The sequence below is a fragment of the Oncorhynchus tshawytscha genome, unplaced genomic scaffold, assembly GCF_018296145.1.
Source record: "Oncorhynchus tshawytscha isolate Ot180627B unplaced genomic scaffold, Otsh_v2.0 Un_scaffold_7382_pilon_pilon, whole genome shotgun sequence".
NCBI lineage: Eukaryota > Metazoa > Chordata > Actinopteri > Salmoniformes > Salmonidae > Oncorhynchus > Oncorhynchus tshawytscha.
This window is the reverse complement of record NW_024609501.1, coordinates 101,682-173,770: the sequence shown is the minus strand read 5'-3', so window position 1 is coordinate 173,770 and position 72,089 is coordinate 101,682. Positions and strand designations below refer to the sequence as shown.

At 41.1% G+C, this 72,089-nt stretch overlaps 3 protein-coding genes and 2 pseudogenes across 5 annotated transcripts in view; 4 read left to right on the top strand and 1 right to left on the bottom strand.

Annotated features, from left to right (window-relative positions):
* Nucleotides 1–15,067: 15,067 nt before the first annotated feature.
* LOC112221905 (erythroblast NAD(P)(+)--arginine ADP-ribosyltransferase) lies at nt 15,068–16,446 on the top strand. Its single transcript, XM_024384330.2, has 2 exons — nt 15,068–15,203; nt 15,324–16,446. The coding sequence occupies exons 1-2, from the start codon at nt 15,126–15,128 to the stop codon at nt 16,104–16,106; spliced, it is 861 nt and encodes a 286-aa protein (XP_024240098.2). The 5' UTR covers nt 15,068–15,125; the 3' UTR covers nt 16,107–16,446.
* Nucleotides 16,447–23,843: 7,397 nt separating this feature from the next.
* LOC112263194 lies at nt 23,844–31,593 on the top strand (annotated as a pseudogene).
* Nucleotides 31,594–43,484: 11,891 nt separating this feature from the next.
* On the top strand, nt 43,485–45,302 carry LOC112241407 (ecto-ADP-ribosyltransferase 5). The gene is made up of 3 exons (XM_024409506.2): nt 43,485–43,639; nt 43,825–43,916; nt 44,127–45,302. Exons 2-3 carry the CDS (start codon nt 43,839–43,841, stop codon nt 44,868–44,870), a joined length of 822 nt encoding a protein of 273 aa, XP_024265274.2. The 5' UTR covers nt 43,485–43,639; nt 43,825–43,838; the 3' UTR covers nt 44,871–45,302.
* A 7,958-nt stretch (nt 45,303–53,260) lies between these two features.
* LOC112241408 lies at nt 53,261–55,651 on the top strand (annotated as a pseudogene).
* Nucleotides 55,652–65,962: 10,311 nt separating this feature from the next.
* The window catches only part of LOC112241406 (semaphorin-4F), a 56,702-nt gene continuing 50,575 nt past the window's right edge, over nt 65,963–72,089 (bottom strand). For all 3 annotated transcript variants that reach the window (XM_042315551.1, XM_042315552.1, XM_042315549.1), the window contains one exon: nt 65,963–67,313. The gene's annotated coding sequence lies outside the window, so the exon portion shown is untranslated. The remainder of the gene's footprint in view (nt 67,314–72,089) is intronic.

Genomic DNA, 72,089 nt, shown 5'->3' with positions numbered 1-72,089 from the left:
GGGTTGTATAGAGGGAGGGACACCAGAGGGTTGTATAGAGGGAGGGATACCAGAAAGTTGTATAGAGGGAGGGACACCAGAGGGTTGTATAGAGGGAGGGATACCAGAGAGTTGTATAGAGGGAGGGATATCAGAGAGTTGTATAGAGGGAGAGATACCAGAGAGTTGCATAGAGGGAGGGATACCAGAGAGTTGCATAGAGGGAGGGACACCAGGGGGTTGTATAGAGGGAGGGAGTGGAAGAGAGTTGTATAGAGGGAGGGAGTGGAAGAGAGAGGGATGACAGAGGAGATAATGAACGTATGAATGAAGGTTAGTCAAAGCTTCTGTGTACTACAAACAATCTGTATGCTTTGGTAAGGAGGTGTCTGCTGTTTACTCAGAGGTGGTGATGACAGACACTTCATGTGTGAATACTCAACAATCACACAAAATACACTGAGGAACAATACAATTACTAAACACAGAGAGAAAGATTGAGTGGGGAGAGAGAGTGGTAGAGATAGAGAGAGAGAGTGGTAGAGGGAGAGAGAGAGAGACATAGAGAGGAGTCAAAGATGAGTTTAATGTCATTCCCACTGATTGAAGGAGAGAAAGTGATAGAAAAACAGGTTGAGTGAAACTATCCCTTGTTTATTTAAACCACCTCCAGATAGTTCCACCTACAATGACATTAACACAGGTAACACATACAACACAAACACCATCCAAAGCCATTCATCCTAAATTAATCCACCTTTATTGTTTGATTGCGAGGTATTTAATACAAAGAACACATTTTGTCTGAAGAGGGAGATGACTCTTTCCCAGTTGAGTAACTTTCACCAGAGATGACAGTTTCTCCACCTTGTTTTCATTTACATTATTATTTTTCTCATAGTTTTATTTCTCATAGTTTTATTTCTCTGTTTCTCACAAAGGTTATGATGGAGCAATCCTTGCATGAGTCAGAGCATTCGAAGCATACTTCCACAGAAACAGCACAGTACAGTACAAGATACAAACAAACAGACTAACAGCCATGTAAAGACCTTGACGTGGAGCTAGATGGAACAGTACAGTACAAGATACAAACAAACAGACTAACAGACATGTAAAGACCTTGACGTGGAGCTAGATGGAACAGTACAGTACAAGATACAAACAAACAGACTAACAGACATGTAAAGACCTTGACGTGGAGCTAGATGGAACAGTACAGTACAAGATACAAACAAACAGACTAACAGACATGTAAAGACCTTGACGTGGAGCTAGATGGAACAGTACAGTACAAGATACAAACAAACAGACTAACAGACATGTAAAGACCTTGACGTGGAGCTAGATGGAACAGTACAGTACAAGATACAAACAAACAGACTAACAGCCATGTAAAGACCTTGACGTGGAGCTAGATGGAACAGTACAGTACAAGATACAAACAAACAGACTAACAGACATGTAAAGACCTTGACGTGGAGCTAGATGGAACAGTACAGTACAAGATACAAACAAACAGACTAACAGACATGTAAAGACCTTGACGTGGAGCTAGATGGAACAGTACAGTACAAGATACAAACAAACAGACTAACAGACATGTAAAGACCTTTACTGGAGCTAAATGGAGATATCCCAAGGAGAATAACCTGTATAAATGAAGGTTCAATTAAAGACATACAAGATACAGGCAAACAGACTACAGCCATGTAAAGACCTTGACAGTGGAGCTAGATGGAACAGGCTGTACCTGACAACACAACAAGGAACAGAGTGGAGAATCATGAAGCATGTAAATGACACACACAACACCAGGAACAGAGTGGAGAATCATGGCTGTAGCCTGACAACACAACATCAGGAACAGAGTGGAGAATCATGGCTGTAGCTTGACAACACAACATCAGGAACAGAGTGGAGAATCATGGCTGTAGCCTGACAACACAACATCAGGAACAGAGTGGAGAATCAAGCCTGACAACACAACATCAGGAACACAGTAGAATCAAGACTGTAGCCTGACAACACAACATCAGGAACAGAGTGGAGAATCATGGCTGTAGCCTGACAAGACAACACCAGGAACAGAGTGGAGAATCATGGCTGTAGCCTGACAACACAACATCAGGAACAGAGTGGAGAATCATGGCTGTAGCCTGACAACACAACATCAGGAACAGAGTGGAGAATCATGGCTGTAGCCTGACAACACAACATCAGGAACAGAGTGGAGAATCAAGACTGTAGCCTGACAACACAACATCAGGAACACAGTGGAGAATCAAGACTGTAGCCTGACAAGACAACATCAGGAACAGAGTGGAGAATCATGGCTGTAGCCTGACAAGACAACATCAGGAACAGAGTGGAGAATCATGGCTGTAGCCTGACAACACAACATCAGGAACAGAGTGGAGAATCATGGCTGTAGCCTGACAACACAACATCAGGAACAGAGTGGAGAATCAAGACTGTAGCCTGACAACACAACATCAGGAACACAGTGGAGAATCAAGACTGTAGCCTGACAAGACAACATCAGGAACAGAGTGGAGAATCATGGCTGTAGCCTGACAACACAACATCAGGAACAGAGTGGAGAATCATGGCTGTAGCCTGACAACACAACATCAGGAACAGAGTGGAGAATCATGGCTGTAGCCTGACAACACAACATCAGGAACAGAGTGGAGAATCATGGCTGTAGCCTGACAACACAACATCAGGAACAGAGTGGAGAATCATGGCTGTAGCCTGACAACACAACATCAGGAACAGAGTGGAGAATCATGGCTGTAGCCTGACAACACAACATCAGGAACAGAGTGGAGAATCATGGCTGTAGCCTGACAACACAACATCAGGAACAGAGTGGAGAATCATGGCTGTAGCCTGACAACACAACATCAGGAACAGAGTGGAGAATCATGGCTGTAGCCTGACAACACAACATCAGGAACAGAGTGGAGAATCATGGCTGTAGCCTGACAACACAACATCAGGAACAGAGTGGAGAATCATGGCTGTAGCCTGACAACACAACATCAGGAACAGAGTGGAGAATCATGGCTGTAGCCTGACAACACAACATCAGGAACAGAGTGGAGAATCATGGCTGTAGCCTGACAACACAACATCAGGAACAGAGTGGAGAATCATGGCTGTAGCCTGACAACACAACATCAGGAACAGAGTGGAGAATCATGACTGTAGCCTGACAACACAACATCAGGAACAGAGTGGAGAATCATGGCTGTAGCCTGACAACATCATACAGTATCTTTGTGCATACTGTAGTACCACATGAAAGTTAAACATGTCTTCCAATAAGGTGATTTACAGTATCGTTATATACTGTACGCTTCACACCGCAGTTGAATCAGGATTGGTACTGTAGGTGATAACTGTCTCCAAAATACACTGTTTTCTCATGTTCACCTTCAACAGAGAAGCCTGTTAAATACTGAACAAAAATATAAATGCAACATGTAAAGTGTTGGTCCCATGTTTCATGAGCTGAAATAAAAGATACCAGAAATGTTCCATATGGGACAACATTCCCACAGCCATTGAAGAGGATTGGGACAACATTCCCACATCCATTGAAGAGGAGTGGGACAACATTCCCACAGCCATTGAAGAGGAGTGGGACAACATTCCCACAGCAACATTGAAGCCAGAAGAGGATGGGACAACATTCCCACAGCCATTGAAGAGGATTGGGACAACATTCCAACAGCCATTGAAGAGGATTGGGACAACATTCCCACAGCCATTGAAGAGGCGTGGGACAACATTCCCACAGCCATTGAAGAGGAGTGGGACAACATTCCCACAGCCATTGAAGAGGAGCACAGTGGGACAACATTCTCACAGCCATTGAAGAGGAGTGGGACAACATTCCCACAGCCATTGAAGAGGATGGGACAACATTCCCACAGCCATTGAAGAGGATTGGGACAACAGCCATTGAAGAGGAGTGGGACAACATTCCCACAGCCATTGAAGAGGGGTGGGACAACATTCCCACAAGCCATTCCCATAATTGAGGAGTGGGACAACATTCCCACAGCCATTGAAGAGGAAGGACAACATTCCCACAGCCATTGAAGAGGACTGGGACAACATTCCCACAGCCATTGAAGAGGATTGGGACAACATTCCCACAGCCATTGAAGAGGAGTTGGGACAACATTCCCACAGCCATTGAAGAGGATTGGGACAACATTCCCACAGCCATTGAAGAGGAGTGGGACAACATTCCCACAGCCATTGAAGAGGATTGGGACAACATTCCCACAGCCATTGAAGAGGGACAACATTCCCACAGCCATGGGACAACATTCCCACAGCCATTGAAGAGGATTGGGACAACATTCCCACAGCCATTGAAGAGGATTGGGACAACATTCCCACAGCCATTGAAGAGGATTGGGACAACATTCCCACAGCCATTGAAGAGGATTGGGACAACATTCCCACAGCCATTGAAGAGGATGGGACAACATTCCCACAGCCATTGAAGAGGAGTGGGACAACATTCCCACAGCCATTGAAGAGGAGTGGGACAACATTCCCACAGCCATTGAAGAGGAGTGGCCATTGAAGAGGAGTGGGACAACATTCCCACAGCCATTGAAGACAACATTCCCACAGCCATTGAAGAGGATTGGGACAACATTCCCACAGCCATTGAAGAGGAGTGGGACAACATTCCCACAGCCATTGAAGAGGAGTGGGACAACATTCCCACAGCCATTGAAGAGGAGTGGGACAACATTCCCACAGCCATTGAAGAGGAGTGGGACAACATTCCCACAGCCATTGAAGAGGATTGGGACAACATTCCCACAGCCATTGAAGAGGAGTGGGACAACATTCCCACAGCCATTGAAGAGGATTGGGACAACATTCCCACAGCCATTGAAGAGGATTGGGACAACATTCCCACAGCCATTGAAGAGGAGTGGGACAACATTCCCACAGCCATTGAAGAGGATTGGGACAACATTCCCACAGCCATTGAAGAGGAGTGGGACAACATTCCCACAGCCATTGAAGAGGAGTGGGACAACATTCCAACAGCCATTGAAGAGGATTGGGACAACATTCCCACAGCCATTGAAGAGGCGTGGGACAACATTCCCACAGACATTGAAGAGGATTGGGACAACATTCCCACAGCCATTGAAGAGGATTGGGACAACATTCCCACAGCCATTGAAGAGGATTGGGACAACATTCCCACAGCCATTGAAGAGGTGGGACAACATTCCCAAGGCCATTGAAGCGGATTGGGACAACATTCCCACAGCCATTGAAGAGGAGGGGACAACATTCCCAAGGCCATTGAAGCCTGATTGGGACAACATTTCCACAGCCATTGAAGAGGATTGGGACAACATTCCCATTGCCATTGAAGCAGAGTGGGACAACATTCCCAGCATTGAAGAGGATTGGGACAACATTCCCACAGCCATTGAAGAGGAGTGGGACAACATTCCCACAGCCATTGAAGAGGAGTGGGACAACATTCCCACAGCCATTGAAGCGGAGTGGGACAACATTCCCAAGGCCATTGAAGCAGAGTGGGACAACATTCCCACAGCCATTGAAGAGGAGTGGGACAACATTCCCACAGCCATTGAAGAGGAGTGGGACAACATTCCCACAGCCATTGAAGAGGAGTGGGACAACATTCCCACAGCCATTGAAGAGAGTGGGACAACATTCCCACAGCCATTGAAGAGGAGTGGGACAACATTCCCACAGCAATTGAAGAGGATTGGGACAACATTCCCACAGCCATTGAAGAGGGGTGGGACAACATTCCCACAGGCCACAATCAACAGCCTGACCTCCTCTATGTGAAGGAGATACTGAATGTTATTCTGATCCACGCCCCTACCTTTTGTTTAAGGTATCTATGACCAAAAGATGTATACTGTATCTGTATTCCCAGTCATTTCCCAGTCATGTGAAATCCATAGATTAGTGCCTATTGAATTTATTTAAATTGACTGATTTCCTTATATGAACTGTAACTCAGTAAAATGTTGTGTTAATTTTTCAGCAACCATTTAGCAACTCTTTTAATCCTAAGTGATTTATAGTACAGCGGGTGCATACATCTTTAGTATAGGGTCTGTGAATAAGCGGGAATCGAACCCACCACCTTTACATTACTAGGGACACATTATCAGCCAAGAGAAACAGGACCTCGGTTCTTAACTGTCAATGTGTTTCACCTTTGCTAGATTTTGTAGCACTAGCAATACTGTATGATGTGGTATAATTAATCAATAAGGTCCAAGGGGGTGTGGTATATGGCCAATATACCCCGGCTAAGGGCAGTTCTTACACATGACTCAACGTGGAGTGCCTGCACACAGCCCTTGGTGGTTGTATATTGGCCATATATCACAAACCCCTGAGGCGCCTTATTGCCATTATAAAATGGTTACCAGCATAATTAGAGCAGTAAATATACATGTTTTGTCATACCCATGGTATTCAGTCTGATATACCACAGCTGTCAGCATATCAGCATTCAGGGCTGGAACCACCCAGTTTATAACACAACCTCAGTTACTGTAACTTTAGTGACAAGTGTCAGAAGTACAACAATGGCACCATTTTATCCAAACACATCAGAATGTTTGCTGAACGTTGCTGGAATGCAGACATCCAACATTCTGTTCTTGAGAGAACATTGACACCCACTTTAAAATCTGTAGAAATCTGTGATTGTTTCTGTGTGTGTGTGTGTGTGTGTGTGTGTGTGTGTGTGTGTGTGTGTGTGTGTGTGTGTGTGTGTGTGTCCCTGTGCGTGTGCAGGTGCAGGTGCGGGTGTGCGTGTGTGTGCGTGTGTGTGTGTCAATGTCTCTAGCCTTCCACTGTTTGAACACAGTCACCCACAGCGGCAACTCTTAACATCCACTGTGTGTGCAGGTGTCCATGTGTGTAATTGTAACTCTACCTGAATGACACGCTAAGTTTGGACTAAAACCACACAGGTCCAATACAAACACTAATAAAATGTCCCTGTATTGAGGCAGTAACAGGGTGATGGGGACTAATAAAATGTCCCTGTATTGAGGCAGTAACAGGGTGATGGGGACTAATAAAATGTCCCTGTATTGAGGCAGTAACAGGGTGATGGGGACTAATAAAATGTCCCTGTATTGAGGCAGTAACAGGGTGATGGGGACTAATAAAATGTCCCTGTATTGAGGCAGTAACAGGGTGATGGGGACTAATAAAATGTCCCTGTATTGAGGCAGTAACAGGGTGATGGGGACTAATAAAATGTCCCTGTATTGAGGCAGTAACAGGGTGATGGGGACTAATAAAATGTCCCTGTATTGAGGCAGTAACAGGGTGATGGGGACTAATAAAATGTCCCTGTATTGAGGCAGTAACAGGGTGATGGGGACTAATAAAATGTCCCTGTATTGAGGCAGTAACAGGGTGATGGGGACTAATAAAATGTCCCTGTATTGAGGCAGTAACAGGGTGATGGGGACTAATAAAATGTCCCTGTATTGAGGCAGTAACAGGGTGATGGGGACTAATAAAATGTCCCTGTATTGAGGCAGTAACAGGGTGATGGGGACTAATAAAATGTCCCTGTATTGAGGCAGTAACAGGGTGATGTTGGACTAATAACATGTCCCTGTATTGAGGCAGTAACAGGGTGATGGGGACTAATAAAATGTCCCTGTATTGAGGCAGTAACAGGGTGATGGGGACTAATAAAATGTCCCTGTATTGAGGCAGTAACAGGGTGATGGGGACTAATAAAATGTCCCTGTATTGAGGCAGTAACAGGGTGATGGGGACTAATAAAATGTCCCTGGGAGTAACAGGGTGATGGTGGACTAATAAAATGTCCCTGTATTGAGGCAGTAACAGGGTGATGGTGGACTAATAAAATGTCCCTGTATTGAGGCAGTAACAGGGTGATGGTGGACTAATAAAATGTCCCTGTATTGAGGCAGTAACAGGGTGATGGGGACTAATAAAATGTCCCTGTATTGAGGCAGTAACAGGGTGATGGGGACTAATAAAATGTCCCTGTATTGAGGCAGTAACAGGGTGATGGGGACTAATAAAATGTCCCTGTATTGAGGCAGTAACAGGGTGATGGGGACTAATAAAATGTCCCTGTATTGAGGCAGTAACAGGGTGATGTTGGACTAATAAAATGTCCCTGTATTGAGGCAGTAACAGGGTGATGGGGACTAATAAAATGTCCCTGTATTGAGGCAGTAACAGGGTGATGGGGACTAATAAAATGTCCCTGTATTGAGGCAGTAACAGGGTGATGGGGACTAATAAAATGTCCCTGTATTGAGGCAGTAACAGGGTGATGGGGACTAATAAAATGTCCCTGTATTGAGGCAGTAACAGGGTGATGGGGACTAATAAAATGTCCCTGTATTGAGGCAGTAACAGGGTGATGGGGACTAATAAAATGTCCCTGTATTGAGGCAGTAACAGGGTGATGGGGACTAATAAAATGTCCCTGTATTGAGGCAGTAACAGGGTGATGGGGACTAATAAAATGTCCCTGTATTGAGGCAGTAACAGGGTGATGGGGACTAATAAAATGTCCCTGTATTGAGGCAGTAACAGGGTGATGGGGACTAATAAAATGTAAATGTCCCTGTATTGAGGCAGTAACAGGGTGATGTTGGACTAATAAAATGTCCCTGTATTGAGGCAGTAACAGGGTGATGGGGACTAATAAAATGTCCCTGTATTGAGGCAGTAACAGGGTGATGTTGGACTAATAAAATGTCCCTGTATTGAGGCAGTAACAGGGTGATGGGGACTAATAAAATGTCCCTGTATTGAGGCAGTAACAGGGTGATGTTGGACTAATAAAATGTCCCTGTATTGAGGCAGTAACAGGGTGATGGGGACTAATAAAATGTCCCTGTATTGAGGCAGTAACAGGGTGATGGGGACTAATAAAATGTCCCTGTATTGAGGCAGTAACAGGGTGATGTTGGACTAATAAAATGTCCCTGTATTGAGGCAGTAACAGGGTGATGGGGACTAATAAAATGTCCCTGTATTGAGGCAGTAACAGGGTGATGGTGGACTAATAAAATGTCCCTGTATTGAGGCAGTAACAGGGTGATGGGGACTAATAAAATGTCCCTGTATTGAGGCAGTAACAGGGTGATGTTGGACTAATAACATGTCCCTGTATTGAGGCAGTAACAGGGTGATGGGGACTAGTAAAATGTCCCTGTAATGAGGCAGTAACAGGGTGATGTTGGACTAATAACATGTCCCTGTATTGAGGCAGTAACAGGGTGATGGTGGACTAATAAAATGTCCCTGTATTGAGGCAGTAACAGGGTTCGTGGTTTGAGGGGTACGTGCCTGTGAACATAACCACAAGTGTACTGGTATAACAAGGCCCCCTGAAAGTTGAACATTTGTATGCTGATTCTGTATCTTAAAAGACAATTCATCTCCATTACAAGTTGACATTGGACCAACATATTTTGGCATCTTGGCAAGACACAAGATCCTAACTTTTGCTGTATTTTTTCCTGGCTTGGAATTTGGATGTGATCTCCAAGATGGTAAAATACTATACTATTTAGAGAGAGCGAGAGAGAGCTATTTCTATACTAGATATGTATTTGTTTTAATTTATATATATATTTAAACAGTAACAGGGTGATGGTGGACTAATAAAATGTCCCTGTTATTACACATTTTGATTTTGGACCATAATGTCCCTGTATTGAGGTTCAGTAACAGGGTGATGGTGGACTCAATAACATGTCCCTGTAAATCCTTAGACATGTTCCCATAACCCCGGGTGATGGTGACAATGCCAACATCGTCCCTGAAAAAATGTAACAAGAAGGTGAGGTGGAATAAAATGTCCCTGAAAACAGCAGTAACAGGATGGTTCAAAACAAGTCCTGTATTGGAGGCAGAAGGATGTGAATAGATGTGAAGGAATGATTCCAAAATGTCCCTGTCCAAGTACAAACAAAAGACCTGTCACACCACATAACATGTCCCTGTATTGAGAGCAGTAACAGGGTGATGGTGGACTGAGTTTGTCCCTGTATTGAAGTGAAAAAGGTCATGATTTGGTTTCTTTGCCTCCAGCTCTTTCCTAAAGAACTGATGACATATTTTGTAAAGGAGTCCTGCTTTGAGATAAAGACATGTTTTGGCGCTGACCTGAAGTCCTACCCAGAAATGGGGAATTATGAAAAGGAGGTGTTGATTCCACAATGGCAAACAAAGCACTGTTATTCAGTAACTGCCGTGTCAGTGGAGACAAAAGATTGTCCATGAAAACCTGTGGTGTGTGTGTGTGTGTGTGTGTGTGTGTGTGTGCCTGCGTGCAATGGGACCTGTATTAATCTGTGTCAACAATATAACTGTTGGATTAGGTTCTAACTATACAGTGACTGGACTCCACCATAAACTACACAGTCAGTGTAGTTCTTATAGTAAATGAAGCCAAACAACGTGTCCTCAGTGTCTAAAGCTTTTATTGTAATAAGTTAGTTGGTTTATTGGTGGATGTTACATAAAGACCTCATCCTGACTACCAGAAACAGTGATTATTAAGATGTTTGTATTATAGTGTTTCAGACTCCATAGGAGACTTTAAAGCACTTATACAGTGTGCTTTATGCAGCTTGTGGCAAAATGAATTAAAGAAAATCATTGAGCTTGACAGCAGTATGTCTCATCCTTTTAGTTTTCACTTTCACTGTACTACATTTAGACAGTCTGAAGATACATTACATGGGCCACTGATTAAGATGTTATATAACATGACACAAGTTGAATTGTCCAATTGTCCAACCATTACATGGGGGGACATTTACTGTAATTTCTTTATTTGTGCAGCAACAGCAAACAATGGGTTACAACAATTACAACAAAAGACTAAATAGTTGAATTGTCCAATAAACTGATACAGGAAAGTAAAAACTGGTGGGGGGAATGTTTACTGCAATTTATTCCTTTGTACAGCAACATCAAACAATAGATTACAACAAATTATCAAATATTACAAAATACTACCACCCCAGTCATTTTTTCTCCAATAAGAGGGAAATCAGAAAGGACAATAAAAACTGGGTAGAGGTAGGTAGGTAAAGAGAGAGAGAGAGAGAGAGAGAAAGAAAGAAAGAGAGAAAGAAGTCTACAAGCAGTACCTCGATTATTAGGTAATACACTAACTTCAATTAGTAAATTCTGGATGTTTCTTCACAAAGTGCCACGCCCTGATTGAACCACAGGCATGTCACACCCATCACCAGTTGATTCTCATAGCAGGTGGGGCCCCACCTCTGCCATCCTTGTTTGGCTCCAAACTTTATACTAGGGGCCTCAAGGTTTGCCGTAGTGCTGTTTTCCTTATTCCCTGATAGGTGATTAATTGATTAGTGGTATATTGGCTATTAGTATTCCAGGCCTGAATCAGTCCCTAATTAGAGGAGAAGGATGATGATGAGGTTTAAGGGTCTTTCTGTACTGTTTTGCAAGCACGCATGCACACGCACACACACAAGCACACATGCACACACAAACAAACACTCACATGCATGCACACACATACACACGTTCACACACGCAAATGCACACCTTTTCTCAGTATCAGCAGTGGTGTTGCTGTTGTTAGTCATGTTCACACATAGCTCAGTATGAAAGAAGTGTGAACAAACAATTCTCAGAAGCCATGTGGTGTTTCCTGCCTGTGTGTGGGTGTGTGTGAGTGTGTAAGAATGTGACCTCTATTGATCTGTGCAAACACACATCCCTCCACAGCTACAGTATGTCTGCTGGATTATGTTCCATCTATACAGTGGCTGGACTCCAGCATAAAGTTCACATATTCAGCTATTATCCCAATCACTATTTTGAGCGAGAGAGGGGGTTACTTTTCTGTGTTAGCTAGGTATTTGTTTTGTTACATATAAATGTTTATATTCCTTCTGCATCTTGTGGCAAAATGAATAAAGAAAATAATTGAGCTTGACAGCCGTATGTCTTGTCCTTTTAGTTATCACTTTCACTGTACTACATTTAGACAGTCTGAAGATACAACATTACATAGGCCACTGATTAAGATGTTATATAACATGACACACGTTGAATTGTCCAATAAAGGGATACTGGAAGCCAGAGGTGTGGACTCGTGTCACATGACTTGGACTCGAATCAGACTCAAGTCACAAATATGATGACTTGCAACTGGACTTTGACTTTAACACCAATGACTCGTGATTTAACTCTTCAAGCCCTAATATTAAAAATGCTATTAAAAAAGTGTGCAGCGCATCAACTCTTCACTTAACAGATTATAGTTTGAATCGGACAGCAGCCAATCAAATTGTGCCATCTGAGACAAAGTTGTGCGTGACATTGCAGAGGAATGTCGGTGGGTGAATTCAGTCAGAGCCCTTGGAAAGATGATACCCACAATTATTAATTTCGGATATAAAGACTATGCTGTAGTCAACAAAAAACTGATTGCATCTTGCAAAACTTGCGGGAAGAAAATGACAGATGGAGGCGCCACAACTTCCAACTTTGTTCGACATTTGAAGCTGCACAAAGAACGGTAAGTCGTGGCTAATATAGCCGACAGCTATATATAACTTTGCTTGTGACGCATGTAGGCTAACGTGACATTAAGGCAATGAGCCTCCACATAGTCAGTCAGTGCGGGAACGTGATCATTGCACCAAGATTGAGCTACAACTGCTAGGCAGTCGGTAACCTAAATCCTGCCTGATGTTACTGCTGTTCCTAAAACCATTGACATAAGTGTGCCTACTGTAACCACACACAGAGAGGGTGTTTGTGTGTGTTGGGCGGTTGTGTACAAGCCTACATCACCTGATAGCGCCCCATAGTGATCTTCAATAGTTGATCGCTATGGGGGGGTCTTTCTCATGGCTACCCATGTATTTCCATGGAAATATTATGTTTAGTTGGAAAAAAATATATAAAAAAAAAATATATATATATATATATATTTTAAAGCACTCATGATTTGTGTAAATGTAATATACTAACTAATACTCGTGTTTAAAATATGAAATGGTATTATATTTGGTGAAGAACCCATATGACTTGTTTAAACTCAAAGTTAAGGACTTGCCTCGGACTTGCCTGTCTTGACTTGGGACATGAGTGCTAAGACTTGAGACTTACTTGTGACTTGTAAAACAATGACTTTGTCCCACCTCTGCTGGAACTACCAACTGGTGGGGGGAATATTTACTGTCATTTCTTCCTTTCTGCAGCAACATCAAACAATGGGTTACAACAATTACAACAAATGACTAAATATTACAACATACTCTCCAACCTCCTGGACATTTTGTCTACAATAAGAGGGAAATCAGAAAGGACAATAAAGACTGGGTAGAGGTAGGTAGGTAGGTAGGTAGGTAGGCAGGTAGGTAGGTAGGTAAAGGAAGAAAGAAAGAGAGAGACAGAGAGAGAGAGAGAGAGAGAGAAAAATAAAGAGAGAGAGAGAGAGAAAGTCACCCACTTTCAGCTGATTCTCATAGCAGGCGGTGCCCTGTTTCTGCCATCCTTGATTGGCTCTGAAGTTTATACTTGGGGCCTCAAGGTTTGTCTTATTGCGTTTTCCTTATTCCCTGATAGTTGATTCATTGATTTGTGGTATATTGGCTATTAGTATTCCAGGCCTGAATCAGTCCCTGATTAGAGGGAAAGGATGATGATGATGTTGAAGGGTCTTCGTGTACTGTTATGCATTCACACACACACGCATGCACACGCACACACCTTTTCTCAGTACCAGCAGTGGTGTTGCTGTTGTTAGTCATGTTCACACATAGACCAGTATGAAAGTGTGAACAAACAATTCTCAGAAACCGTGTGGTGTTTCCTGCCTGTGTGTGCGTGCATGTGCGTGTGTGAGTGAGTGTGTTAGAATGTGACCTCTACTGATCTGTGCCATCTCATATCCCTCTACAGATATGTCTGCTGGATTAGGTGCCATCTGTACAGTTGCTGGACTCCAGCATAAACAACATATTCATCAGCTATGTTCTCAAACACTAAGGCCACGTCCAAATAGTCTCAATCTGCTCCCTTCCTTCTCTTGTCTCCTTTCCTTGTCTGCGTTCCTTTGTAAACACCAAATCATATGATGGAACTCTATCAACCTACCAGGTCTCTCACATCTCAGTCATAACAAAGAAAAGGTAACAAACATAACCAGCATTATTAGAATATTGGAATACTGTATAAATCATACTGGACACTGGCAGGAGAGACCACTGAACATCAAACACACACTAATGTACCCAGAGGCCTTCAGGGCAGTGTTTCCCAAACTCGGTTGTCGGGACCCAAAGGAGCACTTTTTTTGTTTTTGCAAGAGCACTACACAGCTGTTTCAAATGATCAAACCTTGATGATTAGTTGAATCAACTGTATAGAGCTAGGGAAAAACCCCAAACGTGCACCCTTTGGGGTCCCATGGAGCGAGTTTGGTAAACCCTGCTTTAGTGTCTTGACACGGTGCTTTCCTCACAGCAGCCAGAAGAGGGCAGTATTTAACTCAACCAGCTAAAGGAATGATTGACAGACAAGCTTAGTCTAGGCCAGGGGTAAGCAACACTATTTCTTCAGTGCAGCAGGTACTGCAGGATTTTGTCCCAAACTGGCACCACACTGTAGAGTATATGTGTGAGTATGTGAAGGGAAAGGTAATACCTAGTCAGTTGCACAACTGAATGCATTCAACCAAAATGTGTATTCCACATTTAAACCAACTCTTCTGAATCAGAGATGTGCAGGGGGCTACCTTAATCGACGTTATCGGCACCCGGGGAGCTATGTGTGAACATGACTAACACCAGCAACACCACTGCTGATACTGAGAAAAAGTGTGTGTGTACTGTGGTAAGGGGGTTGTGGTTTGAGGGGTACTTGTGCCTGTAGGTGTCTGTTCTCAGCAAGAGAGGAGGGACTGTGAAAATAAACACAAAACCCCTGGTATAACAAGACCCCCTGAAAGTTGAACATTTGAATGCTGATTCTGTATCTTAAAAGACAATTCATCTCCATTACAAGTTGACATTGGACCAATACATTTTGACATCATGGCAAGACTCAAGATCCTAACCTTTACTGTGATGTTATTTGTCCCGGCTTGGACTTTGAGTGTGGACTCCAAGATGGTAAGACACTATTTTAGACTGTACTTGAGAAAGAAAGAAAATAAATCAACAACGAGAGAGAGAGACGGAATTTAAATTAATTTAATAAATTCTATTTTTTCCCCCCATATTGTCTGAAAGGTTCATCTTCGTCAGCCTGGTCTCAATTCCTCTGTACCCTTAGACATGGTCCCTAACTCTGTTGACGACAAGTACAAACACTGCACTGAAAAAATGTACAAGAAGGTGCAGGAGGAATATCTTCCAAATGAAAACTCCACTGAGGGGATCTTCAAACAAGCCTGGATGAAGGCAGAAGGATGTGCAACTATTGAGAAAGTGAAGAAACGATTCCAAAAGGACAAGTCCAAGTACAATCCTAAAGAACTTACACATGATCATATCAAGGCTATCTGTGCTTACTCAGCAGAGGTACCTGAGATATACCCAGTGTTCAACCAAGCAGTCCGGACCAGTAGAACAGAGTACACCACCTCCTTCCCCTTCCACTCCCTTCATTTCCTCCTGACTGACGCCATTCGCCTCCTGAAACTGAACCAAAAGTCCTGTCACACCACGTATCGAAGAAGCAACATGGAGTTTGTTAGTAAAGTTAACAAAGTAATCAGATTTGGCTTCTTTGCCTCCAGCTCTCTCGACAAGGGAATTAGTACAAAATTTGGAGAGAAGTCTTGCTTTGAGATAAAGACATGTTTTGGCGCTTACCTGAAGTCCTTCCCCAAACTGGGGAATCATGAAAAGGAGGTGTTGATTCCACCGTATGAAGTGTTCAGAGTTACTGCTGTGCTGAAGAAAGAGAATTATAAAAACCTTTGGTGCGATGTTGTGTACACACTAAAGAGTATCACCAAGCCCCGGAGTAACCTGAATTGCAAACTTTTTAGGCAAACAATTATTAACTAAGAAAATCTCTTGATTTAAATTATATCCAGGGACAAACATTCAGGCTGCTTATCCTCTTAAAGCCAAACAATGTGTTTTCACTGTCTAAAGATTTTAATGTAGTAAGTAATTGGTTCATTGGTGAATGTTAAATACAAACCTCATCCTGACTACCAGAAATAGTTATTATTAAGATGTGTGTATTAACCTGTGTATCAGACTCCATAGGAGACTTTAAAGCACTTATATCTTCTGCAGCTTGTTTCAACATGAATAAAGACAATCATTGAGCTTGACAGCAGTATGTCTTGTCCTTTTAGTTATCACTTTCACTGTACTACATTTAGACCGTCTGAAGATACAACATTACATGGGCCACTGATTAAGATGTTATATAACATGACACCAGTTGAATTGTCCAATAAAGTGAATCTGGAAACTACCGACTGGTGGGGGGACATTTACTGTAATGTCTTTATTTGTGCAGCAACATCAAACAATGGGTTACAACAATTACAACAAAATACTAAATATTACAACATACTCCCCCCTGGACATTTTGTCTACAATAAGAGGGAAATCAGAAAGGATAATAAGAATTGGGTAGAGGGGGGGAGATAGGGAAAGAGAGAGAGAGAGCAAGAGACAGAGACACAAAGAGTGCAACAGAGAAAGTCTACAAGCGGTACCTGGTTTATCCGGTAATACACTAACTTCAATTAAGTCAATTCTGGACGTCTCTTCACAAAGTGCCTCACCCTGATTGGCCAAAAGTCATGTCACACATCACCAGCTGATTTGCATAGCAGGTGGGGCCACCCACCCGCAATCCATGATTGGCTCCGAAGTTTATACTAGGGGCCTCAAGGTTTGCCATAGTTCTGTTTTTCTTATTCCCTAAAAGTTCATTAATTGATTGGTTGATTGATAGACTAATCGATCAATCAGTTGATAGATTAAAGTGGTATATCGGCTATTAGTATTCCAGGCCTGAATCATTCCCTGATTAGAGGGGAAGGATGATGATGATGTTGAAGGGTATTACTGTACTGTTACGCATTCACACACACACACGCACCCACACACCTTTTCTCAGTGTCAATAGTGGTGTTGCTGGTGTTATGCCTGGGTGAGTGTGTGTGTTAGAATGTGACCTATGTTGATCTCTTTTCCATCTATACATTGGCTGGCCTCCAACAAACTTCACACATTCAGCAGCAATGTTTCCAAACACTAAGGCCAGATCCCTTCCTTTCCTTGTCTCCTTTCCTTGTCTCCACCACAGATCTGAAAGACCACACCATATGAACACAATATGATGGAACTCTATCAACCTACCAGGTCTCTCACATCTCAGTCATAACAAAGGAATGGAACACTGTCAACCTACCAGGTCTCTCACATCTCAGTCATAACAAAGGAATGGAACACTGTCAACCTACCAGGTCTCTCACATCTCAGTCATAACAAAGGAATGGAACACTGTCAACCTACCAGGTCTCTCACATCTCAGTCATAACAAAGGAATGGAACCTACCAGGTCTCTCACATCTCAGTCATAACAAAGGAATGGAACACTGTCAACCTACCAGGTCTCTCACATCTCAGTCATAACAAAGGAATGGAACACTGTCAACCTACCAGGTCTCTCACATCTCAGTCATTTCAAAGGAAAGGTAACAAACATAACCAGCATTATTAGAATACTGTATAAATCATACCCTGGATACTGGCAGGAGAGACCACTGAAAACCAAACACACACTATTGTACCCAGAGGCCTTAGTGTCTTGAAAAGGTGCATTCCTCACATCAGCCAGTAGAGGACAGTATTTAACTCAACCAGCCAAAGGAATGATAGGCAGACAAAGCTTAGCCTAGGCCATGGGTAAGCAACCCTGTTCATGGAGTGCTGCAGGGTTTTGTTCCAACTAGGCTCCACACCAGACCAACTGAGCTAATTGATCAGTTAAGTGAATGACAAAATTCAACACACCTGGTCTTCCTGGTTGGTTAAATCAAAAACATGAAGTGCCTGCAGCACTCCAGGATCAGGGTTGCTTACTAGGTTCAGTACTAAAATACAAATAATAATGTTTAGGTTTAGTACTTTCCAACCCTCTCCTCAGGCATCACCAGACTGGCACACCTGCTTAATTTAGTCAAGGGGTTGATGGCTGGTAGACAGAATCAAGTGTGCCAGTTTAGGGCTAAAACAAACATTTTAAATGTCTGTTGGTCCCTGAGAAGATGGTTGGGAAACCCTGGACTGGGGGCCTCAAGCTTTACTGTAGTGCTGCTTTCCTTTATTCTTTATTCTGGGTGATTGATTGATTAAAGTGGTATATTGGCCATCAGTATTCCAGACCTGAATCAGTCATTGATTAGAGGGGAAGGATGATGATGAGGTAGAAGGGTCTTTCTGTATTGTTACTATGGGAACCTTTTCTCAGTATCAGCAGTGGTGTTGCTGTTGTTAGTCATGTTCACACACAGATCAGTATTGTAGAAGTATGAACAAACATTTCTCAGAAGCCTTGTGTTACTTCCTGCCTGTGTGGGAGGGGTGTATGCCTGCGTGTATTAGATTGTGACCTGTATTAATCTGTGTGAACACACATCCCTCTACAGATATCTAAGGCCACATCCCAATAGTCTCAATCTGCTTCCTTCCTTTCCTCATCCCCTTTCTTTACCTCATATCATTTGTAAAATACTACAGATCTGAAAGAACTCACCATATGATCACAATATGATGGAACTCTATCAACCTACCAGGTCTCTCACATCTCAGTCATAACAAAGGAAAGGTAACAACCTTAACCAGCAGTATTACAATATTGGGATACTGTCTAAATCATACCATGGACACTGGCAGGAGAGGCCACTGAAAACCAAACACACACTAATGTACACAGAAGCCTTTAGTCTTGGCACGGTGCATTCTGCACATCAGCCAGCAGAGGGCAATATTTAACTCAACCAGCTAAAGGAATGATTGGCAGACCCCCATGGACACTGGCAGGAGAGACCACTGAAAACCAAACACACACTAACTTACACAGAAGCCTTTAGTCTTGGCACGGTGCATTCTGCACATCATATGAGGTAAAGAAAGATGAACATTTGAATGCTGATTCTGTATCTTAAAAGACAATTAATCTCCGTTGCAAGTTTCTATTGGACCAATATACAATATATGTTCACATCATGGCAAGACAAAAGATCCTAACCTTTACTATGATGTATTTCGTCCAGGCTTAGACTTTGGGTGTGGACTCCATGATGGTAAGATACTAAACTATTTTGAGAGAGAGATCTACAAGCGGTACCTGGCTTATCCGGTAATACAATTACTTCAATTAAGTCAATTCTGGATGGCTCTTTGCAAAGCGCCCCGCTCTGATTGGCCCACAGGAATGTCCCCCATCACCAGCTTATTCTCATAAGTGGTGGGGCCCTGCCCCTGCCGTCCTTGATTGGCTCCGAAGTTTAAGGATTGACATAGTGCTGTTTTCCTTATTCCCTGATAGTTGATTAATTAGATGTTTGAGTGTTTGAGTGATTGAGCAACTGAGATGTGTGTGTGCGCTTTCATGCACACACACCCCTTCTCTCGGTATAAGCGGTGATGTTGCTGGTGTTAGTCATGTTCACACATAGCTCACATAGTATTTATAGAAGTGTGAACAAACAATTCTCAGATGCCATGTCGTGTTAGAATGTGTCTTCCTAAATAGAATGTGTCCTCCTTAATAGATCATAAAAAATCATTTCTGTGCAAACTCACATCCCTCTACAGATATGTCTGCTGGATTACAGTACATATACAGATATGTCTGCTGGATTACAGTACATATACAGATATGTCTGCTGGATTACAGTACATATACAGATATGTCTGCTGGATTACAGTACATATACAGATATGTCAGATATATACAGATATGTCTGCTGGATTACAGTACATATACATATACAGATATGTATACTGCTGGATTACAGTACATATACAGATATGTCTGCTGGATTACAGTACATATACAGATATGTCTGCTGGATTACAGTACATATACAGATATGTCTGCTGGATTACAGTACATATACAGATATGTCTGCTGGATTACAGTACATATACAGATATGTCTGCTGGATTACAGTACATATACAGATATGTCTGCTGGATTACAGATATACAGATACAGATATGTCTGCTGGATTACAGTACATATACAGATTATGTCTGCTGGATACATATACAGATATGTATGTCTGCTGGATTACAGTACATATACAGATATGTCTGCTGGATTACAGTACATATACAGATATGTCTGCTGGATTACAGTACATATACAGATATGTCTGCTGGATTACAGTACATATACAGATATGTCTGCTGGATTACAGTACATATACAGATATGTCTGCTGGATTACAGTACATATACAGATATGTCTGCTGGATTACAGTACATATACAGATATGTCTGCTGGATTACAGTACATATACAGATATGTCTGCTGGATTACAGTACATATACAGATATGTCTGCTGGATTACAGTACATATACAGATATGTCTGCTGGATTACAGTACATATACAGATATGTCTGCTGGATTACAGTACATATACAGTGGTTGGACTCCAACATAAACTTGACACATCCATCAGCTATGTTCACAAACACTAAGGCCATGTCCCAATAGTCTCAATTTTCTTGATTCCTTTCCTTGTCTCCTTTCCTTTGTAACCACCCCAGAACTGAAACACCTCAACATATGAATGCAATATGATGGAACCCTGTCAACCTACCAGGCCTCTAACATCTCAGTCATGACAAAGGAATGTAACCCAATCAACCTACCAGGCCTCTCAAATCTCAGTCATAACAAAAGAATGGAACCCAAGCAACCTTCCTGGTCTCGCACATCTCAGTCATAGGTTGTCAGGTAAAGTGGAGGTGATATGATCCTTAACTTGCCTCTCAAAGCACTTCATGATGAAAGAAGTGAGTGCTACGAAGCGATAGTCAATTAGTGCAGTTACCTTTGCTTTCTTGGGTACAGGAACAATGATCGACTGTTACTGTACTGTTACCATTTTGTCCCAACTAGGCACCACATCTGGCCAACTGAGATAATTGATCAGCTCAGTGATTACCTGAATTCAACACACCTGGTCTTCCAGGTCGGATAAACGAAAAACATGAAGTGCCTGCATCTCTCCAGTACCAGGGTTACTTACTATGTTCAGGACTTCCCAACCCTCTCCTCAGAGACCACTAGACTGACCCACCTGCTTAATGTAGTCAAGGGGCTGTTGGTTAGTAGACTGTATCAGGTTTGCCGGTTTAGGGCAAAAACCAACACTTTGAAATGTCTGATGGTCCATGAGAAGAGGGTTGGGAAACCCTGGACTGGGGACCTCAATCTTCACTGTAGTGCTGCTTTCCATTATTTTGGGTGATTGATTGATTAAAGTGGTATATTGGCTATTAGTATTCCAGACATGAATCAGTCCCTGATTAGAGGGGAAGGATGATGATGAGGTTTAATAAGGGTCTTTCTGTACTGTTACTATGGGAACCCTTTTCTCAGTATCAGCAGTGGTGGTGTTGTTGCTGGTGTTGGTCATGTTCACACATAGATCAGCATGAAATAAGTATGAACAAACAATTATCGAAAGCCATTTTGTGTTTCCTGCCTGTGTCCGTGCATTAAAATGTGACCTACAGATATTTTCTGGTGGATTAGGTGCCATCTATACAGTGGCTGGACTCCAGCATAAACCAGCCACATTCAGCAGATATTTTCCCAAACACTAAGGCCACATTCCAATAGTCTCAATCTGCTTCCATTCTTTCCTTGTCCCCTTTCCTTATCTCCTATAGTTTGTAACTACCACAGATCTGAAAGACCTCACCATATTAACGCAACATGATGGAACCCTATCAACCTACTGTAGCAGACCTCTCACATCTCAGTCATAACAAAAGAAAGGAAACAACCATAACCAGCAGTATTAGAATATTGGGAAACTGTCTAAATCATACCCTGGGCACTGGCATGAGAGACCACTGAATCCAAACACACACTAATGTACCCAGAGGCCTTCAGTCTAGACGCGGTGCATTCTGGGAAGAAGAGGGCAGTATTTAACTCATTGAATGATTCACAGACAAAGCTTAGACTAGGCCAGGGGTAGGAAACCCTGTTCCAGGAGTGCCACAGAATTTTGTCCCAACTAGGCACCACACTATGTGTGTGAGTATGTGAAGGGAAAAGGGTTACCTTGTCAGTTGCATAGCTGAATACATTCAACCAAAATGTGTCTTACACATTTAACCCTTCTGAATAAGAGAGATGCAGGGGCCTACGTTAATCGACGTCATCGGCACCCCTGGGAGAATGGCAGATTTTTACACCTTGCCGGCAACTGGATTCAAGCCAGCAACTTTTCGATTACTGGACCAACGCTCTTAACCGCTTGGCTACATGTGTCTGTGTGTGCTGGTGTTTGTGGTTTGATGGGTACTTGTGCCTGCATGTGCCTATTCATAGCAAGAAAGGAGGAGGGACTGTGAAAATAACCTTAAGAGCAGTATTATAACAACGCTATGTGATAGCTGATCTCCATTACATTTTGCCATTGGACCAATATACACTGCTCAAAAAAATAAAGGGAACACTTAAACAACACAATGTAACTCCAAGTCAATCACACTTCTGTGAAATCAAACTGTCCACTTAGGAAGCAACACTGATTGACAATAAATTTCACATGCTGTTGTGCAAATGGAATAGACAACAGGTGGAAATTATAGGTAATTAGCAAGACACCCCCAATAAAGGAGTGGTTCTGCAGTTGGTGACCACAGACCACTTCTCAGTTCCTATGCTTCCTGGCTGATGTTTTGGTAGGGCAACAACCCAGCAGCCGGACCGCTACCTCCGCCTTTGTGCAAGGAAGAGCAGGAGGAGCACTGCCAGAGCCCTGCAAAATGACCTCCAGCAGGCCACAAATGTGCATGTGTCTGCTCAAACGGTCAGAAACAGACTCCATGAGCACAGCCCTCCATGTGCTCACCAGAGGTAGCCTGACTGCCATTAGGTACCGAGATGAGATCCTCAGACCCCTTGTGAGACCATATGCTGGTGCGGTTGGCCCTGGGTTCCTCCTAATGCAAGACAATGCTAGACTTCATGTGGCTGGAGTGTGTCAGCAGTTCCTGCAAGAGGAAGGCATTGATGCTATGGACTGGCCCGCCCGTTCCCCAGACCTGAATCCAACTGAGCACATCTGGGACATCATGTCTCGCTCCATCCACCAACGCCACATTGCACCACAGACTGTCCAGGAGTTGGCGGATGCTTTAGTCCAGGTCTGGGAGGAGATCCCTCAGGAGACCATCCGCCACCTCATCAGGAGCATGCCCAGGCGTTGTAGGGAGGTCATACAGGCACGTGGAGGCCACACACACTACTGAGCCTCATTTTGACTTGTTTTAAGGACATTACATCAAAGTTGGATCAGCCTCTAGTGTGGTTTTACACTTTAATTTTGAGTGTGACTCCAAATCCAGACCTCCATGGGTTGATAAATTTGATTTCCATTGATAATTTTTGTGTGATTTTGTTGTCAGCACATTCAACTATGTAAAGAAAAAAGTATTTAATAAGAATATTTCATTCATTCAGATCTAGGATGTGTTATTTTAGTGTTCCCTTTATTTTTTGAGCAGTGTATGTTGACATCATGGCAAGACACAAGATCCTAACCTTTGCTGTGCTGTATTTCTTCCAGGCTTGGACTTTGGGTGTGGACTCCAGGATGGTCAAATACTACACTATTTTGAGAGAGAGAAATATTTGCATATAGTATGACATTTGAAATGTCTTTATTATTTTGGAACTTTTGTGAATGTAATGTTTACTGTTCATTTTTATTGTTTATTTAACTTTTGTTTGTTATCTACTTCACTTGCTATGGCAAAGTTAACATATGTTTCCCATGCCAATAAAGCGAAATTGAATTTTGAGTGAGAGAGAGAGAGAGAGAGAGAGAGAGAACAGTATGTGGAGTCATCAAATTGCATTTGTCACATGTGCCGAATACAACAGTGAAATGCTTACCTACAAGCCCTTAACAACAATGCAGTTTTTAAAAAAGTGTAATGTTTAAAATAATTAAATAGCACCAATAAAATAACAATAGCGAGGCTTTATACAGTGGGTGCCGGTACAGAATCAATGTGCGGAGGTACCGGTTAGTCGAGGTAATATGTACATGTAGGTAGAGTTAAAGTGACTATTTATAGAGGGGTGTGAAGTGTGTAGAGCGAGAGGTATTACAGTATTATATTTTTGTATTACCTATGTATTTGTTTCTTTTTTCTATTTATATATACACATACACAAACAGTACCATCAGAAGTTTGGACACACCTACACACCTACTCTGTTACGCTCGTCGCTGGAAGGATCGGACAAAGGTGCAGCGTGGTAGGCGTACATCTTTCTTTTATTGATGACACCGAAAAAACAACAAATACAAACCGAAACGCACACTTCTGTAGGGCTGGAAAGCAACAGTACAAAATCAAGATCCCACAAACTAAGGTGGAAAAAAGACTGACTAAGTATGATCCCCAATCAGCGACAATGATAGACAGCTGCCTTTGATTGAGAACCATACCAGACCAACATATAAATACAACATAGATTGCCCACCCTAGTCACACCCTGACCTAACCAAATAGTGTCATGTCCTGACCTTAGTTCCTTTTGTATGTTTCTATTTTAGGTTGGTCAGGGCGTGAGTTGGGGTGGGCATTCTATGTTTTCTTCTTGTGTTTATATTTTCTGTTTAGTGTATGTCACCTTACAGAACTGTTTCGTTTCGTTTCACTCTCTGTGTTATTTTGTTTAGTGTTCTGAGTTTAAATAAATATGAACATGGACATTTACCACGCTGCGCATTGGTCCGATATTTCATACTCGTCGTCAGACGACGAAGAGCTCCGTTACAAATAGAGAATAAAAAGGCTCTCTAAGGTCAGGGCGTGACATACTCATTCAAGAGTTTCTTTATTTTTAATATGTTCTACATTGCAGAATAATAGTGAAGACATCAACACTATGAAATAACACATATGGAATCATGTAGTAACCAAAAAAAGTGTTAAACAAATCAAAATGTATTGTATATTTTAGATTCTTCAAATTAGCCACCCTTTGCACTCTTTGCTCTGCTTATTGTTGATCAGTCTGACATTGAATAAACAAGTCATAACTAAGGAGTTTTCTGGCTGGTTTTATTATTAAAATAATTTGTAAATGAATGATAGAGTGAGGCCTGATGGCTTCCAATAATCGGTTAATCTTTAATTTCACACAGCTTCTTTGGTTACATTCAGAGTGCAAATTACAGGTGGGGGGGGATCAGCAACAAGAACGAGACCTGAGCTCCCCTAAATGCAACAAAGTCAAACTGTAGGGGGGGTCTCTAAATATTTATAATTTGACTGACAGCAAGATACGTCAATCTTACCGGAGAAAGCATTTGAATAAAACAACACCTCTCTGTCTCAGTGGACACTGAGTATACAAAACATTAAGAGCTCTATCTATGACAGATTGACCAGGTGAATCCAGGTGAAAGCTATGATCTCAAATCAAATCAAATCAAATTTTATTTGTCACATACACATGGTTAGCAGATGTTAATGCGAGTGTAGCGAAATGCTTGTGCTTCTAGTTCCGACAATGCAGTAATAACGAGCAAGTAATCTAACTAACAATTCCAAAAAAACTACTGTCATACACAGTGTAAGGGGATAAAGAATATGTACATAAGGATATATGAATGAGTGATGGTACAGAGCAGCATAGGCAAGATACAGTAGATGATATCGAGTACAGTATATACATATGAGATAAGTATGTAAACCAAGTGGCATAGTTAAAGTGGCTAGTGATACATGTATTACATAAGGATGCAGTCGATGATATAGAGTACAGTATCAACGTATGCATATGAGATGAACAATGTAGGGTAAGTAACATTATATAAGGTAGCATTGTTTAAAGTGGCTAGTGATATATTTACATCATTTCCCATCAATTCCCATGATTAAAGTGGCTGGAGTAGAGTCAGTGTCATTGACAGTGTGTTGGCAGTAGCCACTCAATGTTAGTGGTGGCTGTTTAACAGTCTGATGGCCTTGAGATAGAAGCTGTTTTTCAGTCTCTCGGTCCCAGCTTTGATGCACCTGTACTGACCTCGCCTTCTGGATGGCAGCGGGGTGAACAGGCAGTGGCTCGGGTGGTTGATGTCCTTGATGATCTTTATGGCCTTCCTGTAGCATCGGGTGGTGTAGGTGTCCTGGAGGGCAGGTAGTTTGCCCCTCATCGAGATGTCACATCAATCAGTGTAGATGAAGGGGAGGAGACAGGTTAAAGAAGGATTTTTAAGCCATGAGATTCTTTAAGTAGTCACCATTTGCCTTGATGACAGCTTTGCACACTCTTGGCTTTCCCCAAACGAACTTCACGAGGAATGCTTTTCCAACAGTCTTGAAGGAGTTCCCACATAAACTGAGTACTTGTTGCCTGCTCATTGTCCCATTGAAAAACAAACCAGATGGGATGGAGTATCGCTGCAGAAAGCTGTGGGAGCCATGCAGGTTAAGTGTGCCTTTAATTCTAAAAAGATCACAGACATTGTCACCAGCAAAGCACCTCCGCACCATCAAACCTCCTCCTCCATGCTTCATGGTGGATACCACACATACAGATATCTTCTGTTCAGCTACTCTGCATCTCAGAAAGACATGGTGGTTGGAACCAAACCAAAAATCTCAAATTTGGACTTATCAGACCAAAGGACAGATTTCCACCGGTCTAATATCGATTGCTCGTGTTTCTTTGCCCAAGCAAGTCTCTTCTTATTATTGGTGTCCTTTAGTAGTGGTTTCTTTGCAGAAATTCAAACATGAAGACCTAATTCACGCATTCTCCCCTGAACAGTTGATGTTGAGATGTGTCTGAACTCAGCATTTATTTTGGCTGCAATTTCTGAGGCTGGTAACTCTAAGGAACTTTTCCTCTGCAGCAGAAGTACCTCTGGATCTTCCTTTCCTGTTGCGGAGAGAGCCAGTTTCATGAGAGCCAGTTTCATCATAACACTTGATGGTTTTTGCGACTGCACTTTACATTTTATGGATTGACTGACCTTCATGTCTTAAAGTATTGATGGAATGTCATTTCTCTTTGTTTATTTGAGCTGTTCTTGCCACAATATGGACTTGGTCTTTTACCAAATAGGGCTATGTTCCGTATATCACCCCTACGTTATCACAACACAACTGATTGGCTCAAACACATTAAGAAGGAAAGAAATTCCACAAATTAACTTTAAACAAGGCTCGCCTGTTAACCCTCCTGCTGTGTTCCGGGCCGAATTGGACCGATTTACATGTTTTCCTTCTTAAAAATGTAGTTAATTTAATCTGATTCTCACAAGGTTCCATGACTTTGTCCATACAGGGCATCTGAACAAACAAAATACATTTAGATGATTTTCATTACATTGAACTTTCATACACCTGTGGTGTTCCCGGTCATAAATGACTGGTCATTAGACATGAATGGGTGTGACTATAATTAGTGTAAAATAGAGTTCAGGTCCATTTATCAGATGGACACACTTCCTCTCCCAGACCCCAACACACATGTGTGTTTGAGCCCCTCACTCCCCTTCTTGGCTTCCATGACAACCCCCATGGGAATCTTTCCCCCACACTTGTTGGCATTCTCACAAACAATCGCAAAATTATTTCAATAATATATATAAGTTTTCTCACAGCTCTGCTATATAAAGCTTTTTTGAGGCCTTGCTCACAATTCATTCTGTGGCAGCACAATGACCAAACGATATACTGTATGTGAGGATGTTGATCATATCTTTGATCATGACACTGGTGAGGAGGAGAGAGTCCTTGTTAAACTTTGACACAAAGTAGTCTGTGATAAATAGCACAATGTGTTTCATCTGAGTGTTTGTTAAAGTCAAAATAATCCATACATTATGCTTTTTTTCCTCTAAAACGAGTTGTATGAGCTCAGGTCAGTGAGGCCTACAGGCCATAAATAGTTGTATGAGCTCAGGTCAGTGAGGCCTACAGGCCATAAATAGTTGTATGAGCTCAGGTCAGTGAGGCCTACAGGCCATAAATAGTTGTATGAGCTCAGGTCAGTGAGGCCTACAGGCCATAAATAGTTGTATGAGCTCAGGTCAATGAGGTCTACAGGCCATAAATAGTTGTATGAGCTCAGGTCAGTGAGGCCTACAGGCCATAAATAGTTGTATGAGCTCAGGTCAGTGAGGCCTACAGGCCATAAATAGTTGTATGAGCTCAGGTCAATGAGGTCTACAGGCCATAAATAGTTGTATGAGCTCAGGTCAGTGAGGCCTACAGGCCATAAATAGTTGTATGAGCTCAGGTCAATGAGGCCTACAGGACATAAATAGTTGTATGAGATCAGGTCAGTGAGGCCTACAGGCCATAAATAGTTGTATGAGCTCAGGTCAATGAGGCCTACAGGACATAAATAGTTGTATGAGATCAGGTCAATGAGGCCTACAGGCCATAAATAGTTGTATGAGCTCAGGTCAATGAGGCCTACAGGCCATAAATAGTTGTATGAGATCAGGTCAATGAGGCCTACAGGCCATAAATAGTTGTATGAGATCAGGTCAATGAGGCCTACAGGTCATAAATACAGGTCATAAATAGTTGTATGAGATCAGGTCAATGAGGCCTACAGGACATAAATAGTTGTATGAGATCAGGTCAATGAGGCCTCAGGTCATAAATAGTTGTGAGGCCTACAGGCCATAAATAGTTGTATGAGATCAGGTCAATGAGGCCTACAGGACATAAATAGTTGGCTCAGATCAATGAGGCAGGCCATAAATAGTTGTATGAGATCAGGTCAATGAGGCCTACAGGCCATAAATAGTTGTATGAGATCAGGTCAATGAGGCCTACAGGCCATAAATAGTTGTATGAGATCAGGTCAATGAGGCCTACAGGCCATAAATAGTTGTATGAGATCAGGTCAATGAGGCCTACAGGCCATAAATAGTTGTAAGCTCAGGTCAATGAGTTAAATAGTATGAGATCAGGTCAATGAGGCCTACAGGACATAAATAGTTGTATGAGCTCAGGTCAATGAGGCCTACAGGACATTAATAGTTGTATGAGATCAGGTCAATGAGGCCTACAGGCCATAAATAGTTGTATGAGATCAGGTCAATGAGGCCTACAGGCCATAAATAGTTGTAGAGCTCAGGTCAATGAGGCCTACAGGCCATAAATAGTTGTATGAGATCAGGTCAGGGCCTCAGGCCATAAATAGTTGAGGCTCTAGGCCTACAGGCCATAAATAGTTGTATGAGATCAGGTCAATGAGGCCTACAGGACATTAATAGTTGTATGAGATCAGGTCAATGAGGCCTACAGGACATAAATAGTTGTATGAGATCATCAATGAGGCCTACAGGACATAAATAGTTGTATGAGCTCAGGTCAATGAGGCCTCAGGACATAAATAGTTGTATGAGATCAGGTCAATGAGGCCTATAAATAGTTGTATGAGCTCAGGTCAATGAGGCCTACAGGACATAAATAGAGAGATCAGGTCAATGAGGCCTACAGGACATAAATAGTTGTATGAGTTGTATGTTGTAGATCAGGTCAATGAGGCCTACAGGACATAAATAGTTGTATGAGATCAGGTCAATGAGGCCTACAGGACATAAATAGTTGTATGAGCTCAGGTCAATGAGGTCAAGGACATAAATAGTTGTATGAGCTCAGGTCAATGAGGCCTACAGGACATAAATAGTTGTATGAGCTCAGGTCAATGAGGCCTACAGGACATAAATAGTTGTATGAGCTCAGGTCAATGAGGCCTACAGGACATAAATAGTTGTATGAGATCAGGTCAATGAGGTCTACAGGACATAAATAGTTGTATGAGATCAGGTCAATGAGGCCTACAGGACATAAATAGCACATAGAAGTTCAGAACTTGTAATGTTCACAAGAACTTAAGTTGATAAAAAGATCGAACACAACATTAGGTGATAATATATGGATTATTATGGATTTATAATCAGCTATAATGGGGTGGTCATTTTGGACCGGGAACACAGAATTAATGAACATGAAACAAACACAACAATGCATTCCAGATGACTACCTCATGAAGCTGGTTGAGAGAATGCCAAAAGAGTGTATAAAGCTGTCATCAAGGCAAAGGTGGCAAGTTTGAAAAATCTCAAATATAAAATATATTTTCATTTGTTTAAGACTTTTTTGGTTACTACATGATTCCATATGTGTTATTTCATAGTTTTGATGTCTTTACTATTATTCTACAGTGTAGAAAATAGTACAAATAAAGAAAAAACCTTGAATGAGTAGGTGTGTCCAAACATTTGACTGGTACCGTATATATTATTATAGTATTATAGCTACTACTTTTATTGTTGTCACTGTTGTTTATAATTGTGTGTATCACTTTGCTTTGGCTATATTGACCACATTATTCATGCCATTAAAACATATTGAATTTGAATTAATTAATTTTAGAAAGAGAGAAGAGAAAATGATAATTAAATATTTACAAAATATTCCTCTGTTTTTACAGTTATTGCCTGTTATTCCCCTCCATTCTCTTTGAAGGTTCATCTCCATCAGCCTGGTCTCAGTTCCTCCATAACCTTAGACATGGTCCCTGAGTCTGTTTACGACATGTATAAAGGCTGCATTGAAAAAAATGGGCAAAAAGGTGAAGGAATTTCCTCGAAATGAAACCAATGCAGGAGGGACCTTTGAACAAGCCTGGACGAAAGCAGAAAAATGTGCCTCAAAAAATAATAGTGAACCAAAAACTAGACAAACTTAGTCACAGTCACAATCATATCAAGGCTATCCGTGCTCATACAGGAGGTCAACCTAAGATATACAGAGTGTTCAACCAAGCAGTCCGGACCAATAGAACAGAGTACACAACCTCCTTCCAGTTCTACTCCCCACTTCCTGCTGACTGATGCTCTCCGCCTCCTGTAAGAAAACCAACAGGGCTGTCACACCACATACCGGAGAACCAACATGAAATTTGCAGGTGAAGTGAACAAGGAAATCAGATTCGGCCTCTTTGCCTCCAGTTCTTTCCTAATGAACTTGACACATTTTGGAGAGAAGTCTTGCTTTGAGATAAAGACATGTTTTGGCGCTGACCTGAAGTCCTACCCCAATCTGGGGAATTATGAGAAGGAGGTGTTGATTCCACCATAAGAAGTGTTCAAAGTTACTGCCGTGCTGAAGAAAGAAAATGATGAAAACCTTTGGTTTGATGTTGTGTACAAACTAAAGAGTATCAACACACTGAGAAACCCGAATTGTAACATTTTTGACAAGCCAACTATTAATTAAGAAAATCAATCTTGATCTTGAATCATTGTCCCTAAAGAGGATTGACCTAACATTGACCTAACAACTACGCTGCTTATCCTTCTTAAAGTAAATTAAGCCAAACAACGTGCTTTCAGTGTCTAAAGCTTTCATTGTATTACGTTAATTGGTTCATTGGTGGATGTTACATAAAGACCTCATCCTGACTACCAGAAATAGTGATTATTAAGATGTTTGTATTAACCTGTGTATCAGACTCCATAGGAGACTTTTAAAGCACTTATGTGCTTTATGCAGCTTGGCAAAATGAATAAAGAAAATCATTGAGCTTGACAGCCGTATGTCTCATCCTTTTAGTTATCACTTTCACTGTACTACATTTAGACTGTCTGAAGATACAACATTACATGGGCCACTGATTAAGATGTAATACAACATGACACAAGTTGAATTGTCCAATAAAGGGATACTGGAAACTACCGACTGGTGGGGGGATATTTACTGTACTGTCTTGCTTTACACCCCCAGACATTTTGTCTCCAATAAGAGGGAAATCAGAAAGGACAATAAGAACTGGGTAGAGACCAACGGAGAAAGAAGTCTACAAGCGGTACCTGGTTTATTCTGTAATATACATACCTCAATGGACATATCTTCACAACGTGCCCCGCCCTGATTGGCCCACAGGCATGTCACCCATCACCAGCGGATTCTCATAGCAGGTGGTGCCCCGCCTCTGCTGTCCTTGATTGGCTCCGAATTGTATACTTGGGGCCTCAAGATTTGCCTTATTGCTGTTTTGCTTATTCCCTGATAGTTGATTCATTGATTGGTTGATATATCGACTGATCGATCAATCAATTGATTGATTAGTGGTATTTTGGTTATTGGTCCTTGAATAGAGGGGAAAGATTATGACGTTTAATGGTCTCTCAGTACTAATACGCAAGCACACACACAAACACGAACACACACACCTTTTCTCAGTATCAGCAGTGGTGTTGCTGTTAGTCATGTTCACACATAGCTCAGTATAAAAGAAATATGAACAAACAATTCTCAGAAGCTGTATGGTGTTTCCTGCCTGTGTGGGGATATATGTGTGTGTGTGTGTCTGTTTTTGTGTGACATGTTCTCTATATAAGTGTAATTTCTCAGAAGCACTGAGGAGAGGCTGTGACTGCCTTGCAGACAGATGCAGCATCTTAAAGACGCCTGAAGTTCATGCAAACGTATGTTCTATTCCATATGTGTGTGGGTATATGGTATATGGGTATATGTGTGTGTGTGTGTCTGTTTTTGTGTGACGGGTTCTCTATATAAGTGTAATATCTCAGAAGCACTGAGGAGAGGCTGTGACTGCCTTGCAGACAGATGCAGCATCTTAAAGACGCCTGAAGTTCATGCAAACGTATGTTCTATTCCATATGTGTCTGAGACAGGGTTTACATTGCTACCCACAGTGCAAACCTGTAAAAAAGAGCACACAAACTGCAAGTGAAGAAGAGGAAAGTTTATTTGTATCCTTTTACACCAGAGCTGGACAACCGTCCTCCTGGAGAACTACGATAATGTATCCTTTTACACCAGAGCTGGACAACCCTCCTCCTGGAGAACTACGATAATGTATCCTTTTACACCAGAGCTGGACAACCCTCCTCCTGGAGAACTACGATAATGTATCCTTTTACACCAGAGGTGGACAACCCTCCTCCTGGAGAACTACGATAATGTATCCTTTTACACCAGAGCTGGACAACCGTCCTCCTGGAGAACTACGATAATGTATCCTTTTACACCAGAGGTGGACAACCCTCCTCCTGGAGAACTACGATAATGTATCCTTTTACACCAGAGCTGGACAACCATCCTCCTGGAGAACTACGATAATGTATCCTTTTACACCAGAGCTGGACAACCGTCCTCCTGGAGAACTACGATAATGTATCCTTTTACACCAGAGCTGGACAACCCTCCTCCTGGAGAACTACAATAATGTATCCTTTTACACCAGAGCTGGACAACCCTCCTCCTGGAGAACTACTGTTTTATATCCTTTTACACCAGAGGTGGACAACCCTCCTCCTGGAGAACTACTGTTTTGTATCCTTTTACACCAGAGGTGGACAACCCTCCTCCTGGAGAACTACTGTTTTATATCCTTTTACACCAGAGGTGGACAACCCTCCTCTTGGAGAGCTACTGTTTTGTATCCTTTTACACCAGAGGTGGACAACCCTCCTCCTGGAGAACTACTGTTTTATATCCTTTTACACCAGAGGTGGACAACCCTCCTCTTGGAGAGCTACTGTTTTGTATCCTTTTACACCAGAGGTGGACAACCCTCCTCCTGGAGAGCTACTGTTTTGTATCCTTGTACACCAGAGGTGGACAACCCTCCTCTTGGAGAGCTACTGTTTTGTATCCTTTTACACCAGAGGTGGACAACCCTCCTCCTGGAGAGCTACTGTTTTATATCCTTTTACACCAGAGGTGGACAACCCTCCTCTTGGAGAGCTACTGTTTTGTATCCTTTTACACCAGAGGTGGACAACCCTCCTCTTGGAGAGCTACTGTTTTGTATCCTTTTACACCAGAGGTGGACAACCCTCCTCCTGGAGAACTACTGTTTTATATCCTTTTACACCAGAGGTGGACAACCCTCCTCTTGGAGAGCTACTGTTTTGTATCCTTTTACACCAGAGGTGGACAACCCTCCTCCTGGAGAGCTACTGTTTTGTATCCTTTTACACCAGAGGTGGACAACCCTCCTCTTGGAGAGCTACTGTGTATGCAGGCTTTTGTCCCAGTCAGAGACAGTATGCTCAAGTGTTTCGGGAAATTAATATCATAGTTTTAGATGTCAGAGTGGTTGAGTGTTGGTTTCTTGAGGAGGGGAGCAACTCTGGCCATTTTGAAGTCAGAGGGGACCAGTGGTCAGGGACCAGTAGATGAGGGAAGTGAGGAATGGGAGAAGGTCTCCTGATATGGGCTGGAGCGGGTAGGAGAGGCTGGGGTCAGGTGGGCAGGTTGTCGGGCTACCGGACCGCACTAGTCACGTGATTTCATCTGGAGAGTAAGGGGAGAAAGAGGTCAAGGCATAGGGTAGTTCTGTGTGAGTGGGGCCATAGGACTCAATTGGCTGAGTGAATGAGGAGCGGATGTCATTAACCTTCTTTTAAAAGTGGTTGACAAAGTCCTCCTCAGAGATGGAGGGAGGGCGTGGAAAAGAGTTTCCTAGGGTTAGAGAATCAGAAACTTCACATTTAGAGTGATAAAACGTGGCATCAGATACAGAGGAAGAGAAGGTATAGAGGAGTGAGTGAAAGGATGATAGGTCCTCCGGAAGTGATGTTTTCCTTCATTTTTGCTCAGCTGCCCGCAGCCCTGTTCTGTAAGCTCTCAATGAGTCACTCAGCCACGGAGCAGGAGGGGAGAAAAAGGGACAGTGTAAATCATAGGATGCGGAAAGGGAGGAGTTTAGGGTCGAAGAGTCAGAATCAGGAAAATGCGGTAGAAGTATTTTGCAGAAGGGAGATATGATAGGATAGAAGAGGAGAGAGTAGAGAGAGAGAGAGAGAGAGAGAGAGAGAGAGAGAATGAAGATTGAGACGGCACATGACCATCTAGATAGGTGCTGAGTGGTTAGGGTTGGAGGAAAGGGAGACAGAAAAGGAAACAAAGTAGTGATCAGAGACCTGGAGGGGGGTTGCAGTGAGATTAGGAGGCGAACAGACTCTAGTAAAGATGAGGTCAAGCGTATTGTCTGCCTTGTGAGTGGGACTGGGGAAGGGTGGGGTCAAGTGTATTGCCTGCCTTGTGAGTTGTCAAAAGAGGGGAAAGAAAGAGTTAAGTAGAAATTAATGGAAGGCAGACATCGGGAGATGAAGTCACCAAGTATGAAGAGTGATAAGCCATCGTCAGGAAATTAGCTTATCACCTGATTCTACAAACAGTATCAAGGTACTAACTACTTTGAATCGGATGTGTTAAAGCAGGGCTGGAGTAAAACCCTGCACACACAGTTCTGAAACTCTCCATGAGGACAATTTTCTGCCCCTATGGCATATGAAATAATCTCTCACCTAGATTGATGACTGCAGCCATTTTTGCTTACTGTTTGTTGTTTTAAATAGAGACGTCTAGAAGGGCCGTGGGTCATATTAGATTGTGTAGAAATACAGGAAATGTGACTGAGATGCCCTTAGAAATGGGAGGACCTCCAGGCCCCCTGGAAAGTGATGTCCTCCTCTGCAAATAGCACTGCTGGGCGATTTAAAAAGTCATAGTCAATCAATCAATAATATATTAAAACTCATTTTTTGTTTACAATATGTAGAATCTATGAGAATAGAAAGGTTCAGAAGATTTGTGAAACATCACAGCACAGTTGATCAAATATATATTTTTTTATTTCACCTTTTTTTAACCAGGTAGGCAAGTTGAGAACAAGTTCTCATTTACAATTGCGACCTGGCCAAGATAAAGCAAAGCAGTTCGACACATACAACGACACAGAGTTACAATGGAGTAAAACAAACATACAATCAATAATACAGTAGAAAATAAGTCTATATACGATGTGAGCAAATGAGGTGAGATAAGGGAGGTAAAGGCAAAAAAAGACCATGGTGGCAAAGTAAATACAATATAGCAAGTAAAACACTGGAATGGTAGATTTGCAGTGGAAGAATATGCAAAGTAGAAATAAAAATTATGGGGTGCAAAGGAGAAAAGTAAATAAATAAATAAATTAAAATTAAAATAAATGCAGTAGGGAAAGAGGTAGTTGTTTGGGCTAAATTACAGGTGGGCTATGTACAGGTGCAGTAATCTGTGAGCTGCTCTGACAGCTGGTGCTTAAAGTTAGTGAGGGAGGTAAGTGTTTCCAGTTTCAGAGATTTTTGTAGTTCGTTCCAGTCATTGGCAGCAGAGAACTGGAAGTAGAGGCGGCCAAAGAAAGAATCGTTTTTGGGGGTGACCAAGAGATATACCTGCTGGAGCGCGTGCTACAGGTGGGTGCTGCTATGGTGACCAGCGAGCTGAGATAAGGGGGGACTTTACCTAGCAGATGACATGGAGCCAGTGGGTATATGGGGCTTTGGTGACAAAAAGGATGGCACTGTGATAGACTGCATCCAATTTGTTGAGTAGGGTATTAGAGGCTATTTTGTAAATGACATCGCCGAAGTCGAGGATTGGTAGGATGTTCAGTTTTACAAGGGTATGTTTGGCAGCATGAGTGAAGGATGCTTTGTTGCGAAATAGGAAGCCAATTCTAGATTTCACTTTGGATTGGAGATGTTTGATGTGAGTCTGGAAGGAGAGTTTACAGTCTAACCAGACACCTAGGTATTTGTAGTTGTCCACGTATTCTAAGTCAGAGCCGTCCAGAGTAGTGATGTTGGACAGGCGGGTAGGTGCAGGTAGCGATCGGTTGACGAGCATGCATTTAGTTTTACTTGCATTTAAGAGCAATTGGAGGCCATGGAAGGAGAGTTGTATGGCATTGAAGCTCGTTTGGAGGGTTGTTAACACAGTGTCCAAAGAAGGGCCAGAAGTAAACAGAATGGTGTCGTCTGCATAGAGGTGGATCAGAGACTCACCAGCAGCAAGAGCGACATCATTGATGTTTACAGAGAAGAGAGTCTGTCCAAGGATTGAACCCTGTGGCACCCCCATAGAGACTGCAGAGGTCTGGACAACAGACCCTCCGATTTGACACATTTGGCAAATAGGAACTGGATGGTGTTCAGAGACAGATGGGAGGGGTTGTGAGGAGCTGAAGGCTGGAACTAAAAACAAACAAAAATCAACTATTGTAAAATATACTGTGTCCCTAAAATGTGTTTAGTGTATATACATGTATATAGACACCTCACAAGTCCTTAACTGGCAGCTTCATTGAATAAAAGTTGAATGAAAACACACATACACCTACAAATTAACACACAGAAACAGTACACCTCTATATAATTCATATCATAGGCTTAATAGTACTGTAGAGCTCTTTTTAGTTGCACACAATATAGCTGGGTCACCCTGTCCTGCCCCTAGGGGTCCACGGCCCTGTAGCGCACCAACCCAACACACCCCACTCAGCTTTAGGATCTTAGTGAAACATTCATTGTTGGTTTGAGGTGTGTTGGGCCAAGTCCAGAGTGACAACAGTACAGCAGACCCCCAGGGCCAGGACTGAGCAGCCCAGCCTATATAGAAAACTCCCCTGACGTGGGCATGTTTTCAATACAGACTCCTTTAGGCATACAGTATTCCATATAAAGCATCCAGACCTTATAAAAGTTTGATAATCACAGCACCAGATCAGGTGTTGCTGATGTGTGCTTATACAGGTTCCGGAGTAATGCTGGGAAAAGTACTTTCTTGTATACTGGAGCCTCAGAATGGAATGAGTTGCCTCTGCCCATAAAAACATCCTCCTCTCTGGGCAGCTTTAAAAATCAAGTAAAAATATCTTTGATGTCCTCTGTGCCCATATGAATAACCCCTATGATGTAACTAGAATGATGAGATGTTCTTCCTCTCTGTTTTTGTTTTATTATTCACTGCCATACTGTGTTTAACTGTGTTTGATCTTGTCTAGTCCTCTTGTCTCAAGAGGAAATAAGTCCCAGACTTTATTGTGTGTCACCTCAATGATTTTATTAATGTGCATGTATGGCTTTTATGTTTATTGTGTGCTTGTTTTTTTAAATGGTCAAATTAATAAACTAAAAAAAGAAAATCCCTATTATAGAAAAAACACTATTTCCATTGCTCGTTAGTTCTATTCTCGTACTGTCTCAGCGTTGTGCATTTATCTTCGACATATTCTTACACCTGTCACCACCCGATCCTCCTAAAATGAGGCATGACAAAGAATTACTTTGGAGTACATTTATACATTACATTATCCAAGAAAATAAGAAATGGTTCAATCATTTCCCAGATCCCAGACTGTAGCTTTAAGTTTAAGCTGTTGTCATTAAGCTACTGTTGGTCTACCCGTCAGTTCAAGATGAAACATTCACTGAATATACTGCAAAATGCACCTGAGCTCCATACACTGGTCTTCCCTGGCTGTCTGACCCTGCTGGGAATCTTCCCACTCCTAAATGGTTGGCTTTAAAAATATTGCAAGAGAAAGTACAAGTCTCTCTAACTCTGCTCTCTTCAAACTACACCTAGCATATTGGCTGATATAGTCCAGTAATACAACATAAGTGCCATGTGAGAATCTCTGGTAATTTAACCCATTACTTTAAACCGGTTATGGCTAGGCGATCCGCTAGCGGGACACCTCGACAACATCAGGTGAAATTGCAGAGCGCGAAATTCAAATTACAGAAATATAAATATTTAATATTCATGAAAATACAAGTGTCCTACATCAAAATGAAGCTTCAAAAAGGCTTTAGGGCGAAAGCACACCATGTGATTATCTGAGGTCGGCGCCCTGCATACAAAAGCATGAAAAACATTTTTCAACCAGGCAGGTGCGCCACGAAAGTCAGAAATAGCGATAAAATAAATGCCTTACCTTTGAATATCCTCTTCTGTTGGCACTCCAAAAGGTCCCAGCTACATCACACATGGTCATTTTGTTCAATTAAACTCAGTTAAGCTGGCGCGCTTCATTCAATAATCCACCGGTTTCCCTCCTTCAAAATGCATACAAAATGAATCCCAAATGTTACCAATAAACCAAACAAGTCTAACACCGTTTATTATCCAACCTTAGGTACCCTAATACATAAATAAACGATAACATTTAAGACGGAGAATCGATATTGTCTTTACCGGAGATAAACAACAACATATATATATATATCATTAAGGTACGTACCTAATATTTCATCACATACATTAATATTTCATACATATGTATATATATATGTATATATATATATATATGTATATATATATATATATATATAGTCATATTTCATACACATATATACACTGCTCAAAAAAGATAAAGGGAACACAATGTAACTCCAAGTCAATCACACTTCTGTGAAATCAAACTGACCACTTAGGAAGCAACACTGATTGACAATAAATTTCACATGCTGTTGTGCAAATGGAATAGACAACAGGTGGAAATGATAGGCAATTAGCAAGACACCCCCAATAAAGGAGTGGTTCTGCAGTTGGTGACCACAGACCATTTCTCAGTTCCTATGCTTCCTGGCTGATGTTTTGGTCACTTTTGAATGCTGGCGGTGCTTTCACTCTAGTGGTAGCATGAGACGGAGTCTACAACCCACACAAGTGGCTCAGGTAGTGCAGCTCATCCAGGTCTATCAATGCGAGCTGTGGCAAGAAGGTTTGCTGTGTCTGTCAGTGTAGAGTCCAGAGCATGGAGGCGCTACCAGGAGACAGGCCAGTACATCAGGAGACGTGGAGGAGGCCGTAGGAGGGCAACAACCCAGCAGCAGGACCGCTACCTCCGCCTTTGTGCAAGGAAGTGCAGGAGGAGCACTGCCAGAGCCCTGCAAAATGACCTCCAGCAGGCCACAAATGTGCATGTGTCTGCTCAAACAGTCAGAAACAGACTCCATGAGGGTGGTATGAGGGCCCGACGTCCACAGGTGGGGGTTGTGCTTACAGCCCAACACTGTGCAGGACGTTTGGCATTTGCCAGAGAACACCAAGATTGGCCACAGATGAAAGCACAGATGAAAGCAGGTTCACACTGAGCACATGTGACAGACGTGACAGAGCCTGGAGACGCTGTGGAGAATGTTCTGCTGCCTGCAACATCCTCCAGCATGACCGGTTTGGTGGTGGGTCAGTCATGGTGTGGGGTGGCATTTCTTTGGGGGGCCGCACAGCCCTCCATGTGCTCGCCAGAGGTAGCCTGACTGCCATTAGGTACCGAGATGAGATCCTCAGACCCCTTGTGAGACCATATGCTGGTCCGGTTGGCCCTGGGTTCCTCCTAATGCAAGACAATGCTAGTCCTCATGTGGCTGGAGTGTGTCAGCAGTTCCTGCAAGAGGAAGGCATTGATGCTATGGACTGGCCCGCCCGTTCCCCAGACCTGATTCCAATTGAGCACATCTGGGACATCATGTCTCGCTCCATCCACCAACGCCATGTTGCATCACAAACTGTCCAGGTGTTGGCGGATGCTTTAGTCCAAGTCTGGGAGGAGATCCCTCAGGAGACCATCCGCCACCTCATCAAGAGCATGCCCAGGCGTTGTAGGGAGGTCATACAGGCACGTGGAGGCCACACACACTACTGAGCCTCATTTTGACTTGTTTTAAGGACATTACATCAAAGTTGGATCAGCCTGTAGTGTGGTTTTCCACTTTGATTTTGAGTGTGACTCCAAATCTAGACCTCCATGGGTTGATAAATTTGATTTCCATTGATAATTTTTGTGTGATTTTGTTGTCAGCACATTCAACTATGTGAAGAAAAAAGTATTTAATAAGATTATTTCATTCATTCAGATCTAGGATGTGTTATTTTAGTGTTCCCTTTATTTTTTTAGCAGTATATATATATATATATATATGTGTATGTATGAAATATGAATGTATGTGATGAAATATTAGGTACGTACCCTATTGATTTATGTGATTACCTGATTGAGATATATTCCCTTGTTATTAGTGCACCTTAGTTTTTGGCTCCCCCTGTTGCCTATTCATCGTACTGTGGTAAGTGTGTTAGTGATGGGATAAAGGCAGGAAGGCAGGAAGTTGGGCCTTCAGGTGGGAGGGAGTCCTAGCTAGACGTGGGAGAGGTATAGTCTTTTGACCATACATACACACATGAGTGTGCAAAGCTGTCATCAAGGCAAAGGTTGGCTTCTTTGAAGAATCTCAAATTTAAAATATATTTAGATTTGTTTAAACACTTTTTTTTGTTACTACATGTACATGATTACGTGTTATTTCGTAGTGTTGATATCTTCACCATTATTCGTCAATGTAGAAAATAGTAAAAAATAAAGAGTAGGTGTACCCAAATTTTTGACTGGTACTGTATATCTATATTTTTTTACAGGATGAATGTGAGGATGCACGTGCCCCATGACGCTTCTGATGGTACGTTCTGTTTTGTTGTCATGTGCACTAGAATGTGTGTAAAAAAACAATAAAGAAAAGCATTGGGTAATATTACATATCCTGTCCTCTTTACCCACCATGTGTAAATCTGGTGTAAATCTACAGAAGATATATATTACATATCCTGTCCTCTTTACCCACCATGTGTAAATCTGGTGTAAATCTACAGAAGATATATATTACATCTCCTGTCCTCTTTACCCACCATGTGTAAATCTGGTGTAAATCTACAGAAGATATATATTACCTCTCCTGTCCTCTTTACCCACCATGTGTAAATCTGGTGTAAATCTACAGAAGATATATATTACATCTCCTGTCCTCTTTACCCACCATGTGTAAATCTGGTGTAAATCTACAGAAGATATATATTACATCTCCTGTCCTCTTTACCCACCATGTGTAAATCTGGTGTAAATCTACAGAAGATATATATTACATCTCCTGTCCTCTTTACCCACCATGTGTAAATCTGGTGTAAATCTACAGAAGATATATATTACATCTCCTGTCCTCTTTACCCACCATGTGGTAAATCTAAAATCTGGTGTAAATGTGTAAATCTGGTGTAAATCAGAAGATATATATTACATCTCCCTCTTTACCCACCATGTGTAAATCTGGTGTAAATCTACAGAAGATATATATTACATATCCTGTCCTCTTTACCCACCATGTGTAAAAGCTCTGGTGTAAATCTGAAGATATGGTTAAATGTGTAAATCTGGTGTAAATCTACAGAAGATATATATTACATCTCCTGTCCTCTTTACCCACCATGTGTAAATCTGGTGTAAATCTACAGAAGATATATATTACATCTCCTGTCCTCTTTACCCACCATGTGTAAATCTGGTGTAAATCTACAGAAGATATATATTACATCTCATTAAAAAGCAACTCCACTAGTTCTCAGGTTGTTCTCTGATTGGTTTAAAATTGTAAGCAGCAGCAGTAGCACCACTTAGCAACTAACGTCTCAAATAGGAAGCTAAAAGCTCTGTGGCTAATCTGATCAACACTGTCAGGGTTAGTAGTTTCCTGTGTCTGATGTCAGAGCTCAGTAATGCTGAATCTATCAACCACAACAAGGAGAGAACGGTCTCGTTCCAGGCCAACTATATTGCTGTTGAGTTTGACGCTACGACAAGTGAGCATCAAATCGCTATACCATATGATGTGGTTAACTGATATGTTAAACAGTAATCCAGGAGATGTGAGATCTGGCAGGTGACTTCAATGTAGTCAGCCTGGAACGTGGCCAAAAGGGTGGCAGTTAACTGTCATAACATCTACTGTCTATCCACAGGCTAACTGTCATAACCTGTGGATAGACAGTAGATGTTAACTGTCATAACATCAACTTTTTATCCACAGTTTAATTGTCATAAAATCTACTGTCTTTCCACAGATTAACTGTCATAAAATCCACTGTCTTTCCACAGGTTAATTGTCATAACATCTACTGTCTATCCACAGGTTACTTTGACACTATAACTGTTGTTTTGACACCACTATAATACAGAATATCTCTAAGAGATGGAAATCCTATGTGTTACTGAGAAATGTATGGAACTCATCCAGTGATGTCATTACCAGTCACACAACCTGACAGACTGTGACCATGACAACTGACCACACGGTGCAGTGGTAGACTTGGGGTCGAGGGGAGCGTCAGAAAGACAGAAAGGGGGAACGTTAACCCTTTCTCAGAAGCGTCACTTTTAGTTGAAAATGGGCCAGTGGTGAACCAAGGTAGAGCTGTGTACGTCCTCATGCATGTGTACGTGTGCAGACATGAAGATCTGCATGACTTTGTTCACGTATTCGCTTGGTGCTTCAGTGTGGGAACAGGATTTGTGGTCATGTCTGCTTGTAAAGTCAGATCTCTGACCAGGTATAAGTAGATCTTGGCAGACCGTCTGCAAAAACACATCCTGAAGCTGAACAATACAAAACAACCTCTATCGTGCTCCAGTCTGGTAAGTCCAGCTATCAGATACCGTAAACCTCATTGTAATCTCTGCATGATACGGCTTCATTGAATGGTGGCATTGCAGTGACTCCTATCAATGTTTAAATAGTTGATCATATCAACGCTATGTTGTATGTTGGGTACTGTTATGCTGATTGTTTTTGGTCTCCTATACATGTTGTTTTACTACAGGTGCTGTTGAAGTCATGGAGAGAGACAACATCCTAACCTTTGCTGTGCTGTGTGTCTTCCATGTTTGGACTCCGGGTGTGGATACAAAGATGGTAAGATAGAACACTATTTTGAGTGCATTTGAATACGAGCGAGAGAGCGATTCAATTATCAAAATAACAGGCACAAGTTTAGTATGGACAAAGTTTGTGATGACATTATGACTGATGGCCAGCCTTACATTTTGTCTCTCATCATCATTTTATTTGCATTTTCTTGTGTCATACCTGTTTGTCTATTTTTCTCTCTTCCTTTCACTAAAGGTCAGTCTCCCTCTGCATGGTCTAAAATCCAACATCCCTTTAAACATGGCTCCAGACTCTGTTGATGACTCCTACAAGGGCTGTGAGGATAAGATGTTCAGGAAGGTGCATGACTATTACCTGAAAACGGAGAGACTAAAAAACAAAGATTTCAACCAGGCTTGGACCGATGCTGAGGCCCGTTACAAACCGAAACAGAAAAGAGCACTGTCTAAAATCTATTCCCTGGCAATCCAGGTGTATGTGACTGAATACTCCCAAATGTTCAAGTCATTCAACGAGGCCACTCGTACCCAAAAGAAGAGCTACAGCACAACATTCCAGTACCACTCCCTGCACTTCCTTCTGACCAATGCTTTACGAATCCTGAACAAGAAAAATAAGCGTTTCCAAACCTTCCGAGGAACCAACGCGTCTTTCCACGGAGTCCGAAATACTGAAATGCGATTTGGACAGTTCACCTCGAGCTCTTTAGACAAGAAAATCGCTGGTGAACGCTTTGGAAATCGCTCCTGTTTTGAGATCACCACCTACTTTGGTGCCCCGCTGGGGGAGTACGCATCTCAGATGGCTCATGAGAAGGAGGTGCTGATTCCTCCCTACGAGGTGTTCAGAATTACAGAGGTGCTGAAGAGAAAAGACAAGAAAGACCTCTGGTGTGACGTCGTCTACAAACTGCAGAGTACTAAGAAAGGAAAAAGTGTCCTGAAATGCCAGATGGTTGGACCACTCCAAGGAGAGTAAAATCAAAACAGCAACACAGCTGTTCTGCTTTCAGTCAAATATGAAATGCAGTTTTTAGTGCAACACCTGGCTTCCCCATCCACCGTCGCTCCCTCCCACAAATACAGGAAATACAAAAACATTAGTGGAGCTTTTCCAACTTTCAGATCTGTCTTGTTGTAAATGTTTCCCACATTGTTTGCTTAGACTGTTAACCTTTCTTCTGCCAGTGAATTGGCATTTGTTGTCATGTGCACTGCAGCTTTTGCTAAAAACCTATAATGAAAAGCATTCAGCAATATTACATCTCCTGTCCTATTTATCCACTACCTACACATCCATTATAAAGAGATGAATTTCATCTCACTTGAAGAAAATGTGTTTGTTCTCAGGTTATAATTACAATGGGCTACAAAGATACTCCGATTTAAATAAAGATATAGCCAAAGATAACCTGAAGCTTCATTCATCCCATCTGAGTGAGATAGTTGATAACGTGGTCGTTCTTCACCCATTATTCAACGTACAGTAGATGTACAAAGTAATGACACTGAGTCATGGCTTTGAAATTAATTGTAGGGAGTGAAGGAGGTAGGGAGGGAGGGAGGGAGGGGAGGGGGGAACAGTAGCAGGGTTAGTAGTTTCCTATGTCTGTGAGGTCAGAGCTTAATACCACTCAATCTATCAACAACAACGAGGAGAGAATGGTCTCATTCCAGACCAATTATATTGAAAACAGGCTGCAGCCATTAACTAATAGTTTTACAGAGAGAAAAAACAAATATATACAGTGCCTTCGCGAAGTATTCAGACCCTTGACTTCTTCATCATTTTGTTACGATACAACCTTATTGTAAAGTTTTTTTTTTTAAATCCTCATCAATCTACACACAATGCTCCATAATGACAAAGAGAAAACAGGTTTTTAGAAATGGTTGCAAATGTATTACAAGTAAAAAACTGAAATACCTTATTTAACTAAGTATTCAGACCCCTTCTTTGAGACTCGAAATTGAGCTCTGGTGCATCCTGTTTCCATTGATCATCCTTGAGGTGTTTCTACAACTTAATTGGAGTCCACCTGTGGTAAATTCAATTGATTGGAGTCCTCCTGTGGTAAATTCAATTGATTGGACATGATTTAGAAAGGCACACACCTGTCTATATAAGGCCCCTCAGTTGACAGTGCATGTCATAGCAAAAACCAAGCCACGAGGTTGAAGGAATTGTCCGTAGAGCTCCAAGACAGGATTGTGCTGAGGCACAGATCTGGGGAAGGGTACCAAACAATGTCTGGACCATTGAATGTCCCCAAGAACACAGTGGCGTCCATCATATAAGTTTAGAACCACCAGGATTCTTCCTAGAGCGAGTTGCCTAGCCAAACTGAGCAATCGAGGAGAAGGGCCTTGGTCAGGGAGGTGACCAAGAACCCGATGGTCACTCTGACAGAGCTCTAGAGTTCCTCTGTGGAGATGGGAGAACCTTCCAGAAGCACAACCATCTCTTCAGCACTCCACCAGTCAGGCCAGATGGAAGTCACTCCTCAGTAAAAGGCACATGACAGCCCGCTTGGAGTTTGCCAAAAGGCACCTAAAGGACTCTCAGACAATGCGAAACAAGATTCTCTGTCATGATGAAACCAAGATTGAACTCTTTGGCTTGAATGCCAACCGTCACGTCTGGAGGAAACCTGGCACCACCCCTACGGTGAAGCATGGTGGTGGCAGCATCATGCTGTGGAGATATTTTTCAGGGGCAGGGACTGGGAGACTAGTCAGTATTGAGGGAAACCTGAACGGAGCAACAGAGAGATCCTTGATGAAAACCTGCTCCTGAGTGCTTAGGGCCTCATACTGGAGTGAAGGTTAATCTTCCAACAGGACAATGACACTAAGCACACAGCCAAGACAATGCAGGAGTGGCTTCGGGACCTGTCTCTGTCGGGGCCAGCCAGAGCCCCGACTTGAACCCGATCTAACATCTCTGGAGAGACCTGAAAATATCTGTGGAGTGACGCTCCCCATCCAACCTGTCAGAGCTTGAGAGGATCTGCAGAGAAGAATGGGAGAAACTCCCCAAATACAGGTGTGCCAAGCTTGTAGCATCCTAACCAAAACGACTCGAGGCTGTAATCGCTGCCAAAGGTGCTTCAACAAAGTACTGAGTAAAAGGTCTGAATACTCATGTCAATGTGATATTTCAGTTATTTTTCATATATTTGCAAAATTTTCAAAACCCCATTTTTTGTTTGTCCGTATGGGGTATAGTGTGTAGATTGACGAGGAATATATATATTTTTAATCCATTTTAGAATAAGGCTGTAACGTAACATAATGTGGAAAAAGTCAAGGGGTCTGAATACTTTCCAAATGTACTGTATGTATTTTTTTTAAAGGACAAATGTGAGGTGACACATGCCCCTGTTTCCCCTATGGGCATGACATCTCTGGTCGTAAGTTCTGAATTGTAGTCATGTGCACTAGAACTTAAAACCAGCAAAGAAAAGCATTGAGCAATATTATATCTTCTGTCCTCTTTACCCACCATGTGTAAATCTGGTGTAAATCTACAGAAGATATATATTACATCTCATTAAAAAGCAACTCCACTAGTTCTCAGGTTGTTCTCTGATTGGTTTAAAATGGTAATCAGCAGCAGTTGCACCCCTTAGCAACTAACGTTAAAAGCTATGTGGCTAAACAGATCAACACTGTCATTCCACTTTCATGCAGGTAGGACAATATAGAAAACCTATTGTTGACTTTAAAATGAGTCATAGTTATAGACATAGTTTCACAGAGAAGTAACACTTAGTCATGGCTTTGAAATAGACTTGGGGCCAAACATGAACAAATAGGCTAGAAAACCAGAGAGAGAGGAAACAGTTTCTGTCAAAGGGAAGTAGAGCAGCAGCAGGGTTAGTAGTTTCCTGTATCTGTGAGGTCAGAGCTCAGTACTGTTCAATCTGTCAACCACAACGAGGAGAGATGTCTCGTTCCTGGCCGACTATATTGGAGTTGAGTTGCACGCAGCAACAAATGGGCATCAGATTTCTATACCATATGATGTATATGATACAATCGAGGAGTTGTGAGATCTGGCAGGTGACTTCAATGTAGTCAGCCTGGAACGTGGCCAACATCATGAGTGGGGTTGGAGGAGAGAGAGGGGGCGGGACTTGGTTATGAAGGAATCTTGCAGCAGCCATCTTGTTGACTGGCAGAGACAACAGAGTCCATAGGGTGGCAGTTAACTGTCATAACATCTACTGTCTATCCACAGGTTAACTGTCATAACATCTACTGTCTATCCACAGGTTAACTGTCATAACATCTACTGTCTATCCACAGGTTAACTGTCATAACATCTACTGTCTATCCACAGGTTAACTGTCATAACATCTACTGTCTATCCACAGGTTAACTATCATAACATCTACTGTCTATCCACAGGTTAACTGTCATAACATCTACTGTCTATCCACAGGTTAACTGTCATAACATCTACTGTCTATCCACAGGTTAACTGTCATAACATCTACTGTCTATCCACAGGTTAACTGTCATAACATCTACTGTCTATCCACAGGTTAACTGCCATAACATCTACTGTCTATCCACAGGTTAACTGTCATAACATCTACTGTCTATCCACAGGTTAACTGTCATAACATCTACTGTCTATCCACAGGTTAACTGTCATAACATCTACTGTCTATCCACAGGTTAACTGTCATAACATCTACTGTCTATGTCTATCACAGGTTAACTGTCATAACATCTACTGTCTATCCACAGGTTAACTGTCATAACATCTACTGTCTATCCACAGGTTAACTGTCATAACATCTACTGTCTATCCACAGGTTAACTGTCATAACATCTACTGTCTATCCACAGGTTAACTGTCATAACATCTACATCAGGTTAACTGCCATAACATCTACTGTCTATCCACAGGTTAACTGCCATAACATCTACTGTCTATCCACAGGTTAACTGTCATAACATCTACTGTCTATCCACAGGTTAACTGTCATAACATCTACTGTCTATCCACAGGTTAACTGGTCATAACATCTACTGTCTATCCACAGGTTAACTGCCATAACATCTACTGTCTATCCACAGGTTAACTGCCATAACATCTACTGTCTATCCACAGGTTAACTGTCATAACATCTACTGTCTATCCACAGGTTAACTGCCATAACATCTACTGTCTATCCACAGGTTAACTGCATAACATCTACTGTCTATCCACAGGTTAACTGCCATAACATCTACTGTCTATCCACAGGTTAACTGTCATAACATCTACTGTCTATCCACAGGTTAACTGTCATAACATCTACTGTCTATCCACAGGTTAACTGCCATAACATCTACTGTCTATCCACAGGTTAACTGTCATAACATCTACTGTCTATCCACAGGTTAACTGCCATAACATCTACTGTCTATCCACAGGTTAACTGCCATAACATCTACTGTCTATCCACAGGTTAACTGCCATAACATCTACTGTCTATCCACAGGTTAACTGCCATAACATCTACTGTCTATCCACAGGTTAACTGCCATAACATCTACTGTCTATCCACAGGTTAACTGCCATAACATCTACTGTCTATCCACAGGTTAACTACTGTCTATCCACAGGTTAACTGCCATAACATCTACTGTCTATCCACAGGTTAACTGCCATAACATCTACTGTCTATCCACAGGTTAACTGCCATAACATCTACTGTCTATCCACAGGTTAAATAACATGTCATCCACAGGTTAACTGTCATAACATCTACTGTCTATCCACAGGTTAACTGCATCATAAGGTTAGCATCTACTGTCTATCCACAGGTTAACTGTCATAACATCTACTGTCTATCCACAGGTTAACTGTCATAACATCTACTGTCTATCCACAGGTTAACATCATAACATCTACTGTCTATCCACAGGTTAACTGCCATAACATCTACTGTCTATCCACAGGTTAACTGTCATAACATCTACTGTCTATCCACAGGTTAACTGTCATAACATCTACTGTCTATCCACAGGTTAACTGTCATAACATCTACTGTCTATCCACAGGTTAACTGTCATAACATCTACTGTCTATCCACAGGTTAACTGTCATAACATCTACTGTCTATCCACAGGTTAACTGCCATAACATCTACTGTCTATCCACAGGTTAACTGCCATAACATCTACTGTCTATCCACAGGTTAACTGTCATAACATCTACTGTCTATCCACAGGTTAACATCATAACATCTACTGTCTATCCACAGGTTAACTTCATAACATCTACTGTCTATCCACAGGTTAACATCATAACATCTACTGTCTATCCACAGGTTAACATCATAACATCTACTGTCTATCCACAGGTTAACATCATAACATCTACTGTCTATCCACAGGTTAACTGCCATAACATCTACTGTCTATCCACAGGTTAACTGTCATAACATCTACTGTCTATCCACAGGTTAACTGCCATAACATCTACTGTCTATCCACAGGTTAACTGTTTTAACTACTGTCTATCCACAGGTTAACTGCCATAACATCTACTGTCTATCCACAGGTTAACTGCCATAACATCTACTGTCTATTTCACAGGTTAACTCTACTGTCTATCCATATAACATCTACTGTCTATCCACAGGTTAACTGCCATAACATCTACTGTCTATCCACAGGTTAACTGCCATAACATCTACTGTCTATCCACAGGTTTTGATAACATCTACTGTCTATCCACAGGTTAACTGCCATAACATCTACTGTCTATCCACAGGTTAACTGCCATAACATCTACTGTCTATCCACAGGTTAACTGCCATAACATCTACTGTCTATCCACAGGTTAACTGCATAACATCTACTGTCTATCCACAGGTTAACTGTCATAACATCTACTGTCTATCCACAGGTTAACTGTCATAACATCTACTGTCTATCCACAGGTTAACTGTGACATCTACTGTCTATCCACAGGTTAACTGCATAACACTGTCTATCCACAGGTTAACTGTTCATAACTTGTCTATCCAGGTTGGGAATATCCATGTTTGTAAAGTCAGGTTAACTGCCATAACATCTGTCTATCCACAGGTTAACTGTCATAACATCTACTGTCTATCCACAGGTTAACTGCCATAACATCTACTGTCTATCCACAGGTTAACTGCCATAACATTTTGTCTATCCACAGGTTAACTGCCATAACATCTACTGTCTATCCACAGGTTAACTGTGTAACATCTACTGTCTATCCACAGGTTAACTTCCATAACATCTACTGTCTATCCACAGGTTAACTGCCATAACATCTATGTCTATCCACAGGTTAACTGTGTCTACTGTCTATCCACAGGTTAACTGTCATAACATCTACTGTCTATCCACAGGTTAACTGTCATAACATCTACTGTCTATCCACAGGTTAACTGTCATAACATCTACTGTCTATCCACAGGTTAACTGCCATAACATCTACTGTCTATCCACAGGTTAACTGCCATAACATCTACTGTCTATCCACAGGTTAACTGTCATAACATCTACTGTCTATCCACAGGTTAACTGCCATAACATCTACTGTCTATCCACAGGTTAACTGCCATAACATCTACTGTCTATCCACAGGTTAACTGCCATAACATCTACTGTCTATCCACAGGTTAACTGCCATAACATCTACTGTCTATCCACAGGTTAACATCTACTGTCTATCACAGGTTAACATCTACTGTCTATCCACAGGTTAACTGCCATAAACATCTACTGTCTATCCACAGGTTAACTGTCATAACATCTACTGTCTATCCACAGGTTAACTGCATAACATCTACTGTCTATCCACAGGTTAACTGTCATAACATCTACTGTCTATCCACAGGTTAACTGTCATAACATCTACTGTCTATCCACAGGTTAACTGCCATAACATCTACTGTCTATCCACAGGTTAACTGCCATAACATCTACTGTCTATCTACAGGTTAACTGTCATAACATCTACTGTCTATCCACAGGTTAACTGCCATAACATCTACTGTCTATCCACAGGTTAACTGCCATAACATCTACTGTTAACTGTCATAACATCTACTGTCTATCCACAGGTTAACTGTCATAACATCTACTGTCTATCCACAGGTTAACTGTCATCTACTGTCTATCCACAGGTTAACTTCATAACATCTACTGTCTATCCACAGGATAACTGTCATAACATCTACTGTCTATCCACAGGTTAACTGTCATAACATCTACTGTCTATCCACAGGATAACTGTCATAACATCTACTGTCTATCCACAGGTTAACTGTCATAACATCTACTGTCTATCCACAGGTTAACTGCCATAACATCTACTGTCTATCCACAGGTTAACTGTCATAACATCTACTGTCTATCCACAGGTTAACTGTCATAACATCTACTGTCTATCCACAGGTTAACTGCATAACATCTACTGTCTATCCACAGGTTAACTGTCCATAACATCTACTGTCTATCCACAGGTTAACTGCCATAACATCTACTGTCTATCCACAGGTTAACTGCCATAACATCTACTGTCTATCCACAGGTTAACTGCCATAACATCTACTGTCTATCCACAGGTTAACTGCCATAACATCTACTGTCTATCCACAGGTTAACTGTCATAACATCTACTGTCTATCCACAGGTTAACTGCCATAACATCTACTGTCTATCCACAGGTTAACTGCCATAACATCTACTGTCTATCCACAGGTTAACTGCCATAACATCTACTGTCTATCCACAGGTTAACTGCCATAACATCTACTGTCTATCCACAGGTTAACTGCCATAACATCTACTGTCTATCCACAGGTTAACTGTCATAACATCTACTGTCTATCCACAGGTTAACTGCCATAACATCTACTGTCTATCCACAGGTTAACTGTCATAACATCTACTGTCTATCCACAGGTTAACTGCCATAACTCTACTGTCTATCCAAGGTTAACTGCCATAACATCTACTGTCTATCCACAGGTTAACTGTCATAACATCTACTGTCTATCCACAGGTTAACTGTCATAACATCTACTGTCTATCCACAGGTTAACTGCCATAACATCTACTGTCTATCCACAGGTTAACTGCCATAACATCTACTGTCTATCCACAGGTTAACTGCATAACATCTATCCACAGGTTAACTACTGTCCACAGGTTAACTGTCATAACATCTACTGTCTATCCACAGGTTAACTGTCATAACATCTACTGTCTATCCACAGGTTAACTGTCATAACATCTACTGTCTATCCACAGGTTAACTGTCATAACATCTACTGTCTATCCACAGGTTAACTGCCATAACATCTACTGTCTATCCACAGGTTAACTGCCATAACATCTACTGTCTATCCACAGGTTAACTGTCATAACATCTAATGTCTATCCACACGTTACTTTGACACTAACTGTTGTTTTGACACCACTATAAAACAGAATATCTCTGAGAGATGGAAATTATGATAAGTATCTTATACGGTAATGATGACACCTGCATAGTTACATCTGGGAGTCTGAATGACATTTATCTTTGTCAGGTTGTTTGTATTGTGGTTGTGGTTTACATTAAACTCAGGCTGATAGTGACTATTTCACACCTTCAAGAGGGTCTCAAACTTTAGTCTGGGTTCTGAGGGGAAAATATCAGAAAAAGATACCTGTTAGAGGGAAACAGCTAGTCAACCCCTGCACCATGTGGTCAGTCAGTTGTCATGGTCACAGTCTCTCAGGTTGTGTGACTGGTAATGACATCACTGAGAGAGGTCTGCATGACTTTGTTCACATATTATCTTGGTGCTTCAGTGTGGGAATATGGTTTGTGGTTATGTCTGTTTGTAAAGTCATTTCTCTCACCAGGTTTAAGTAGATCTTATCAGACAGTCTGCAAAACACAAGTCCTGAAGCTGAACAATACAAAACAACCTCTGTCGTGCTCCAGTCTGGTAAGTTCAACTACCAGATCATTATAAGCTATTTTGATAATGAATATAATGATTGCCAGGATGTTAGAATTTACTGTCAGCTCCTATATGGTGCTAATGCAGTTAGTCCCATGTTCTTATTTATTAAAAGGGAATGATATTAAAGCTATGTTGTATCATGTTTTGTATTGTTATGCTGATTGGTATGGTTTCCTATATGTTGTTTTACTACAGGTGCTGTTGAAGTCATGGGGAGAGACAACATCCTAACCTTTGCTGTGCTGTGTCTCTACCATGCTTGGACTCTGGGTGTGGACTCTACGATGGTAAGAGGATCTCTCAATCTGGAACATGGAACTAGAAGATTACTTCTGGAAGTGTTTTAGCACATAGGCCTTTTCAGCATTGCCCACAATCTAGTGTCAACTTCTGTTTGTTCTGTAGAACTATAGGATTTTGAGATGAGAACCGTGATATGAAAGGGTATTACCAGCATATGGTCGTGCTATAGTTCATCTGTGAACAAAGTGGCTACAGTTTAACATTTTCATAAACAATTCCTCTTGTTTTTTGGGATGTTTTCCCCTCCATATTCTCTGAAGGTTATTCTCCATCAGCCTGCTCAATTCCAGCATACCCTTAGACATGGTCTCTGACTCTGTTGACGACATGTATAACAGCTGCACTGAACAAATGTACAACAAGGTGCAGAAAGAATATCTGGAACATGAAATTAGCAAAGTAGGGATCTTCAAACAAGCCTGGGTGAAGGCAGAAGGATGTGCAAAATATGGGTAACAGCGATTGCAAAAGGACAAGTCCAAGTAGAATTCTAAAGACAAACTTCCACATGATCATATCAAGGCTATCTGTGCTTACTCAGGGGGTCAAACTATAGGAGGTCAAACTATACCCAGTGTTCAACCAAGCAGTCCGGACGAGTAGAACAGAGTACACCACCTCATTCCCCTTCCACTCCCTTCATTTCCTGCTGACTGACGCCATTCGCCTCCTGAAAGAAAACCAACAGGGCTGTCACACCACATACCGGAGAACCAACATGGAGTTTGCAGGTGAAGTTAAATAAGATTCGGCTTCTTTGCCTCGAGCTCTCGTGACAAGAGAATTAGTCAATCATTTGGAGAGAAGTCCTGCTTTGAGATAAAGACATGTGCAGGAGCATATCTCAAGTCCTACCCAGTGTTGGGAGAACAGGAGGAGGTGTTGATTCCACCTGTTGAGATGTTCAAAATTACCAAAAAGGAAAAAGTCCAGAATGTTCTAAAATGTAAATCTCTCTTCAAACTGGAGAGTGTCGGGTTCCAAAACAATCTGAATTGTAAAGCTGTATAGGAAAATACAGCAGTAGAACTGTATGTTAGTCAATGAAGCTCTCTCTCATTCAGAGAGTGAAACGAAACGGCCAGGGTTGTTCCCTGTGGATTCCCCCATCACTGTAGACCTGTGTTATATACTGTATGTTAGTCAATGAAGCTCTCTCTCATTCAGAGAGTGAAACGAAACGGCCAGGGTTGTTCCCTGTGGATTCCCCCATCACTGTAGACCTGTGTTATATACTGTATGTTAGTCAATGAAGCTCTCTCTCATTCAGAGAGTGAAACGAAACGGCCAGGGTTGTTCCCTGTGGATTCCCCCATCACTGTAGACCTGTGTTATATACTGTATGTTAGTCAATGAAGCTCGCTCTCATTCAGAGAGTGAAACGAAACGGCCAGGGTTGTTCCCTGTGGATTCCCCCATCACTGTAGACCTGTGTTATATACTGTATGTTAGTCAATGAAGCTCATTCAGAGAGTGAAACGAAACAGCCAGGGTTGTTCCCTGTGGATTCCCCCATCACTGTAGACCTGTGTTATATACTGTATGTTAGTCAATGAAGCTCTCTCTCATTCAGAGAGTGAAACGAAACGGCCAGGGTTGTTCCCTGTGGATTCCCCCATCACTGTAGACCTGTGTTATATACTGTATGTTAGTCAATGAAGCTCTCTCTCATTCAGAGAGTGAAACGAAACAGCCAGGGTTGTTCCCTGTGGATTCCCCCATCACTGTAGACCTGTGTTATATACTGTATGTTAGTCAATGAAGCTCTCTCTCATTCAGAGAGTGAAACGAAACGGCCAGGGTTGTTCCCTGTGGATTCCCCCATCACTGTAGACCTGTGTTATATACTGTATGTTAGTCAATGAAGCTCGCTCTCATTCAGAGAGTGAAACGAAATGAGCAGGGTTGTTCCCTGTGGATTCCCCCATCACTGTAGACCTGTGTTATATACTGTATGTTAGTCAATGAAGCTCTCTCTCATTCAGAGAGTAAAACGAAACAGCCAGGGTTGTTCCCTGTGGATTCCCCCATCACTGTAGACCTGTGTTATATACTGTATGTTAGTCAATGAAGCTCTCTCTCATTCAGAGAGTGAAACTAAACAGCCAGGGTTGTTCCCTGTGGATTCCCCCATCACTGTAGACCTGTGTTATATACTGTATGTTAGTCAATGAAGCTCTCTCTCATTCAGAGAGTGAAACGAAACAGCCAGGGTTGTTCCCTGTGGATTCCCCCATCACTGTAGACCTGTGTTATATACTGTATGTTCACATTGTTCTTCTTCTGCCAGGTCCTTTGCTCCATAATGTAATGCCCACACAGGGAGAAATCTAATATAGAAATCCTGCTACCAACAACTTCATGACAGTTTAAATACACACTTGGGTTCAAATACTATTTGAAACATTTTCAAATACTTTAGCTGCGCTTAATTTAGCTTGTCTGTTGCAATGGAACCAATAGAACAGTCCCCAAAGTGCAAACTCTGCCCATCTGGCACTCCAGGCAGGTTAAATAAAACGCTCAAAGTACTTGAAAGATTTCAAATAGTATTTGAACCCAGGTCTGGTCATATATTGCATTTACTGTATCTATAGTTACTGTAGCATTTACTGTAACTATATTTACTGTAGCATTAACTGTAACTATATTTACTGTAACTATATTTACTGTAGCATTTACTGTAACTATATTTACTGCAGCATTAACTGTAACTGTGCCTATATGGAAAAATGTATTATCTAATGTGGTGTAATTTAGAGTTAATATGTTTTCATCATACATTTTCAGCACTTGCCCTGTAGCATCAATAAAGCATCATTGAGCATGATTAAAGCAGTTCAATGGTATTCAAAGACCACCTTCGACAAATGATTACATTGTGCATTCTCCACAACTACCAGCAGGGGGAGGCATTTCATGCATTAAACAGACCAACTATTTTTAGCTACCTCTCAGTGGTCACCTCACCTGGTCCTGGAGAGCAAATGTAAACCGTAGAGCAAATGCATCCTATGAGATTTTAGGGTTTAAATAGTGAATAAGCCTGAAATTGTTCAAGTAGTGTGAAGGGGATCATGGTCATGAGTGAGTTAGAGAGAAGATACCCCAGTTAAACATCGCCTAGGGACATTAGAGTTACAATTAGTTGTTCATACATTACTTTTTGTAATTGGGCATAGGTGAGTGTCTAGCAGCAATGTAAGTTAAAACATAAGATTAATGTGCCAGCACTCAAAACAAGATTTAAAAGATATGTTATGCTGTTTTGTTCATTTAGAGGCAACGAGCTAAAACACACATTGTGTACTGACAACAGTAGAAGCTCAGCTACAATACAGTATGAAACTTGTCCTACTCAGTATAGAGTTAATGAGTAAAACATGATGTCAAGTGGCATGTAAATGTCTGTTTTCATCTTCCTTGGGCAATGATCCATTTCCAAAAAAGGGCAGAGGAATAAGATCAACAGATTCCAAACTAACTAGTAAAAACAGCCAATGGGAGACCATCACGAGTTTGTATTGTATGAATGAGACCTGTACTGAAGTGGCATTTTAGCTATGAAAATAGCAGATACAGGATAAATGACTGTCCGGAGGGAGGGAGGCGTACCAAAGTGAAGACAACTTGGTAACATCACAGCCACAAGCACCAGAGAGCTGTAACCTGATAATAACTAGGATCACCTTTGAGTCTACTCTAGATTGCAGTGAAGATGGTGAAGTTTGTAGTGTGGGCTGTTTTCTCATTGACCTTCAGTATGGTCAGTGGAATGGTATGTTTGTTTGTGCGCACGTGTCACATACCTTAACTTAATGTTTAAAATGAATTTTAAATCCTAAAAAGGTGAAAAAGCTAAATCCTTTTCCTCCTCTCCAAGGTGAGGCCTGACACCGTTCTGGACATGGCACGTTCATCTGTCGATGATGCATACAAGGGCTGTGTTCCAGCGATGTTGACTAAGGTGAAGGTGTACCTGAGTGATGAGATTACAGCCAATACGGACGACTTTGGAACTCGTTGGACAGACCATTATGATGCTACTGACAAAGAATCTGATGGGGAACTTACAGTTGAACATATTGTTGCAATCAAGTTGTACTCTGGTATATTTTACAAAACACTGAATGATGCAGTTTGTGTGGGAAAAGATAAATCCAAAGCAAAAACCTTTGAGTTCTATGCATGGCATTTCCTGCTGTCTGATGCCATACGTATTCTGGAAGACAAAAATCATCCCAATGAATGTTTGAAAACCGTATACCGTGGAACCAAACGTGTTTACAAGGGTCAATTAAATCAAGAAATTAGATTTGGCAAATTTCTCTCAACCTCTACTTCTCAGACTTTTGCTGCAGAATCTGGAACTGAAAATTGTTTTGAAATTGAAACATGCCTCTGTGGAAAAATATACGATCATGGGGTCACTTGAGGCAGAGGTTTTGATCCCTCCTTATGAGAAATTTAAAATTGAGGAAGTGAAAAATAGAAACACAGTCAAAGACCTGTGGTGCAAAGTTGTTTTCAAACTGAAAAGTGCAACATATCTAAGATATCTGAACTGTGCTTTAGTGTAAATACAGATCAAGCCCCTGTTAGGAATCAGATAATGATTCTACTACTTTGCCGTACTTGGAGAAACAGATCGGTAATATATCCGTACCTATTTGCATTGAGATTTAAGTTCTTAATATGACATCTTGCATTTATTGAAATCTGTCATCTAGATGGTGCCTCTGTCTACAGCTTCTATCAATACCAACACTGTCAAATGTTATAAACCACTGCCTTAAAAGTAAGTTATGTCAACATGGGAAATGTTAACCTCATATTAGTATACAAGTTCATTCCACTCTAAATTGTACATCCAGGGTAAACTTATATTGTGTGAATACAGCAAACGATTGAGTCATGTGCGTGGTCCATATCTTTTTGAGAGATACATTCATCGGTTCATTTTCCATGAAGATGTTTAAATCAAACAAGTCTACCTCTGCTTTCTTAAACTTTTTTTTAACAAATATATTTTGTTATACAAATATATTTTCAATGTCTGTTAGTTATATTTTAATCAGTTAGTGGGTCACTGTTATTGTTACATTCTGACATCAGAACACAGATATTAAGATGTAAGTCAATAGACTTGTAGTAGTGTAACAGACTCCATGCTGTTATTGTTACATTCTGACATCAGGACACAGATATTAAGATGTAAGTCAATAGACTTGTAGTACCCTGTGTAACAGACTCCATGCTGTTATTGTTACATTCTGACATCAGAACACAGATATTAAGATGTAAGTCAATAGACTTGTAGTACCCTGTGTAACAGACTCCATGCTGTTATTGTTACATTCTGACATCAGAACACAGATATTAAGATGTAAGTCAATAGACTTGTAGTACCCTGTGTAACAGACTCCATGCTGTTATTGTTACATTCTGACATCAGAACACAGATATTAAGATGTAAGTCAATAGACTTGTAGTACCCTGTGTAACAGACTCAGGACATGATATTAAGATGTTCATAGACTTGTTAACAGACATGCTGTTATTGTTACATTCTGACATCAGAACACAGATATTAAGATGTAAGTCAATAGACTTGTAGTACCCTGTGTAACAGACTCCATGCTGTTATTGTTACATTCTGACATCAGAACACAGATATTAAGATGTAAGTCAATAGACTTGTAGTACCCTGTGTAACAGACTCCATGCTGTTATTGTTACATTCTGACATCAGGACACAGATATTAAGATGTAAGTCCATAGACTTGTAGTACCCTGTGTAACAGACTCCATGCTGTTATTGTTACATTCTGACATCAGGACACAGATATTAAGATGTAAGTCAATAGACTTGTAGTACCCTGTGTAACAGACTCCATGCTGTTATTGTTACATTCTGACATCAGGACACAGATATTAAGATGTAAGTCAATAGACTTGTAGTAGTGTAACAGACTCCATGCTGTTATTGTTACATTCTGACATCAGGACACAGATATTAAGATGTAAGTCCATAGACTTGTAGTACCCTGTGTAACAGACTCCATGCTGTTATTGTTACATTCTGACATCAGGACACAGATATTAAGATGTAAGTCCATAGACTTGTAGTACCCTGTGTAACAGACTCCATGCTGTTATTGTTACATTCTGACATCAGGACACAGATATTAAGATGTAAGTCAATAGACTTGTAGTACCCTGTGTAACAGACTCCATGCTGTTATTGTTACATTCTGACATCAGAACACAGATATTAAGATGTAAGTCAATAGACTTGTAGTACCCTGTGTAACAGACTCCATGCTGTTATTGTTACATTCTGACATCAGGACACAGATATTAAGATGTAAGTCCATAGACTTGTAGTACCCTGTGTAACAGACTCCATGCTGTTATTGTTACATTCTGACATCAGAACACAGATATTAAGATGTAAGTCCATAGACTTGTAGTACCCTGTGTAACAGACTCCATGCTGTTATTGTTACATTCTGACATCAGGACACAGATATTAAGATGTAAGTCCATAGACTTGTAGTACCCTGTGTAACAGACTCCATGCTGTTATTGTTACATTCTGACATCAGAACACAGATATTAAGATGTAAGTCAATAGACTTGTAGTACCCTGTGTAACAGACTCCATGCTGTTATTGTTACATTCTGACATCAGAACACAGATATTAAGATGTAAGTCCATAGACTTGTAGTACCCTAGTAAACAGACTCCATGCTGTTATTGTTACATTCTGACATCAGGACACAGATATTAAGATGTAAGTCCATAGACTTGTAGTACCCTGTGTAACAGACTCCATGCTGTTGTTGTTACATTCTTGTTACATTCTGACATCAGGACACAGATATTAAGATGTAAGTCCATAGACTTGTAGTACCCTGTGTAACAGACTCCATGCTGTTATTGTTACATTCTGACATCAGGACACAGATATTAAGATGTAAGTCAATAGACTTGTAGTAGTGTAACAGACTCCATGCTGTTATTGTTACATTCTGACATCAGGACACAGATATTAAGATGTAAGTCCATAGACTTGTAGTAGTGTAACAGACTCCATGCTGTTATTGTTACATTCTGACATCAGGACACAGATATTAAGATGTAAGTCCATAGACTTGTAGTACCCTGTGTAACAGACTCCATGCTGTTATTGTTACATTCTGACATCAGGACACAGATATTAAGATGTAAGTCAATAGACTTGTAGTACCCTGCGTAACAGACTCCATGCTGTTATTGTTACATTCTGACATCAGGACACAGATATTAAGATGTAAGTCAATAGACTTGTAGTAGTAAAGTCAATAGTGTAACAGACTCCATGCTGTTATTGTTACATTCTGACATCAGGACACAGATATTAAGATGTAAGTCCTTGTATAGACTTGTAGTACCCATGTATTAAGATGTAACAGACTCCATGCTGTTATTGTTACATTCTGACATCAGGACACAGATATTAAGATGTAAGTCCATAGACTTGTAGTACCCTGTGTAACAGACTCCATGCTGTTATTGTTACATTCTGACATCAGAACACAGATATTAAGATGTAAGTCAATAGACTTGTAGTACTGTAACAGACTCCATGCTGTTATTGTTACATTCTGACATCAGAACACAGATATTAAGATGTAAGTCAATAGACTTGTAGTAGTGTAACAGACTCCATGCTGTTATTGTTACATTCTGACATCAGAACACAGATATTAAGATGTAAGTCAATAGACTTGTAGTACCCTGTGTAACAGACTCCATGCTGTTATTGTTACATTCTGACATCAGAACACAGATATTAAGATGTAAGTCAATAGACTTGTAGTACCCTGTGTAACAGACTCCATGCTGTTATTGTTACATTCTGACATCAGGACACAGATATTAAGATGTAAGTCAATAGACTTGTAGTACCCTGTGTAACAGACTCCATGCTGTTATTGTTACATTCTGACATCAGAACACAGATATTAAGATGTAAGTCAATAGACTTGTAGTAGTGTAACAGACTCCATGCTGTTATTGTTACATTCTGACATCAGGACACAGATATTAAGATGTAAGTCAATAGACTTGTAGTAGTGTAACAGACTCCATGCTGTTATTGTTACATTCTGACATCAGGACACAGATATTAAGATGTAAGTCAATAGACTTGTAGTACCCTGTGTAACAGACTCCATGCGTGCAGCTTCTGCCAACATTAATAAAGAAAGACATTCAGCATTCTTACATTTACATGTCTTTGTTAAACTTCCACTGAAGCCTCCTCTACTTTTGAGAGACTTAGACACATGATTAACTAATGAATGAGTTAATTATTTAGTTGTTCAGTAAAGGGATACTGGAAACTACCAGTTGGCATTGAAGGAAATTTTACTGTTTTTACTGCATTGTGTAGAAATGGAAAATACAAAATAACTTTTTTCAAACATTCAAAATAATGCAAAGACTTTCAGAATCTTGTAAACAAATATGTAAAAATGTAACATAAGGCAACATGTCATATAATAATAATAATCATAATATTTATAATAATAATGTCATAGAAATACTTTTGACTGTCATATGACCTTTCACCTTCGGCCAAATAAGGACTGTCTTGCTCCACAGTGCGCAGGCAACGTTACATCTTAAATCAGATTAACCGTTCAAATCAGATGTCTGGAACACTGGCTAGAGTTATTGACCAAGAGAGGTAGAAATAGAGAGTGAGATTGACAAACAAAGAGAGAATCACAGACAGACAGACAGACAGACAGACAGACAGACAGACAGACAGAGACAGACAGCTAGACAGACAGCTAGACAGACAGCTAGACAGACAGCTAGACAGACAGACAGACAGACAGACAGACAGACAGACAGACAGACAGACAGACAGACAGACAGACAGACAGACAGAGATGGTGAATCCCAAATTGCCCCTTGCCCCTACCAACAGATTTCAAATAGTATTTGAGCACAGGCCTGGTCATATATAGCATTTACTGTAACTATATGTACTGTAGCATTTACTGTAACTATATTTATTGTAGCATTTACTGTAACTATATGTACTGTAGCATTTACTGTAACTATATTTATTGTAGCATTTACTGTAACTATATGTACTGTAGCATTTACTGTAACTATATTTATTGTAGCATTTACTGTAACTATATGTACTGTAACTAAATTTGCTGTAACTATATTTACTGTAGCATTTACAGTAACTATATTTACTGTAGCATTTACAGTAACTATATTTACTGTAACTATGTTGTATACCATATATGATGGAATGGGCCACCAACAACAATGTAAACAATGTAAAAAATGCTACGAGATTTTCACATGAAACTAGCACTTCAAATCAAACTTTATTGGTTGTGTACACAGACTTGCATATGTTATCGCAGGTGCAGTGAAATGCGTGTGTTTCTAGCTCCAACCATGCAGTAATAATACCTAGAAAACAATATGCACATCATCCAAAGTAAAAATAAAGAAATGAAGAAATATCAGAACGACCAGTTGATTTCTATACCTGTGGTGCTAAAGGAATGGCATCCCATGACATGTTTTAAAGGTGATATGAAGCTCTACATAAGTCTCAAATTACACAACAAGCACACTTGTAGAAACATGTGCTACATTTATGGGGGTTATAATAAAGTAAGACAATTACATAAAGGTATTCAAGACGAGTCATATTATTCACAATTAAGGGTTGTATTTCAAGTATGTGAAATTACTGGGCACCTTGCAGACAGTGGCTTTAACTAGTGGTATGAGGTATTTTAGTGCTGGGCTGGAACAATAGCCTAAAACCTCAAGGTATAATTCAAATTAGCTCAAGCTAGAATTTACATTATCTCAAGGCAGAATTTACATTATCTCAAGGCAGAATTTACATTATCTCAAGGCACTATTGAACACATGACAGTATTATGTAATGTTGTGGTTGAGGTTTATTCAAAGGGACAGAATAAAGGCCAGTATGGACAGAACCAGGTATATTTACATGTTTTAGGTTATTTTCAGCAACTGAGTGGTGGGATGTAGTCAGATCTAGTGTACACTACATAAAGGCCAAGCAGACAGAACACATTCTAATGGTGCAGGAACGTGTAGCAGTGACTTTTAAAACAACACTGAATGATATCATAGCCAGTAGTGAGAGAGGAGACACCCCACTCAAACCCACTGGCTAGAGACAGTCATTAAGTAGTCTTTTTACATTTGTTGAAGCCACTGTCTCAACATGACTTATTGTATTTGGCATTTAAGAAGAGAGGGTGGATGAGTGTGGTATTGACGTGGGAGGAGGGGGATGTTCAGTAAGAGGGACAGTAGACATGTCCAGACTTCTGAAAATGTATAACAACTCAACAGCATGTTACTAATTTACAGTACTGTATGGGAATGGCTCTATCCTGCAGTACGTTATCAGGTAAAGATACAGAGCAAGCCTTGTGTTAATGTTCCTGTCCAGGCAGAACTATGAGCCTTGTGTTAATGTTCCTGTCCAGGCAGAACTATGAGCCTTGTGTTAATGTTCCTGTCCAGGCAGGACTATAAGCCTTGTGTTAATGGTCCTGTCCAGGCAGAACTATAAGCCTTGTGTTAATGTTCCTGTCCAGGCAGAACTATGAGCCTTGTGTTAATGTTCCTGTCCAGGCAGGACTATAAGCCTTGTGTTAATGGTCCTGTCCAGGCAGGACTATAAGCCTTGTGGTAATGTTCCTGTCCAGGCAGAACTATGAGCCTTGTGTTAATGTTCCTGTCCAGGCAGAACTATGAGCCTTGTGTTAATGTTCCTGTCCAGGCAGGACTATAAGCCTTGTGTTAATGGTCCTGTCCAGGCAGAACTATAAGCCTTGTGGTAATGTTCCTGTCCAGGCAGAACTATAAGCCTTGTGTTAATGTTCAAATCAAATCAAATCAAATTTTATTTGTCAGCCTTGTGTTAATGTTCGAGTGTAGGCAGAAATGCTTGTGCTTCTAGTTCAGACAATGCAGTAATAACGAGCAAGTAATCTTAATGTTCCAAAAAACTATGAGCTACTGTCATACACAGTGCAGATAAAGAATATGTACCTTGTATTGAATGTTGATGGTACAGGCAGAACTATAGGCAAGATACAGTAGATGATATCGAAGTACAGTATATACAGGCAGATACTATAAACCTTGGCATAGTTAATGTGGCTAGTGATACATGAACTATGGATGCCTTCGATGATAGAGTACAGTATCAACGTCCATATGGATGAACAATGTAGGGTTGTAACATTATATAAGGTAGCATTGTTTAAAGTGGCTAGTGATATATTTACATCATTTCCCATCGATTCCCATGATTAAAGTGGCTCCTGTCAGGCAGAACTATGTTGGCAGTAGCCTTGTTAGTGGTAATGTTTAACAGTCTGATGGCCTTGAGATAGAAGCTGTTTTGGAAGTACCGTTCCTGTCCAGGCAGAACTATAAGCCTTGTGTTAATGTTCCTGTCTAGGCAGAACTATAAGCCTTGTGTTAATGTTCCTGTCTAGGCAGAACTATAAGCCTTCTGTTAATGTTCCTGTCTAGGCAGAACTATAAGCCTTCTGTTAATGTTCCTGTCCAGGCAGAACTATAAGCCTTGTGTTAATGTTCCTGTCCAGGCAGAACTATAAGCCTTGTGTTAATGTTCCTGTCCAGGCAGAACTATGTTCCTGTCCAAGAACTATAAGCCTTGTGTTAATGTCCTGTCCAGGCAGAACTATAAGCCTTGTGTTAATGTTCCTGTCCAGGCAGAACTATAAGCCTTGTGTTAATGTTCCTGTCCAGGCAGAACTATAAGCCTTGTGTTAATGTTCCTGTCCAGGCAGAACTATAAGCCTTGTGTTAATGTTCCTGTCCAGGCAGAACTATAAGCCTTGTGTTAATGTTCCTGTCCAGGCAGAACTATAAGCCTTGTGTTAATGTTCCTGTCCAGGCAGAACTATAAGCCTTGTGTTAATGTTCCTGTCCAGGCAGAACTATAAGCCTTGTGTTCATGGTCCTTGTGGGGCAGAGGTAGGGCAGGGCAGTGACTTTGCAACCAAATTATTTTACTCTTCTCAGTCACATAATAGACTTGTATGGTCATACAAGGTGCCACTGGTGGAATCAGTAGCCTAAAAATTATTTACATGGCCCCAGTTGCATTTCCAACCAAATTACTTTTCTATGCAAATTCAATAATAGTTGCACAAATAGGCTGACAGTGAACAAAATAACCATAGACATGAAGTTGACATTAGCTTATTAGTAGCATAAATACATTGTATTTCTATGGTTGCAGCCCTAAAACATGCAATTGCATTTAATCAAATGAATCAGATCCAATGAGTTACCACCCGTAGAGCGGGGTACCTCTGTGGTTCATTAATTAATGTAAGAAAACTGTTATGGAAATAGTGCTCATGTTACAGAGCACTTCTAATAAAGCTTCAAATGACACCAATTATTACTTTGTAGCACCTACAGACTGTAGTCTTAAAAGAGGAAGGTCAAAATGTCACAATACAATACAAACTTAATCATTTTCAGCAAGTCATGAAAAATGATTCATGAATAAGTTTAAATTCCTATGAATGTGTTATAACATCCAAAGAGTGTGCCACTTTACCAATCGTGGTGGAAAATAATTCATGAATCAGTTACTAGTGCTGGTAAACACTAATGCCTTTTCTCTGATTGTACCCAATACATGTATAAGTATGTTTACACATAAAGGCTTCATAACATAAATATGTGTGTAACAGAGACATTTGGCAGAGACATTGTAGCTTGCTTATAACAGTTCATGTGGAGTGGGTGTTATAATGTTTATGTCATTACTGCATAAGACTACATAAAACTATGTAGGCTTATAAAGAGTGTACGAAAACAGGGATTTATGACAATGTCATGCATATAAAGGCTTTATGAATAATACATTTCACTACTATAATTAAAGTGTTACCATTGTCTCTTCCCTTTTCTGAAGATTCATGACATGGCCCCTGACTCTTTCGATGACACCTATGAGGGCTGCAGGGAGAATATGCTCTGTGAGGTGACAAACAACTTCCTACCAAAGGAGAAAAAAAAAGTACAGAAAATGTCAATGCGCTTGGTGGGAAGCTTTGGGGTTTTATGACAACCATAAACATAACATTGAACTTTCTAATGACCATTTAAGGGCAATTCATGTATGTGAATCCAACAGAGATGATTTTCGAGCCATTCAATGAGGCCACGACCCTAGGGAAGCACTACAAGATCATTTATAAGTATCACTCCTTGCATTTCCTGTTGCCTTACGTGTCCTTAATTAAGACCTGGGAAAACAGTGTGTAGAAACCTTCTGTGGAACCCGGTTAGCTTACGAAGGAAAAAAAGATGACAATGCGATTTGGCCAATTTGCTTCATCATCTACAGACGAGCTTGTGGCTAAAATGTTTGCAGATTGGAAGACATGTTTTAAGATCACTACCCGTTTTGGTGCTTCCCTGGCAGGTTTATTTCAATTGAACGATGAAGAAGAGGTATTGATTCCCCCATATTCGTTTTTTTTAATTGCTGAGGTAACCAAGAATAAAGTATTGGAAGATAAGGACAAAGATGATAAGAGTGAACGTGAGATTGTCTATGAACTAGAGAGCACAATAACATCCAAAAGTGACTTGAATTTCCATATTGTCGATAATGACAAAAAATAACAAAACCTGTAACATCTGACATTAGTGACATGTTAAATGTCTTGGTCGAGTTCCAGGCTCACTTCCTTGCAGACGTTGCATTTCATCAACCAATAGTCGGTGCCACTTCATCGACTGCACAGTCGGGCATCCAATTGCTATAACATATAATCTGTTTAGCTGATACTTTCAACACCTACCCAAACGTTGTGAGATCTGGCAGGCATCTGCAATGTAGTCAGGCAGGAACACCAACCATCTTCTGCCCAGGTTCATGTGTGTTTCCAGGTGCAGCTTATTGTGTTCAAGTACCAGGATTTTGGGTCAGTCTTGTGCTCCCCATGCTGAGTGAAGGTTGGTGTGCCTTGTGATGAAGGATGTGGTGACAGTCTTGAGAAGACCCAGTACCGGCATCCTTTATTTATTTGTATGTATCTGAGGAGCGGTTTCCCAGACACAGAGATTCTTCAATAAATATGCTTTTTAGTCCAGGACTAGTCTTAATGTGTGTCTGGGAAAACATCCCTAAATGTCTACGGCAACTTGCTGTTTCCCACTATGGTCAAGCTGTAACAAAATTGGCTGTAACATAAACATTTATCAAAACAAACAAAAAATGTGTTCTTGTGGTGTTGTGTCATGAAGTGTTGCAAAGAAGCCGGAGACGTGGGAATATTTAGTACAGGAATGGGCAACGGGCGACCCACAGGCAATTCCTTCTCTTCGCACCATGGCAACATGAGTAGAATTGCATTAGTTAGTTAGAAAACTGCAAAATATTGTCTACATCGCAATGTGTGGAATTGCACAAAATTAACCCTAAAACATAAAAAACATATCTGCTGTCAAGAGTGGGGCCACTAAATGTTTTGCTTGCAATAGGTGTGGGGAGGGGTGCTACTGCAGCCTGTCATGTTGAGTTCTGATTTTTCTGTGGTCCATCCCTGATTTAGTAAAAGTCTCATGCATTTTTTGAACTTCTGTTGTACTAACCTTTTGACTGACATAAATCTTCAAAATCAAATATTACATAGTTAAGTAGAACATGTGGTCACCTCCCTCTTCTGAATTATAATATTACATAGTTAAGTAGAACATGTGGTCACCTCCCTCTTCTGAATTATAATATTACATAGTTAAGTAGAACATGTGCCCGCCCCCTCTTCTGAATTATAATATTTACATGTGCCCGCCCCTCTTCTGAATTATAATATTACATGGCCCTCTGATTATAGTTAAGATATCATATTATATGGCACACTGAACTAACAAAGTTAAATGGTTCATTAAAATTATACAGGAAAACTACCAATTAGTACTGGGGGAATATTTACTGAAATACACTTTGTTCAGAATATCAAACAATGGATTACAACAACTACAAAACATTCGCAAATATTACAAAAATACATTTCCTCCCAAAAAGATTCAACATCATGTGAAAAAAAGCAAGTCAAATGTACAAAGGACAAGTTAAAGGGAAATCCCACCACTAGTCATAGTCATGTTCCTTATCTCCAGCACAATGCCAGAGTCTAAACATGTTGTCATCCTCATGTTCATTATCTCCAGCACAATGCCAGAGTCTAAACATGTTGTCATAGTCATGTTCATTATCTCCAGCACAATGCCAGAGTCTAAACATGTTGTCATCCTCATGTTCATTATCTCCAGCACAATGCCAGAGTCTAAACATGTTGTCATAGTCATGTTCATTATCTCCAGCACAATGCCAGAGTCTAAACATGTTGTCATCCTCATGTTCATTATCTCCAGCACAATGCCAGAGTCTAAACATGTTGTCATCCTCATGTTCATTATCTCCAGCACAATGCCAGAGTCTAAACATGTTGTCATAGTCATGTTCATTATCTCCAGCACAATGCCAGAGTCTAAACATGTTGTCATAGTCATGTTCATTATCTCCAGCACAATGCCAGAGTCTAAACATGTTGTCATCCTCATGTTCATTATCTCCAGCACAATGCCAGAGTCTAAACATGTTGTCATCCTCATGTTCATTATCTCCAGTTCATTATCTCCAGCACAATGCCAGAGTCTAAACATGTTGTCATCCTCATGTTCATTATCTCCAGCACAATGCCAGAGTCTAAACATGTTGTCATAGTCATGTTCATTATCTCCAGCACAATGCCAGAGTCTAAACATGTTGTCATCCTCATGTTCATTATCTCCAGCACAATGCCAGAGTCTAAACATGTTGTCATCCTCATGTTCATTATCTCCAGCAGCACAAACATGCCAGTCATCTAAACATGTTGTCATCCTCATGTTCATTATCTCCAGCACAATGCCAGAGTCTAAACATGTTGTCATCCTCATGTTCATTATCTCCAGCACAATGCCAGAGTCTAAACATGTTGTCATCCTCATGTTCATTATCTCCAGCACAATGCCAGAGTCTAAACATGTTGTCATCCTCATGTTCATTATCTCCAGCACAATGCCAGAGTCTAAACATGTTGTCATCCTCATGTTCATTATCTCCAGCACAATGCCAGAGTCTAAACATGTTGTCATCCTCATGTTCATTATCTCCAGCACAATGCCAGAGTGCTCTAAACATGTTGTCATCCTCATGTTCATTATCTCCAGCACAATGCCAGAGTCATTATCTCTCAGCACAATGCCAGAGTCTAAACATGTTGTCATCCTCATGTTCATTATCTCCAGCACAATGCCAGAGTCTAAACATGTTGTCATCCTCATGTTCATTATCTCCAGCAGCACAATCCTCATGTTCATTATCTCCAGCACAATGCCAGAGTCTAAACATGTTGTCATCCTCATGTTCATTATCTCCAGCACAATGCCAGAGTCTAAACATGTTGTCATAGTCATGTTCATTATCTCCAGCACAATGCCAGAGTCTAAACATGTTGTCATCCTCATGTTCATTATCTCCAGCACAATGCCAGAGTCTAAACATGTTGTCATCCTCATGTTCATTATCTCCAGCACAATGCCAGAGTCTAAACATGTTGTCATCCTCATGTTCATTTATCTCCAGCACAATGCCAGAGTCTAAACATGTTGTCATAGTCATGTTGATTATCTCCAGCACAATGCCAGAGTCTAAACATGTTGTCATCCTCATGTTCATTATCTCCAGCACAATGCCAGAGTCTAAACATGTTGTCATCCTCATGTTCATTATCTCCAGCACAATGCCAGAGTCTAAACATGTTGTCATCCTCATGTTCATTATCTCCAGCACAATGCCAGAGTCTAAACATGTTGTCATCGTCATGTTCATTATCTCCAGCACAATGCCAGAGTCTAAACATGTTGTCATCCTCATGTTCATTATCTCCAGCACAATGCCAGAGTCTAAACATGTTGTCATAGTCATGTTCATTATCTCCAGCACAATGCCAGAGTCTAAACATGTTGTCATAGTCATGTTCATTATCTCCAGCACAATGCCAGAGTCTAAACATGTTGTCATAGTCATGTTCATTATCTCCAGCACAATGCCAGAGTCTAAACATGTTGTCATCCTCATGTTCATTATCTCCAGCACAATGCCAGAGTCTAAACATGTTGTCATCCTCATGTTCATTATCTCCAGCACAATGCCAGAGTCTAAACATGTTGTCATAGTCATGTTCATTATCTCCAGCACAATGCCAGAGTCTAAACATGTTGTCATACTCATGTTCATTATCTCCAGCACAATGCCAGAGTCTAAACATGTTGTCATCCTCATGTTCATTATCTCCAGCACAATGCCAGAGTCTAAACATGTTGTCATCCTCATGTTCATTATCTCCAGCACAATGCCAGAGTCTAAACATGTTGTCATCCTCATGTTCATTATCTCCAGCACAATGCCAGAGTCTAAACATGTTGTCATCCTCATGTTCATTATCTCCAGCACAATGCCAGAGTCTAAACATGTTGTCATCCTCATGTTCATTATCTCCAGCACAATGCCAGAGTCTAAACATGTTGTCATCCTCATGTTCATTATCTCCAGCACAATGCCAGAGTCTAAACATGTTGTCATCCTCATGTTCATTATCTCCAGCACAATGCCAGAGTCTAAACATGTTGTCATCCTCATGTTCATTATCTCCAGCACAATGCTGTCATCCTTATGTTCATTATCTCCAGCACAATGCCAGAGTCTAAACATGTTGTC

Coding starts and splice junctions, on each gene's coding strand:
- LOC112221905 (XM_024384330.2), top strand. CDS start 15,126: ATGGCAAGACTCAAGATCCTAACCTTTACTGTGATGTTATTTGTCCCG. Junction 15,204..15,323: donor TGAGTGTGGACTCCAAGATG/GTAAGACACTAT, acceptor ATTGTCTGAAAG/GTTCATCTTCGTCAGCCTGG.
- LOC112241407 (XM_024409506.2), top strand. CDS start 43,839: ATGGAGAGAGACAACATCCTAACCTTTGCTGTGCTGTGTGTCTTCCAT. Junction 43,917..44,126: donor CGGGTGTGGATACAAAGATG/GTAAGATAGAAC, acceptor CTTTCACTAAAG/GTCAGTCTCCCTCTGCATGG.